We start from the raw sequence: 72,089 nt of genomic DNA on the forward strand, positions 1-72,089 counted from the left end.
AACTGTGGACAACTAGTTGTAGGTTACTAACGAGGACAACGGACTTAATAAACTTAAAACAAGCAAAACATATTAAAAATGTTGTAAATATATTTTGAACATACTTTCATATATATGTACATATTTGTTATAGGTTCGTGAATCGACCAGTGACCAAGTCTTACTTCCCGACGAAGTAAAAATCTGTGAAAGTGAGTTATAGTCCCACTTTTAAAAATCTAACATTTTGGGATGAGAATACATGCAGTTTTGAAAATGATTTACAAAATAGACACAATTATTGAAACTACATTCTATGTTGAATCGTTATACCGGATATAGCCCTTGTTGAACTTGGTAACCTAAGAATTGGTGTTTATTATAATTGCCACCAATTGACGCGAATCCTAAAGATAGATCTATGGGCCATTGACAAGCCCCAGTCAGAAAATTTGAACTGCTTTAGTACTTCGATATTTATATATGGGGATATTCTAGATGCATTTGTTAATGTCGGTTACCAGGTGTTCAACCATACGAATGATTTTTTATGCAGATTGCATGGTATTGAAAGATGAAATCTTGTGGTCTATTGTTACAATTTGATATATAGGTTAAACCTATAACTCACCAACATTTTTGTTGACGTTTAAAGCATGTTTATTCTCAAGTGATTATTAAGAGCTTCCGCTGTTGCATGCTAATATATGGACAAGATTTGGTGTCAGCATGCTTGTATAATATTGTTAAAACTGCATTCGAGATTTACTTTATTGTAACATATTAATATTGTAAACCAATATGTATTGGTAGTGTGTAAGTGTGATATTTTTAGATTATCATTTCTGATAATCTAGGTGGTGTCCTTTTAACCTTGTCGAAAAAATAAAGGTTATGGTTTGTTTTAAAAATGAATGCAGTCTTTGAAAAACGTCTCATATAGAGGTCAAAACCTCGCAACGAAATCAATTAATATGGAACATTTACAATCAATATGAACGGGACATTTCAAGATTGTCCAAATTCAAGCGAGACTTAAGGCGGCCCGTGATCTCCAAAAGAGTTATGCCGACCTTAAACGTAAAGACTTCGAATTCAACGTGGATGACTGTGTAATGTTGAAGGTCGCACCTTGGAAAGGTGTGATCCATTTTGGAAAGCGCGGAAAGTTAAACCCTCGATACATTGGTCCTTTTGAAATCTTGGAGCGTATTGGACCTGTTGCTTACCGTTTGGATCATCCGACTCAGTTGAGCGCAGTTCACCCTACTTTTCACTTGTCGAATCTGAAGAAATGTCTTGCCGAACCAGAACTTGTCATCCCCCTTGATGAGCTTATGATTGATGACAAACTCCACTTTGTAGAAGAACCTGTCGAAATCACAGACCGTGAGGTCAAGACCTTGAAACGCAACAAGATTCTGATTGTTCGAGTCCGATGGAATGCCAAACGTGGACCTGAGTTTACCTGGGAACGAGAGGATCAAATGATGCAGAAGTATCCTCACCTTTTCCTGACTCCAACACCTACCTCAGATTAAAATTTCGGGACGAAATTTCTATTAACAGGTGGGTAATGTAACGACCCGACTTTTCGACTTGTTTTTATGCCTTGTGTTTTTGCGAAACTGCGTATTTGTGCGTACTATACTACTTTATACTCTGGAATCTTTATACACATGGATTACTTTCATTTATGTGTTAAAACGTGCCTTTAAGTACGTAGGATGCTTAACTTGATCACCGGAAGCCTTTATGACCGTTAGTGTCACTTGACGTTACGAACAAACTGCGTACTGCGTACACATTTAACTTTTTTCGTAATCGGAATATTATGACTCCGAAATCTTAATTATTATTTTATAATAATAATTACTTGAGTTTTTGAATGTTTAATTACGCGTAGTAATTTACTTATGCTTACTAGTTAGTCTTGTTGGACTTTCTACCTTGTTGGGCTTTAGCCCACCCTACACTAGTTAGTGGACTATTTAATTAGCCCAATTATTAATAGCTAGTGACCCATTAATATGTAAGACAAATGCCCATTTATTAGAGGGAACATGCTAGCATTTTTGTCAAGTATTATCCTTAATGTTGCATGGGATCCTAACATAAGCACCAACTTTAGACAACCATTAACCAAAAAGCAAAAGTTTGTCCCCCCTTGTCCCCCTTGAAAATCACAGCCATCACCATCCACACACACCCTCATTCACCTATAAATACAAGCCTTATTCAATCCATTTTACACTTGCTCTCATTTATATTTCACAGACACTTACTCTCTTATTTCCGCTCTAGTCTTTCTCACTCTAAAACTTGTAAGTTTTTGAATTTCTTCTTCTTCTTCTCTTATCATTTTCGTGTTCATCATCATCAATAAAGGATCAAGATTTTTAGCTTTGATCTTGATTACATCTTGTAGATTCAAACTTAGATTTGAATCCTTTAAGAATATGGAAGATTCAAGCTTTCTAGCTTTGAATCTTCACCTACTTTGTAGATCTATATCTTTTAACTTTAATCTTGTTATTTTGTTATAAAGATTCAAACTTGTGTTTGTAATCTTCATGTAACTTAAAGATCCAAGCTTTATGCTTCAAGATCTTCAAGAACAACCAAGATGCAAGCTTTCTAGCTTGAATCTTCATATCTTTTGTTGGATCTAAGTTTCCTAACTTATGATCTCATTATTTTGTTATAAAGATCAAAACTTGTGTTTATGGTCTTCATATAACTTAAAGATCTAAGCTTTATGCTTCAAGGTCTTCAAGAGCACTAAAGGTTCAATCTTTCTAGATTTGTGACCTTATAACTTGTGTGAAAAGGATCCAAGCTCCCTAGCTTAGGGTTCCATCACTTTATTTGACCTATATTATGTTCATACTTGCTTGATTGAAGTAAAGTTTGTAGCTTTAGTTGTAAATGTAACTTGTAACTGTATTAAGACAAATGATATGATGTAACCTTGGTTCATCATCCATCTAAGACTCTTAAATGAGTTGTGTTCTTACTTGGTCTTAACATATTGTATGTTGATGGTAGAATCTTAGTCAAGGTGATGCTAAACCATCAACGAGTTGTACACTTGAAGCTACAAGCATCAAGGATGAGAACCGTGATGAGCATCAAGCACTAAGAACGTTGTGCTAAAGATTCGGACCTAATCGCACTTAAACCATTGCCACAGTCAAACGAAGATGCGTTTGAGTCTAGAAATTGGTCAAAAACTATAGGACTCCCATACGGAGCCATAGCCACTGATTACGCATCTTTTCGATTTACGTAGAGGCCGTAGTAGCTGATCAAAGTCAGCCTATTGTTTTGACCTCTATACTTGTTAAACTTACTTAACTTTTACGATGATGAATGATGATGATGATGACACTTAAACTTATTTTATGCACTATTAGAACTTATGAGGATAACATACTGACCTAGTAACCTTTGACTTAGGTTAACGACCTTTCGGACCGACTTACTACTTGCATACTTTCATTATCGACTTTACCGCTCTTATCACTGTGAGTTATAGCATCCCTTTTTACTTTAATTATTTTGGGACTGAGAATACATGCGCTTTTTACGTTTTACATACTAGGCACGAGTACTTAAACTTTATATATGTGTGGGTTATACAACGGCATAAACTTTCCCCTTAGCTCGATAACGTTTAGTCATTGGTTTTTAAACCGGTGAACGCGAATCTTAGATATGGATCTATAGGGTTTGACATCCCCACTCAGGCTAGTCGCGCTAGCATTTAACGGGTGTTTAATACTTCGTAAACATACGCACTCGCCAAGTGTACTTTTAGGGGGTTATAAACGTTAAGTTAGTTACCAAGTGCTCAAGGTTAAACATATACTTTTCATACTGTTTTTAAACACTGAAATCTCGTGGCCTACCTTACATTACTGTTACAACGTAAACTATAGCTCACCAACATTATTGTTGACGTTTTTAAGCATGTTTTCTCAGGTGCTTAGAGGTTTGTTGCTTCCGCTATTTAGACTTGCTGTCTTGGTGTTTAAATTTGCTGTTAAGGACCTGCTGTGCTAGAATTCCACTGCATTACTTAGAGATGTCTCAATCATGGAACTTTTCTTTTGCATTTATAGTTTATATTATTTTCAAATAATGACTTTGTAACGACCTTTGTGTCACGTTATCTTTTGTAAACGCTATCTTTTTATGAATGCAAAAACTAATTTTCAAACAGCATATAATGTTTGACCTTGTAATGATCCTGTTGTTGATGATCCATACATGATGGTTTTGTACGGGGCGTCACAAGATTCCAAGGTTAGGTGTACCTTTAAGGTACTGGAAAATCCTAACAATCGCTTTGGAGTGGGATTTCTTAGGGTTCGACTGAAAACGGGCACAGATAGTTACAGCAAGTGTAATATCTGGTCTACTTGCAGTCAGATACATTAAAGAACCAACTATGCTTTGATAAAGCGTAATGTCAAAGGGTTCCCCATTAGCATTAGCATCCACTAAAGTCCTCATTGGGGTTGTCATTGGTTTTAACGCAGTCATTTTAAAATGTTTTAGCATATCATTGATATACTTTGTTTGACTGATAAAAATCCCATTTGGTAATTGTTTTACTTGTAACCCCAAGAAGAAATTAAGCTGGTCAAGCATGCTCATTTCGAATTTGTTGGCCATAAGGTCACCAAATTCTTTGCATAAGGCAGGGGACGTGGAACCGAAAATAATATCATCAACGTAAATTTGAACCAAGAGAATGTGACTGTGGTTTTTACGGATGAATAGCGTTGTATCAATCATTCCACGAGAGAAGCCATTATCCATTAAATACTTTGTCAAGGTCTCGTACCATGCACGTGGTGCTTGCTTTAGACCATACAAAGCTTTCTCCAACTAGTAGACGTGGTTTGGATGAATAGGATCGACAAAGCCTTCTGGTTGATCAACATAAACTTCCTCTTGAAGATGACCGTTCAGAAAAGTAGTTTTGACATCCATTTGAAACACCGTAAACTTCATATGTGAAGCAAATGCAAGGAAAAGAAGAATAGCCTCAATCCTAGCAACCGGAGCAAACGTTTCGTCATAATCAATACCCTCTTGTTTTCGATATCCCTTGGCCACAAGACGTGCCTTATTTCTAACCACAATTCCATCTGAATCCTTCTTGTTCTTGAAAATCCACTTAACCCCTATTGGTCATTGACTCGTTGGTCTTGGAACTAATCGCCATATTTTTAACCGTTCAAATTGATTGATCTCTTCTTGCATTGCAACCAACCAGTTCGGATCTAGTAAAGCTTGATCAACCGTTGTTGGTTCAATCTTACTAAGAAAGGCAGTGTATAGACACATATTCCGAGTAGCCCTTCGAGTTGAGACCGGAGCAGATGCATCACCAATAATAAGATCTATTAGATGACTTTTAGTCCATCGGTTGTTATGTGGAAGAGGTTGTACATCAGTGGTATCCATGGAAACATCAACCGTTGCTGACGTTGAGCCTTGATCCGCTTGAGCTGATGTAACACTTTCTAATGGATGCATTTGAGTATCTGGAGAAATAACTGGAGTTGTATCAACGGATGAATCTTGAATTGGTTCAAGATTTTGAAATGTTCCGTTCTTATTGATTAAAAATGTTCCATATTAATTGATTTCGTTGCGAGGTTTTTACCTCTATATGAGACGTTTTTCAAAGACTGCATTCATTTTAAAACAAACCATAACCTTTATTTCATCAATAAAGGTTTAAAAAGCTTTACGTAGATTATCAAATAATGATAATCTAAAATATCCTGTTTACACACGACCATTACATAATGGTTTACAATACAAATATGTTACAACAAAATAAGTTTCTTGAATGCAGTTTTTTTTACACAATATCATACAAGCATGGACTCCAAATCTCGTCCTTATTTAAGTATGCGACAGCGGAAGCTCTTAATAATCACCTGAGAATAAACATGCTTAAAACGTCAACAAAAATGTTGGTGAGTTATAGGTTTAACCTATATATATCAAATCATAATAATAGACCACAAGATTTCATATTTCAATACACATCCCATACATAGAGATAAAAATCATTCATATGGTGAACACCTGGTAACCGACATTAACAAGATGCATATATATAAGAATATCCCCATCATTCCGGGACACCCTTCGGATATGATATAAATTTCGAAGTACTAAAGCATCCGGTACTTTGGATGGGGTTTGTTAGGCCCAATAGATCTATCTTTAGGATTCGCGTCAATTAGGGTGTCTGTTCCCTAATTCTTAGATTACCAGACTTAATAAAAAGGGGCATATTCGATTTCGATAATTCAACCATAGAATGTAGTTTCACGTACTTGTGTCTATTTTGTAAATCATTTATAAAACCTGCATGTATTCTCATCCCAAAAATATTAGATTTTAAAAGTGGGACTATAACTCACTTTCACAGATTTTTACTTCGTCGGGAAGTAAGACTTGGCCACTGGTTGATTCACGAACCTATAACAATATATACATATATATCAAAGTATGTTCAAAATATATTTACAATACTTTTAATATATTTTGATGTTTAAAGTTTATTAAGTCAGCTGTCCTCGTTAGTAACCTACAACTAGTTGTCCACAGTTAGATGTACAGAAATAAATCGATAAATATTTTCTTGAATCAATCCACGACCCAGTGTATACGTATCTCAGTATTGATCACAACTCAAACTATATATATTTTGGAATCAACCTCAACCCTGTATAGCTAACTCCAACATTCACATATAGAGTGTCTATGGTTGTTCCGAAATATATATAGGTGTGTCGACATGATAGGTCGAAACATTGTATACGTGTCTATGGTATCTCAAGATTACATAATATACAATACAAGTTGATTAAGTTATGGTTGGAATAGATTTGTTACCAATTTTCACGTAGCTAAAATGAGAAAAATTATCCAATCTTGTTTTACCCATAATTTCTTCATTTTAAATCCGTTTTGAGTGAATCAAATTGCTATGGTTTCATATTGAACTCTATTTTATGAATATAAACAGAAAAATTATAGGTTTATAGTCGGAAAAATAAGTTACAAGTCGTTTTTGTAAAGGTAGTCATTTCAGTCGAAAGAACGACGTCTAGATGACCATTTTAGAAAACATACTTCCACTTTGAGTTTAACCATAATTTTTGGATATAGCTTCATGTTCATAATAAAAATCATTTTCTCAGAATAACAACTTTTAAATCAAAGTTTATCATAGTTTTTAATTAACTAACCCAAAACAGCCCGCGGTGTTACTACGACGGCGTAAATCCGGTTTTACGGTGTTTTTCGTGTTTCCAGGTTTTAAATCATTAAGTTAGCATATCATATAGATATAGAACATGTGTTTAGTTGATTTTAAAAGTCAAGTTAGAAGGATTAACTTTTGTTTGCGAACAAGTTTAGAATTAACTAAACTATGTTCTAGTGATTACAAGTTTAAACCTTCGAATAAGATAGCTTTATATGTATGAATCGAATGATGTTATGAACATCATCACTACCTTAAGTTCCTTGGATAAACCTACTGGAAAAGAGAAAAATAGATCTAGCTTCAACGGATCCTTGGATGGCTCGAAGTTCTTGAAGCAGAATCATGACACGAAAACAAGTTCAAGTAAGATCATCACTTGAAATAAGATTGTTATAGTTATAGAAATTGAACCAATGTTTGAATATGATTATTACCTTGTATTAGAATGATAAACTACTGTAAGAAAAAAAGATTTCTTGAGGTTGGATGATCACCTTACAAGATTGGAAGTGAGCTAGCAAACTTGAAAGTATTCTTGATTTTATGTAACTAGAACTTGTAGAATATATGAAGAACACTTAGAACTTGAAGATAGAACTTGAGAGAGATCAATTATATGAATAAAATTGAAGAATGAAAGTGTTTTTAGGTGTTTTTGGTCGTTGGTGTATGGATTAGATATAAAGGATATGTAATTTTGTTTTCATGTAAATAAGTCATGAATGATTACTCATATTTTTGTAATTTTATGAGATATTTCATGCTAGTTGCCAAATGATGGTTCCCACATGTGTTAGGTGACTCACATGGGCTGCTAAGAGCTAATAATTGGAGTGTATATACCAATAGTACATACATCTAAAAGCTGTGTATTGTACGAGTACGAATACGGGTGTATACGAGTAGAATTGTTGATGAAACTGAACGAGGATGTAATTGTAAGCATTTTTGTTAAGTAGAAGTATTTTGATAAGTGTATTGAAGTCTTTCAAAAGTGTATAAATACATATTAAAACACTACATGTATATACATTTTAACTGAGTCGTTAAGTCATCGTTAGTCGTTACATGTAAGTGTTGTTTTGAAACCTTTAGGTTAACGATCTTGTTAAATGTTGTTAACCCAATGTTTATAATATCAAATGAGATTTTAAATTATTATATTATCATGATATTATCATGTATGAATATCTCTTAATATGATATATATACATTAAATGTCTTTACAACGATAATCGTTACATATATGTCTCGTTTAAAAATCATTAAGTTAGTAGTCTTGTTTTTACATATGTAGTTCATTGTTAATATACTTAATGACATGTTTAATTATCATAGTATCATGTTAACTATATATATATATATATATATACATATATATGTCATCATATAGTTTTTACAAGTTTTAACGTTCGTGAATCACCGGTCAACTTGGGTGGTCAATTGTCTATATGAAACATATTTCAATTAATCAAGTCTTAACAAGTTTGATTGCTTAACATGTTGGAAACATTTAATCATGTAAATATCAATCTCAATTTATATATATAAACATGGAAAAGTTCGGGTCACTACAGATTTTCAGTAATAGGAGGTGGGAGGGAGGATGAAGAAGCAACATGTGAATCAGTTGGTGTTGTATCTTTATCAAAATGACTTGGTTGAGTCTCCACAGTGGTTGACTGTGATGGTGTAATCGATACGGATTGAACATTTGAATTCTGTTGAGGAACATAAAGACTATCAAATAAGATATCCAGTTCCTCTGTTGTTACCGTAGGAACACCCTTCTTCAATAAAATTGAACTTTGCACGGAAGAAGTAGTAGCCAGGTTAGGATCGGGTTTTGAACTAAGTTGTTCAAAAGCCATTCCCGGTAATTCATTGAACCTTACATTAATTCTTTTCTTGATCATCTTCGACCGTTTGTGATAGACACGATAGGCAACTTTGTTCGAAGAATAACAGAGAAATATGGCCTGATCGCCATGAGGATCAAACTTTCCGAGGCTGTCAAAATCGTTAAGCACATAGCATATACAACCAAAAACACGGAAATATTTGACATTCGGGCGTCTACCATATAGTAACTCATAAGAAGTTTTATCAAAACCTTTATTAATGATGCAACGATTTTGGGTATAACATGCAGTGAAACTGGCCTCCCCCCACATTTTTGGAGGTAGTTTGGAGTAAGCAAGCATCGTCCATTCTGTTGTAGGGTTCGTGCAGCAGAGAACTGATGTTCAATGCCTTGGTCTTTCAAATAACTATCAAGCAGGTCATTCTTAAATTCCGTCCCATTATCAGTTCGAATACTCTTAACATGTTTGTTAAAAGAGCGTTGAATCTTTTTAATGAACTCAATGATAATGACGGGGGTTTCTGACTTAGTCCGCATAAGGAAAATCCATGTAAATTGGGTATAGTCATCAACAATGACAAGCACATGTTTCCGGCCCCCAAGGCTATAAATCCTCATGGGTCAACATAAGTTCATATGCAATAATTGCAAGAACGATGAAGTACTGGGGTTTTGCTTAAGCAGATGATTAGTCCGTTTCAGCTTACCCATCGCACATGATAGACACACATGATGCTTATCATATTGAAAGCTTGGAATACCATCAACTAAGTCTTTGGAGACCAGTCGATTAATACCCTTGTAATTCAGGTGTGACATCCGGTGATGCCATAACCATGAATTCTCCTTCGTTGATCGAGTAGCCAAACACATGGTTTCATGTGATGGTGCATCATTGAGGTCAGTAGTATAAAGTGAAGCACAACGTTTACCAACAAGGAGATCGTTTCCATCGGTGGATTGCACCGAGCATTGACGACGTTCAAACAAAACTTTGAGATCTCCGTCACAAAATTGGCTAACACTAAATAAACTGCACCCCAAACCCTCAACATATGAGACTCGTTTGATTGTTATGTCATTTTTCACAAAATCTCCATAACCCGTTATTGCTACAATCTCATCATTTCCAAAAGTAACCCTTCCTAGGAATTTGTCAATGAAATTGACAAGCAAGGATTTATTGCCCGTCATGTGTCGAGAGCAACCGGAATCGATATACCAAACACAGACATCAAAACCCTATAAATGTTAATTTCCTAGAGTTTAGGTACCCAAAGTTTCTTGGGTCCTCTACGGTTAGTATCAACAACAAACTTTGGATCAACAATGAGATAATCACGTAAAGCATCATGCAATTTAAACAATAAAGCATCATTTATAGCCATATTACATGAAGTATCATACGCAATATCAAGTTTTACATCGTTATCATAAGTCTTAGCACACAACTTATTCCATGAAGATGTTTTGTTCACAGACGAAAATTGAAAAACATGTGATGATTTCCTAGGTCGACTAGCAGATTGCTTTTGTTTGTTTGCTACTTTCTTAGTCGTGGACTTAGGAACCCATACATACTTGTGAGTCAAATTTGGATTATGACTTTTGACACGAAAAACACCTCTGTTAGTTAGACGTCCAAACTTTTCAGTTGACACATGAGATGATTGATTTTGCAAAATTTATAATTTGATTTTACGTTCCTTTGCATCATACTCACTCAAATCAGGTTTATGACTCGTGTGTTGTGTAGACTTAACTGATTTCGTTAAAAGACTCTTCTTTGATTTATTTGACATTGGAATCATAGGAATCTTTTCAGTTGACACAGAACCATTTTGATAATGAACTTTCTTAACAACAAATTGCATTGAAGGTGCAACTTTTGAAACACGTTTACCAAATAGAGAAAGTAGTAGGTTTTTAACAATAGTAATGGGTTTTGCATCCTTAGATGTTGTTGTCCCCTTCCCCTTCTTAGTAATCTCACCAACACATTCAGGCACATTGGTTTCAATAGTAGATGATTGCTTAAGTGTGTTAGCATGTTTCATTTGAATTATTTTGTTTTTTAAGCTTTTAATCTCAAGACATAATTCCTCAGCAGAAACTATCACTTCACCCTTCTTAAAGTCATAAGTACATTCTTTCTTAGGAAGTGATGGTAATTTATCACACAAAGCAAGCATTTGTTCTAATGATTGACACTTAAGTTGCAAATCAACATTCTCCTTTTCCAGTCTATCTACCTTACGACTCAAAATGTGTAAAGCAGATACGCTAGCGTAAAATACATTCAAAGGATCAATTATTGCATCAAAGTCTATCAAGTTTTCAACAGTCGGTTCATCTCGATTTTCTACCTTTACATCTAAAGCAGTTTGACCTAGGAATTCTGTCTCAAAGAAGACAGTTAGTTCACGTGCTATGTCTTCACGAAAAACATTATCAGAACATGCAGGTAAAGCCGGTAGAATGGTTTTGCATCAAAAGTTGGTTCATCAAACACTTCATCTATGTTAACAATGCTAGAACTATGTTTGCTAAACACTTCATTCTTAAGCATTAAAATGTATTTCTCTAGCATGAGTGTAGGAATGTAAACCAATCTACGTGTAGGCACATAATTAGCACATTGCACATTCTTTTCAATGTCAACAAGTTCCTTCCAGAAATCAGGATTTGATTTACCCATTTTAGCATTAATTTTCTCATACATTAAGCTAATTTGATGGTATCTTTTAGATTTGTGATTAATAATAATATCATCAAAATCAGCATCCGAAGCATGCACAAAATGAGATGGTAAACCAGCTTGAAAATAATTAGAATGATATAATCCTGGAATCTTTTTGGAAGCATCATCTAAAATCTTAGGATCTTCATAACCCAACCCCTACTTTTCACCATGAATCATTTTTGGTCTATTCATGAAAATTGTTTGTTTTGAAAGTTCCATATCAATGATAGCTTTGGATTGCACTGTGCGATAGAGTTTTTCCTCATATCGAGCTAGTTGTGCTTTCATATGAAAAGACTCTTTTGACAATGAAGAGATTTCAGTGTTCTTTTCAATTATGGTGTCTTCCAATTGAATAATTTTCTTATTTAGCTTTGAAAGTGTGGGTTCATGTTGGTTTTTCAGATTAGAAATATCTTTTTCTAAAAATTGAACTTTTTTTGCAAGTCGTTCTGATTTTAGACGATAATCTGTCCTTTCGACTTTAATCGGATGAATTGATTTCTTAAGATCTTCCAACTCAGTTTCTGTTGAGCTGAGTTGGACATTCAATCTTTGCAATTCCGATTGTAATTTAGATGAAGATGGTCTGGTCTCAGAAAGTTTGATTTTATCTTTTAAAACCTTGTTTTCAGATTTTAAACCTTTGACTTCTTTTGACACTGAGACCAGATTCTTCATCATATCATTTTGCACTTTTATAAAATCAGGTGAGATTTCAGATGATTTTACGTCATTATCATCAGATGTTGAGTCAGAATTCTCCATTGCTTCCTTAGCTTTGATGAGTTTAGTCACCTTGAAAATATTTGCATGTTCCACCTCTGAATCTGAATCATCAGTCCAGTTAAACCAAATATCATCAACCGGTTTCAGCTCTCCCCCACTTTCTACAATCTTTACCATCAACATTTTCTTCTTGTAGTAAGCTGCATCCTTCTTCTTAGGCATCTTGCACTCACGAAAGTAATGACCAGCTTTGCCACAATTGAAACAGATTGAATCATCCTTCTTGGAATCATCAGCACGTTGTTGTTGTTTTGATTGATCAGCTTTCTGGTAGTAAGAGGAAGACGATGAGTTCTTGCATTGATTGCTTGATTTGCCTTTAAACTTGTGTTTGTTCAAGGCTTTTGTGAACATGGCTGCCATCTTGACTAATTCAAGGTGAGAATCATCAACATCAGAAAGATTCAACTCTTCAGAATCAGTTGATTCTTCTACAAGCACTTTCTTGGACAAGCTTTTGGAAGTCGTAAATGATTTGCTCTTCTTTTTGGCAATGAGAGCAAGTGAATCCCCCGGAGAAGACTCTTTCCTTCCTTCTTGAAGTTTAGACACTTCAGGTTGGTAATGCATAAGAACTCCAACAAGCTCATGAATACTCATCTTGTCAATCTCTTTGGTAGATTGAACAATGGTTCCATGAGGAAGCCAATCAACATTGAGCTTTTTGAGAAATTTCATGTTGACTTCAGCATTTACTTTTATGATCTTGCACCTTTTCAACTCATTGAGAACACCATTGAAATGACGGTAGGTATCCTTGAGTGGTTCATCGGGTTCCTGCTTAAAATCTTCATAAAATCCCAGAGCCTTATTCAGTTTAGTAACGTCTGACATGTCATAACCTTCTTGCTGTCATTTGATCTCATCCTATATATCTTTGGTTGTGGTGTTGCTATCAACATTTTCAAATAACTCATATGGGATGGCTTGCATAACAATGTTCTTTGTCTCTATGTCACCCTGAGCTCTCTCACGTCTATCACTAGAAAGTTCATAGACTGGAATTGGCATACCAGTATCCGGATAATAATCTACAACTGGACCATATCTCAGAGAAGCCCATATGTACTTTGCTTTCTTATCCTTGTAGTCTATGTACTGAGTGATACGGTGAAGCCACTGAATGTACTTGCCATCAAACAATACTGGAGGACGGGAATTTGATCCAATGATCAAAGTATCTTGAGTAGACATCTTGAAATTGAGGTAGATTCGGTATTACACAAATCTAGGATGAAAAATCACAACAATCTAACAAAAAAGTCAGATTCAGTATTGTAGTAAATTCGGTAAAGATTCGGTACTGTAGCAGATTCGGTAAACCAGATTCTGTATCAGAAACTGATCAGAAATACAATTGACACACCCAGATTCAATATAGATTTGGTAACCACAAGATTTGTAGCCTGAGAACACTTAAAACCAATGAATTAAGTGATACCGAGATCCTGATTCGGTATATGACTCGGTAGTCAGATTCTGTATGATTTTAATGCAAACACAATCTAATTTCTTTGAATTAGATTCGGTACCCTTGCTGCACAAGGAAACAAGTTAGTATCACACAAAATATCAAAGATACTGAATGTATAGGATACCGAATGTCAACTGTAGCAGTTGACAATACCGAGTCTAAGTATGAAAACTTAGAAATTCAAACGAATCCTTTCTCAAACCACACCAATTAGCTGCGTATGATCAATCCGAATGCGATAGAATCACAAACACACCACAATCTGCAACACTGAATGCGAATTAACAACTTTGAAGCAGATTCAGTGTGGCAGTTACGATACCGAATGTAGATCAAATCTTCAAAACTTGAAGAATTGATGAAATTAAACCGTCAGAAATGTGATTAAACACCTCACGATCACAACTGAAACCTCAAACCTTTACTAAAATACATAATCAAGCTGGAATTGATCAATACCGAGAGTTTTAGCCACGAACTATAAAAATCAACTTGATTCTTCATAATTGATGTTAAAAAGCCTTAATGATGATCGAAACTCTTTCTAATCAACCTAATACACCTTCGCTGAACTTATCACAAGATTCTGAACGTCAGATTATCAGATTCGATTATGTCGAATCTGATTCAATATACCGAGAGTGCTCAGATTCTGTAATCTTCAACCTCTTGATCGATCTAGTGATGTAATATCACTCCCTGGATGCTCTGATACCAAATGATAGATCAGATTATGTTGAGATTAGAAGAAAAGACAAGTTAGAATGAGATTCGGTAAGTGTGAAGGAGATTCAGTATGAGAGAGAATCAACAAGATTTACATTCCACAGCTTCTAGAACTCGTTTACAACGCAATGGCTATCGAATTAGGACTACTTAGGTTCCTTATATAGCCCTCTTCTAAGGAACCTTCATTTAAGCATGTTTCACATCAACACTATACAACTTCGGGGTCCTAACAGAGTGTCTCATTTAACTTCTGAACAAAGTGATTAATGTCACTCTGCAATTTAGCAGCCTTAGAAGCTGGAAAGAAATGCTGCAAAAATCTGTCTTCCATAGCCGTCCAACTGTCAATTTCACCCTCGGGCAATGATTCTAACCAGTCCTTAGCATCGTCTTTTAAAGACCAAGGAAAGACCCTTAAATAGATAACAGTATCTGCAACTTGGGAAATCTTGAACAAATTACATATGCTTTTGAAGTTTCGAAGATGCTCGAATGCATCCTCTTTCGGTGTACCCCTGAATTGGCACTGGTGAGTGATCATATTTAAAATCTGCTCTTTAACCTCAAAATCTTTATCAACTACCATTTGGGTAATGGCATGTCCATTACCAGCCCTCGTGGCTTTCATCATCGCTTCCATGGATGGACCTCTCGCTGGTTCACCCATTTTAACCTCTTCCTTAATATACCCAAAATCCGGAATATAAAAAGGTAATTCTGAGAAACCTTCGGCGATTTCTTGCTCAACTTTAGCTTTGCTGCGTGTATGATAAACTCCAAACAGTTCCAGAGTTATTAGTACCTAACCTGCATTCACACCACAACAAAAACCTTCGCGTAAAACTGAAAATAACAGAAAAGTAACTTTCGCGAAAACAAGTTTCCACGAAAGGATCCAATAACTAAAAGCTTGTAAAATCCTAAGACACGCGGCTTCCCGGCAGCGGCGCCAAAAATTTAATATGCTTGAAACACGCCTAATCTTATTGTAATATGATTACGAATTCATTCATAGGGAGCAGTGTTTAAGATTTTATAACTGATAATTATTCTGAAGATTTATGTTGTAAAAATGGGGGTTTGAATAAACTAATAACGTGAAAATAAATAAAACGAATAAGCAGATGGACGAAACAGTGTTCACTCAGATGATTCACTAGTGACGTGAATTGTTCTTTCAATTAAAACCGATTAAATGTCTGATAAATTATAACTCAATCATCTAAAATTGACTAACTCACATTAATCTCATTCAAATAATCAAATCATAAAGGATTAAACTATTGTGATTCAATCAAGGTTAAACTCACATAAAACCTTAATTACTACGATCACTCGGAGAAATTACATGACCATGTTATCGAATTACCAATTAATCACCATTCACACTCACATGTAAATGTCTAGATCTCCTAAGAGTTGAAGCATAATCCGTTTATCACTAATAAACTCACGTAAACTAGGTAACAAATTATGTAATTAAAGTCAAGTAACTGATTCACACAATAATGGATCTTTTGGTTGAATACTATAATTATTAATCAATGAGATTCAGCTATTAAGATTTGATCCGGATTAAAATCACTTAAAATCCTAACTACAAAGATCACTCAATGTAATTACACGATTATGATGCCAAAAACCATTCAATTACCGATTAGATATTTAATACAATCACTTGAAATCAAATCCCTAACCGTCTAGATCACATGAAGTGTTGAAGTACACATTATCTAACACCTATTATCTCACAATAACAAGTTGATAACATGTATAATTAAATTAAAGTAGAAGGCATGCATAACAATGGGTCTTTGACCAAACTTATTAATACTAAATCAATCAAACATTAAATACATGAAAATAAGAACAATCCAACGATCAAAAGTTATTACATCTGAGTAAACACTAGAAGATTTAGCCTGACATGCTAGAAAAACCAACTAAACAATTGATAACAAAAGTGTTCATGATAATATCACTAAAAATTAAGAAAATAAATGTACCAATGATTATAGGTGATCAATCCTTTATCCTTGATGTTTATGATCTTCAAAATTGATGAAGAGTGGCCTCTAAACCTCCAAAAATGACCTTTTTTGCTCCGAAATCTGTAATATAAAAGTTGCTCAAAAGTTAGGGTATAAATGGTGTATTTATATGGAAATTTTCGGACCCCTGACTGGCACAAATTTCACGACCACCACCCAAAACCTCTCGACTGCGAAAACGCTGATTTTCCATTTTCGCGACCACCAGAAATTAGTTGCGACCATAACTTTTCCAAATTTTCCAAGCTGATCTTCTGTGATGTCTTTCGCGACCATAATGATATTTTCGCTACCATAACTACGTTTTGGCGACCATAGCAACAAAACTCGCGACCATAAAACCCTTCTGATGTGCATTTCGTGAGAGGATGCCAAATCTTGTGGGCACAATACCAACTTATACTAAATCTCGCGACCATAACCCCAATTACTATGGTCGCGAAATATGATTTTCAGTGCAGGTCTTCTAAAAGTGCTAAAATATGAACTTCAAGTGTCTTTTTAAACACGAAACTTGCCGAAATAAAACAAAACTCTTTCCTTGAAGACTTCTTAAACCTAACTTAATATTTTAACTTTAAACACGAATAAAAGTCTTCAAATCCTTATAAAATGCACACGTTAGGGACTGATATTGCGGAATAAAATATGTATAAATGAGGCAATATCATATGTGATGTGTTTCGATGATGTCGTTAATTACTGGATTTAAAAAGATAGTTAGGCCTTTAAAAAGAGTTTAACCATAAAGAACACCATGGCCAAATCAGTTTGACTTCCATGAACACGTTCGGTTATCCTAACGGTCCAATACTTTATGTGTTTAAACAAACAGTTCCTTAATTAACTAAGAATCCCTCAAGCAGGGTGCAATGCTTGAGACCGCGTTATGGTGAAGTGTACTAATCAGCACTGACCGGGTTCCATGTCATTACTAAGCAGAGGTACCGCTTACACAACCGTTGTGCTTCAGCATTCACGTACAAAGTTTATATGCTTGGTGACTACACTAGCATGGTCTAAGACCGACAATGTACTATGAGCCTAGTTAGATGTTTCACTACGAAAGAGTTCACAGTCAGAATCCAAGGCTCGGTGGACTTACTACATGTGCCTCAGTCAAACTTGCGTTGTATCTGATAGACTTCTCTTACCAAGGGTTGACACAGATAGTGTACTCTGAATCGGGGTTCGTGACTTCCCAAGAACAGAGTCGATAACTAAGATCTATTAGTTAGAAAATTGATTGAGTTTAAAGCATAATCGGAAAGCATCTCAACAACATACACAAACTATAACATTATTTTGGCATTATAACTAATTACATCATAGCATACACTAAAGATAACTATTTGCTAATCATGGTAACAATATCATAAATCATAATAATGGAAGACATTATATAAAGACAAAGGATAGAAGTACCAGTAGATTAAACGATTTTCGAATACAAACGTGACAACTTCAAACTCCAGACCGCTCCTAATACAATCTTCGGCGTTCTTCTCCGGGTACTAAATTTCTCGCACGGAGTCGAAGACCTTGAAACTATGACTAATATTATAGAAAGAGAGGGAAAGAAGTGAATTAAAGTGTGTGGAAAATGGATGAAAAATGCCCTTTATTTATACTTGATTATTGGCTGGGATACGGTTGGCAGGCCATATGGCAAGCAGTTTTCATAGGCCGGTGCCAAGGGCAAGACGTTTCACAGGCCGGTTCCAAGGCAGGCCGTTTGTGATGTGGCATGCCGTATGGCAAGCCGTTTGCTGCCATGTCTTGTTTTTTTGCTTGGATCGTTTTGCTCATTCTCGGTATCGTAACTTGGTTTCCGGGGTCGTAACTTGTCTTCCACGTTTTCGCTCGAGAATCTTCATTTTAGCTCTGATTCTCTTGATTCTTTTTTCACCGTCTATGTAATTACTTGATCTTCACTTTTAACTGACAAAGAGAGTATTTTGGTGATAAAGCTTGGAACTTTATTGTTTTGGGCCTCAATACCGGGGTGAAAATGTTACTTTTTAGCCGATATCATCTTCAAATAACTTAATGAAAAGTACAATACTTGGTTTCAACATGGAAATTTACTTGAATAATCAAAAGAACAATACTTGAAAAGTATATTGATAATGTAAATAATTGAACAGTAATTCGACTAAAAGATAAACCTAATCTAATGAATTGAAAACCGTATTCTCGTCTCCCCAAAACTGAAATTGGCTCCTCTATTTATAATAATTTTCTAGCCGTTGGCCAAGCTTCCTAGGCCGCCGACCTGAAATGGTGATGAAACTGAGGTTTCCGTCTTGATCATGGAAGCCGATGTCTTTAATGATCGAAAGTGTCTTCTGTTTTACAACTGGCAAGTGTAGCCAGCGGCTGTGCTTGTGTGGCAGCCATACTGATGGATTTGTTTACTTTTTTACTGAAATGCATGAATTCTTTCCTTAAATATCTATGGGGGTTTTGACTCCATGCCGCCGTATTGGACTACTTCTGGAATTTTTTATCATTAACCTGAATATTTTCCTTATTTAGCATATCCGTCGTCTTGAGTTTTACGTGGAAACTATTCTTTTTTGCAAATTTTGAATTTATTTTACTTTAACAAGGCCGCCGACCTAGGAGACAAGGCCATCATCCTGAGCAGTTTCTCAGATGTTCTTTGGCTTCTTTGTTTTATTACACTTTTGACTTTTTTTTCTTCACAATTGTACCCGCAAGGATCATAAATAATATTTTCGCACGGTTAGTAGCTTTTTCTCATTTTGCCACCAATAAACAAAGGAATATGTCATTTTTGTGCGAATTTGAGGAAGATAGCACCATAAAAAGGGTATAAACATATGTAGAATATCAGTGCTATCAAATCCCCCACACTTGAACTTTGCTTGCCCTAAAGTAAACTTAATTTAAGTTTAGAAACACTTGGTAGTTTTTAAAAAATACGAAGCTCATATATTCATAAAATAATAGGTGTCAAGTCCTAAGAGGTAAAGTCAAGTTCAAAAGAACTTCTAGCCTAGGGGCAGGAATAAACAATCGACTCATTCTAAGGGCTTATGAGCTTTTGCTAGTGAATTTTATTTGGAGAATAATTTCTCGCAACTTTTAATGAGATTTTATAGAAGACATTCAAGACCAACCATCCCAGACCAGAGCCTTAGGTGGACAGGTGATAAAGCACCCATCGGGCTTGCTTGTCAAAATCTTAAAGGTCATAAAGTTATCTCAACTTAAATTTTGACTTTCTGTGAGACTCATATGGCTAACATTTGACCAACTTATCCTAACCAGATGGTTTTGGTAAGCTAGGTGATAATGCACCCCTCGGGTTTACTTGTGGAGTACTCAAGGCTTATGATTGAGATAACCGATTCAAAGCAATTCGTAAAAAATTTGTATCTTATTGAAACATTTTGAAAATTATGAAAATTTTACTAAGACTTTAATAAAAAGAACAAGTGAAGTATTCACTTCCCCCACACTAAATTTGTGGAATGTTCCCATTGTACCTAACATTATAGTAGGCAAGGAAAGGATGACCATGGAAATTTAAGCAAACAATAATAAGCCAGTAATATAAATTAAAGAAGCAATTTCAGTATTTTAATCATCCAATAAAAAGAAGAGTACGAAGTGCCTCACGGACATGAGCTCCGACACTTTTAATTTAAACAAACAAACAAATAGAAAGAACATGGAAAACAATTAATACATAGTTTAATGTTGTTTCAAACATATTATGTACGTTGATTAAGGAGTCAGAAGCTTGACTCGCTTATTCTTCAACGTCTTCGGTTGTCCTTGAAGTCGTGCCCTTCTTCATTAGCACGCTTTATGTCAGTGTAGGGGTCATTACGTCCCCCACACTTAGCTTTTTCTTTAGTTGTGGATATAGCATTGATCCTTTCTTGTTTACAATTTGATGGTGTCATGTATTTACTTCGCTTTGGTTATGTTTTCTAAGACATATTGTTTCAGTGTTCATATTGAGTATGGATTTGGTTGTGGAGAGAAAAGGTCGTCCCATGACAATCATATGAACAGGGTCCTCGAGTATATCTAGTATGACAAAGTCGACCAAATAGGAGAGTTGACCAGTTGGCCACTCCTTTAGGTCTAAGTGAGCTTTCATCATGTAGAGCAATACTCACATCAGCCCTAGTTATCAGTGGGAAGCTATTTCTTTTGTATATGGTGATGGGCATAGCGTTTATACTTGCTCCTGAATCGAGTAGTGCGAAAACAATGTGTTGTTGGTGAATTTGCAAATTGCTTTAAAAAATCCAGGATCGTAACGAATGGGAGGAAAGTCTTCCTAGACATAGGTTATTGAAATTTTATAGTGGTCATTGGGTGGCCCAATAGTGATTATCGATGTCCTACTGTTGCGTTCAATGAATTCCTTCATAAAATTTCCGTATCGAGGGATTGCAGCGAGGATGTTTCCCTTAATGTTGCTCATTACAGATTAGACTTAGTTCTTCCTTTTTTCTTATTCTTGCTTGCTTGGCTAGGCTAAAGATTGATATGTCATCCTCTTCATCATCACAAGGGTTCTTCCCCATTCCCATTTTATTTTCGATATGGATCTCAGTTTGGATTTCCATTTTCTCGTCGTCTGACTTATCGTATTCGGTCGGGTAACCCTCATCAAGTAGAAGGTCTTCAGTAAGTTATCCTTCTGAAGCGCTCAAGATTGTTCTTTCTCGGAGGATTCGTGTGTTTTAGTAACTTCTATCTTCATTTTCATAATTAGGAAGCAAATCTTTTTCCGAGTAGAGATCTCGGGGTTATCATGCAGAGAAGGAAGTGGGTTTTCATTGTGAGAACCTTTTGACGTTTTATTGCTTTTAAATCTTAGACAGTTGAATTGGGTCTGTTTATGGGGAGTTGAGGTTGCTCCTTAGGTTTAGAAAGATCATAAAGTTTGGCGATATTTTGCTCGATACTTTGAATAAAAGCTTGGTGACTTGTTTGATCTTGAGTGAATAAGTACTTCAAATTCTCATTTGTCTCATTTTGACCTTTGATAAAGGTATTCAAATTATCCTCGAGAGATAATAGCTTATTATCTTGAGTATTTTGGGTAGTAGGAAATGGTGGCCGGTTTGCAACATTATAAAACCAGGTGGGTTATTTCTCGGGGCATAGTTGTAGTTGTCCGGGTAGGATTGAAGTTAGGAGCGTTTCGGATATTATAGTTAATGTAATTCATTTTTTCTAATTGCTCCATCGTGCTTTTACGAGGACAATTGTTAGGTCTCGCTTTAATGGCGTGCATTTCTTTAACAATCTTCTTTATTTGTCATCCAAAATTTGCGATGTTTGCATTCAATGAAGTCATTTCAGCTTTAACATCATATTTGCTTCCGATGACATTGATAGATCGTGAGATCTCAAGCCTATCATGCCACTCGTAGGTGTGGCTGGATTAGCTATGAGTTCATATGCTTTGTCGTGTGTTTTCTTCATAATTGCAAATACTATGATGATTAGGAAGAGAAACATGAAGACATTCTGGATTACTCATATTCTCCACCCGAACCAGATTAGGAGGAGCCAGACTCTTCTTCAGATCAGATTCCGGTCATATCTAATCATGCCGACATGATAACCGTCATCAATGACACCGATGAATTTGAAGATATTCTCGAAGCCATCCGTAAATCAACAATTGATTTCACATTACAATTAACATAATGGGTCATGGCTATCAAAGACGAATACAACCTTTATCTACAGATAGAAGACAATAATGTTCAAAATCTTAGAAGAGCGCATTCAAGACTTTATCAATACTCTTCACGATCATATCTACCACGAAGAAAGGCAACGAGAGCAAAATTCATTGGTTCGCACTATTCTCGAGACAAGATTTTGTTGAGATCAAAAGATCATTTACTCTAAGGTTTACAACGCCTTAGCCGGATCTGCACTTCCGTTCTCAGCAAATCAATGAGCACTACTGATTTTCATTCAGAAGCATATGGATCTCTCCACCGGACGCCTGACTTATCACTCTTATTTTTAAATGATCGAAGATATTCACAGCCTCTTCGCACTATTGGAAAGAGATAATTTCGAAAGCACACCAGACATGATAGTGATTTATGTAACAATTGATCAACATGCTGATATCGGCTAAAAAGTCATGATTTCACCCATGTATTGAGGCCCGAAAAAATAAAGTTTCGAGATTTATCGCCAAAATGCCCGATTTATCGATTAAAATTGAAGATCAAGTAATAACGAAGAAAGTGCAAAAAGAATCAACAGAATTGGAGCTAAAACGAAGATTCTAGAGCGAAAATGGTGAAAGACAAGAAACCAAGCTACGATCAAGGAAATTGAGTTACAATCCAGCGAAATCAGCAAGCCAAACGGCCTGTCAAATGGCTTGTAATGATGAAAAACGGCTTGCCAAATGGCCCAAGCAAATGGGCATCAGAAACGGGCCACCATTGCAAACGGGCCCTGCAAACGGCTTGCCAAATAGCCTACCAGTCATTTGCAGGCAAAACTAACTTCTATTTAAAGGCTTTTTGTCATCCATTTTTACACACACTTCAATTCACTTCTTTCTCTATCTTTCTACACTATTAGTCATACTTTTAAGGTCTTCGACTCCGTGCGGGAAAACTAGTACCCAGAGAAGAACGCTGAAGATTGTATTAGGAGCGGTCTGGAGTTTGAAGTTGTCACGTTTGTATTTGGAACTCGTTAAATCTACTGGTACTTCTATCCTTTGTCTTTATATAATATTTTCCGTTATTGTGATTTGTGATATTGTTGCCATGATTAGCGAGTAGTTGTTTTTAATGTATGCTATGATGTAGTCAGTTATAATGCCAAAATAATATTATGGTTTGTGTATGTTGTCAAAATGCTTTCCGATTATGCTTTAAACTCAATCGCTTTTCCAACTAATAGAACGTAGTTATCGGCTCTGTTATTGGGAAATCGCTAACCCCAATTCAGAGTACACTATATGTGTCACCCCTTGGTAAGAGATGTCTATCGGATACAACGTAAGTTTGACAGAGGCACACCGATTGTAGTAAGTTCACTAAGCTTTAGATTTTGACTGAGGACTCTTTCGTAGTGTAACATCTAACTAGACCCCTAGTAAATTGTCGGTCCTAGACCATGCTAGTGTAGTCACCAAGCATATAAACTTCATACATTCACACTGAAGTACAGCGGTTATTGTAAGATATACCTCTGCTAAGTAAGGCCATGGAACTCGGTCAGTGCTGATTAGTACACTTCACCATAACGCGGTCTCAAGCATTGCACCCCGCTTAAGGGAATCTTAGTTAATTAAAGAACTGTTTGTTTAAACACATAAAGAATTGGACCGTTAGGATAACCTAACGTGTTCATGGAAGTCAAACCTAATTTCGCCATGGTGTTCTTTGTGGTTAAACTCTTATAAGGGCCTAACTATCTTTTAAACCCAATCATTAACAAAAGCATCAAAACACATCACGTCTCTCGGATATGGCAAACCCTTTATTGTATTATGCTTAAGAAAGTTTAGACCTTTGTGGAATGTTAATACGTCACCCAACCGATTCGCTCATTTGGATGATCCGTCTGAACGTTTATGCCTATAGTCAGACTGCACGGGCGTCAGGGGTAAGGGACGTTGTTGTCTATTCAGAATCTTCAAGCCTATCGTAACCCAGTGACATGTCTTATGACAGGGGCGTTTAGTACTAGTGTAATGAATACAAGGTCACTATCTATTCATGAGCCAGCATTCCATAATCTCGGCAAATTAACTAATGAAATCTTAGTATGTGCTTGTTTTAACCTTATCTGAATTACGAATTTTATCGCATTTACTTTACTGTATCTTATAAACTAGAAAACCCAAAATTAGGTAACAAACCACTACTCCTTCACATTAGAATTATCTTAAGCTTTAATTATAGGTTCGATTCTACTGATATCTTAAAAATACGACCCTAGGTCATACTTACCTTACTCATAATAAGGAGTAGTATGATTTAGGCCCCGCTAGATATGAATTTAAAACTATTGTTCTCTCTCTTGATAAGCCATTTCTGACGCCTTGCGACCTGATGACACCGCATAAATAAAACCGTCCATTTCGACCATATCATTGTAGGTAACAAGTTTTTGGCACCGCTGCCAGGAAACTGGTATTAGACAATACTGCTTTTATCAAACTCATTCACAAGCATTTAGTGATGTCTAAGAAAGACAATAATCTATAAAGCACGCAAGGAAAAATGAATCAGAAATCGAATGGCATTATGCGTTACTTTAGCAGAAAATACCCGATTGAAGGTCGAGGAGGACCGATCAGATTTCCAGAGATTCATGGACACTTGTTCTAGTTAAAACATCACATTATACAGCTCATCCAAAATGGCTGTCAATTTCATGGATTACCAAATGATGATCCTAACTCTCACCTTGATAAATTCATATCTCTTTCGAACTCCTACAAACACCCTGGGATAGGACAATATATAGTCCGTCTATACTTGTTCCCCTATTCTCTCACTCATCATGCACAAACATGGTTTAAAGGATTAGAAAAAAGATTCTTTCACGTCATGGACGGAGATGGCTACTAAATTCCTAACCAAATATTTCCCTCCTTCTAAACAAACCAAACTTAAGAATGACATCATTAACTTTAAACAAAGTTATGATGAATCTCTTTACACTGCATGAGAGCGATTCAAAACCCTGCTGAAAAAATGCCCTAATCACTAGTTAGAACGGTCAGCCCAAATCTGTACCTTTTTCTACAATGGTCTTATGGTAAATCATAGGACGATGATCGATGCAGCTCCTCAAGGAAATCTGATGAACCAAAGTGCAGACGAAGCATGAGAGTTGCTCGAGAACATGACAATGCATTATCATGACTGGAATAGTGGTTAAACAACTTCATCATCTACCCCACTCTCCGCACTTAACAATCAAACAGAGGCCATTAAATCCCTTACGGATAAGATGGAATCTCTTGCCAAACAACTCAGAGAATTGAAGACGTAGCCGCAGCAGGTTAACCAGTTTTAGGTCTGTGTTAATTGTACCAACCTGCAAACCACTGAAGATATCAAGTTGAGTACGAAAACCCTGACGGACCTGTTTGTTACGTTCAATACCCCGCTCGTCACTCAAATCCCGGATTCATTCAACAACCTAGGGTTAACCAATTTCAAAGAAACAACCATCCTTTTCGCTATCGTTACGCACCTTATCCACCGCAACAATCTTAATTGACCTACGATCAACTACTTCCACTCACTGGTCCACCAGCTGAGGAAAATTCCCCAACCACCCAAATTACAAAAGTAACCAACCCTACTCTCGCGACTGATGATCAGTTGACTCAGTTCGTTCAAGGACAACAACAGCTAAATCAGAGAACTGCATCTAGACAAGACCAGACAGAGATACTAATGAGAAATCAATTGGCTCTGCTCAAAAGTATAGAAACACAGCTCGGACAGTTATCACAACGCCTTGAAACCCGACTCCAAGGGAGATTACCTAGTAATACTATCCAAAATTCCCACATAGAGGAAGCTAAGCAAATGAATTCCGTAATCCCAGAGGAAGAACCACGTAGAAGGTCAGCTAGGCTCAAGAACAAATCGACATATACTTAGAAGTTGTCCACTGCAACTCCAGTTCGTGTACCCTATCCGGGGAGGCTACAGGAGGAACCATCCAAGCTTGATTCCTACAAACTTAATGGAAGATTCCTGGACACCATGTCCAACATTCCCAACCAGAAGAGATATATCCAAAGGCTTCTCTCTACGAAGGAAAGGATACCAAATTCTAACAAAATTTCACTAAGTGAAGAATGCTCGCCATTACTCAGAAACTCTCTACAGTATAAGCTAAAAGATATGGGCCGATTCATTTTTCCGTGTTCAATCTACCATGTTGGAACCATTCATGCGCTAGCAGATTTAGGAGCAAGTATCAACCTAATCCCTATTCTCTCTACAAGAGATTAGAGCTAGGATACTTTTCACCCACTAAAATGACAATCCAACTTGCCAATCACATAATTCGATATCCTAAGGGCATAATTGAGAACGTCTTGGTGAAAGTTGAAAAATTCTTGTATCCTACAGATTTCGTAGTAATGGACATTAAGGAAGACCTATACACACCAATAGTGTTAGTAAGACCTTTCATGGATACGGCTAGGACTCTAATTGATGTGTATAATCAAATCTTGATCTTGCGATCACATGGGGAGAGCGTTACCTTCAAAATTGACCTACCTACCGATCTTTCTGGACATGCAGAGATGTTTACTATTTCCACTAGACGGATCACTTCCGATGATAAGTCTCCACTATCAGCTGATGATATCGAAATGGGTGTCGAATCAAAGTCTGCTGATGACCCAGAAATGGAAGAAGAAGATCCCAGTGAAGAAATAGAGGAAGAGGAAGAACCTAAGGAGGAAGAGGAAATGGGAGACGTAAAAGAAACTGCGATAATACCCTCTTTAAGCTTGGAACGTCATGAAGAATTTATGAGGCTTGAGATGGAAGATCACAGTTTAATCATTTGTTTCAAGAAGAAAATTGATAAGGCCGAGATTAAAGATATAGAAATTGACCCTGCAAGTTTCGAAGTGAAGAACCAGAATACTGAAGAAGTCCGTTCATCAAAAGAATACTATACCAATGATGACGAGGAAGAGCAACATGAAGACATTCTAGATGACTCATATTCTCCACCCAGGCTAGATCAGGAGGAACTAGACTCTTCTTCAGATCAGATTCCGGTCATATCTAATCATGCCTACATGATAACCTTCATCAATGACACCGATAAATTTGAAGATCTTCTCGAAGCCATCCATAAATCAACAATTGATTTCACATTACGCATAACAGAACGGATCATGCTATCAAAGATGAATACAATCTCTATCTACAGAGAGAAGACAATAATGTTAAAATCTTATAAGAACACATTCAAGACTTTATCAATGCTCTTCACGATCATATCTACCGCTAAGAAAGGAAATGAGAGCACAATTCAGGGGTTCGCACTATTCTAAAGACAAGATTTTGTCGAGATCAGAAGATCATTTACTCTAAGGTTTACAACGCCTTAGCTGGATCTGCACTTCCGTGCTCAGCAAATCAACGAGCACTACTGACTCTCATCCGGAAGCATATGGATCTCTCCACCGGAAGCCCGACTTATCACTCTGATTTGCAAATGATCGAAAATATTCACATCCTCTTCGCTCTCTTGGAAAGAGATAATTTTGAAAGCACACCAGACAGGCTAGTGATTTACGTAACAATTGATCACCATGCTGATCTGATTATCAAGGAGTTACAAGACGTAGAGCAGAAGAAGAGAGACGCAACAATCCATTTTCACATCTTGAACCAGACCGAGTCAACATTGTCACCTATGTTACGAAGCAGATTGCACGTATCTTCCACTAATCCACATATCCTAGTTTCACATTCAAAACTGGATGTCGGGAGATATACTCAAAGACAGTGACATTAATGCTTGGGTCAGGACTGATTTCATTTCTTTTCAGCTACACCTCTTGACTAATCTGTGCAAGGCTACAGACTCCTACTGTAGAGATCACCGTTTCGAAGATTTTGAGATACTGAAGTTTTAATTTCTGACACTATTTTAACATATCCGAAATAAACACCCTATCAGAGAGATAATCACCACCAGCACTGCCTCGATGATTGACATTCATGGATCAATTAGCAGAGTTGTGGATCATATTCTCATCGAAATTCAAGATTTGTCACGAGCCGAAACCGCACATTACCGATCTTTCAGAAGATCTTCACGGGAAGTACCGGATCTTCTACCACTTTTGGTCCGACACTTTCTCAGGATTTATCCACCAAGACTCACATTCCCTCGAGAAGACCAAGATCACAACTACCAGAGGGGAATGTCTACTTTTTAGGCATCATTATGGTCAATTCAACGACCTTAAATAAAAAGAGCTTCTCGAGAGGCAACCCATAAAATAAAGTATAGTAGAAGAATAAATGATGACAAATGAGCCGATCAATAAAGGACGTAACTTCCAAGATTGCTGAGACGGCCTATCTTCATATGCTAGGGGTACTCCTTTCTTCCCGTTACTAGCTCATATTTCAATTATGCCACATCCTAGCTTATTACTAAGTGTGGGATTCCAACCCAAATAAACACTAGACAAATATTCCCAAAACCTTAATTAAAACTCCTAAGTGTGGGATACACTAGGAACATTGAGGACAATGTCCGTCTAAGTATGGGATATTGGTATAATCTATTTATACCATATTAAATAAACCCATTACAAAGATTCCGAATTCTTAAGTCAAATTTCGAATTTTTAACAAGAGAAAACCTTTTCGAAAAAGTATTTTTGAAAACCTGAAAATTTTGTAAATAAAATTAAGGCTTAGGTAGAAATCTTGTTAGGACGAATCGAATCTCTAATAAAGCATTGCATGACTAGGCATTATCGACCTAAATTGATTGTGATGATGCACCTAAATAAGACCATATGAGCATTCATCTTTAATGCTTCGCTATTTTCCATTGAGAGTGCCGATGTTTGTACTCAAAATCAGAACTTGCTATAGATCTGCATTTTAGAGTAAAGAAATGTGATATAGGTAGAATCAAAAGAGCTAACATTTGTCAAAGAAACCCGACACACCTACACCACCTCTACCACATCACACCATCATCCACAAGTATCACAACAAAGGTCTTACAAAAAGTTTACCGGCAGAAATTTTCTCGAGAAAAAATCTCCAAAAAATAAAATTTATTATTAAAAGTTTTGAGAAAAGGAACAGAACTTATAAAAATAAAACTATAGAAACGTCGAAGAAGATCAACCGAAAAATACCTGCGAAAAATTACTCCAAAAAGAGAAAAGTTTAAAGAACTCTAAAGTGCTTCTGAAAAATATCAGCACTCCTATCTACCTTTTCTTTCCGAAATTCATAGCAAAAGTCTTTAAAAAGACTATTTTACCCCTTTACACCCTTTAAACAACTTCACCACCACTCCAAAATTCCTTTTTATTTTCCACAAATGACCTCTAACTATGGTTATTACCGCTAGTAACAAGGATATGAGTCTTTATCAATCCTATGATGATGGGTGCAACATGACTGGCTACAAGTGAATTCATTTCTTAGATCTATAGGGAACTCTAAACACTTGTGTGATTTGAGTGACCCGTGAAATCTAGCCTAAGTCATGTAACCTAGTCGCATGCTTGCAGAGATAGTTTCAACCCTAACATAGATGACTCGCCTTATTTTTCGCTCTTATAATGAAAAAATCAAACCGCTTAGGCCAATAGAACTGGAACTTCGAAAAGATTTCTTAAAGTTAAAAACGAGAAGTTTGCTTGACGACAAGCAAAGTCTAAGTGTGGGATATTTGATATCGGCTAAAAAGTCACATTTTTACCTAGATATTAAGGCCCAAAAATAATAAATTTCCAAACTTTATCTCCAAAATAATTGCTTTATACAAAGTTAAAGGACCAACGGTGCAATTTTGTCTAAATAGAAATGTGATTTATCAGCCTCTCAGTGTCTTTTATTTATAACGAGGGAAATAAACCCGCGCTTTGCTGTAGAGTGATTTTAATCGGTTAATAAAAGGTGATTTTGATCGGTTAGTAGCCGGTTTAAACATAAAATTAAAAAGGAACGGAATAAAAAGTTGTAAGGGAAATGGGTAGAAAGTTTAAAAAAATGACAGATTACCATTTTACCCCTGTACTATATACTAATTACGGTGGACTACCACTGTGAACAGTGACGGTCTCACCATAATTAGTATTAAAATAATGATAATTTAAATGACATACAATTTTATAGGAGTTATAAAACATCACCATCATTCTAACTCATAAAATGACATACTTTTTATAATCATATCATTTTGTTGCATTTATAAAGTTATCAATTTCACTCTTTATGTCAATGTTTAATAACTAGAAAACTCAATAATCTTCCATTTATTACGATATGGATGGATTCTCATTTTGTACGCATGCAGATGAATAGAGATGATTGATAATCTTGCACAGTAAAATTATGAATTATTGATTACTATTTCACCTACTCTATAATTGATTGTGAAAACGAATAATGTATAGTTTTTAGTATTATAAATTGTAACAACCCTGCTTTTTCCGTTACTTTCGTTAACCTTCCGTTAGTGTATTTAACGGCGATTATTTAACTTTTATGTGTTTATGTGTAATAAATGCATACTTAATCTTCGGAGGTTACAATAATTAATATGGGTGGATATTAATTCAAATAAATATTTCAGATAATGAAATACGATAAAAACGATACGATTTTGATGATAGCTTTTTGAGCAACGAAACGCTCGGGTTTATTTTTAAAATTAATCTTATTAATTATTAACTTTTTAAAACATTTAATTTATTAGGTTTTTAATAAATTAAGTGATTGGTTGCGTTTAACGATCGGGTTAGCGTTCCGGGTCTTCGGTACGACTAAACGACACTTAAAACGGACCACGATTACACGAAATTGCAAAACACGAGCCCGGGAATACCCTATGGGCCATGTTTGGCCGACCACCCCCCCCCTCCCCACCCTTATTTTGTTAATTTTTGACTACTTGGAGGACTTATGTGCAATTAGGGAGAACTAGGGTTGATATAAATAGAAGTGTTTAACCTAATTGGAATCAAGAAACAAAAAATGCAGCTTTTTCCCTCCTCTGCTCCCTCCCATCGTCGACCATCACCATCACCACCACACCTTCATCTTTCAAAATTAGCAAAAGTGTTCTACACGAATCGCGTTCATCTCCTCGTTCTCTATCCATTGGTATAAACAATTTTGTGATCTAAGGTATATTTACATGAACCCTAATTATTAAAAATCTGATTTTTATGAGAGTTTCATAGTTATGTTGTCAATTGCTCAAGTCTATACGCGTACGTGTTAATCGTTATCGTTATTTTGATTGTTTGATGCGCTAGGGTTTAAAAACGAATTTGTTTTTGCATGATCAGAAAAATTAAGTTTTTCAAATGTTAATTATTATATTATAATCAGATTCCTTGCGAAAAACTATTGAGTTTAGGCTTTGGATTCGCTTGATTTCGTTTCCGTATGATTAAGTTATGTCGATTTGAATTATCGTTGTGTTTTTGTTGCTTGATCAGAAATCTGGAATTGTTAGACAACGAATTGGTATGTGAAACTTATACCACTGGAAAGATAATTTAAAAACACTCAATTTAATATTTTGGAATCAACCTCAACCCTGACTAGGATATCATGTCGTTTTCTTATGTATAGCCTGAGATATGCTTGAATTAGTGTAAAAGTAGTTTTATACAGCATTTGCATGAAAATAACCTTGTATGATAAAATGTGTTAACTTCTGTGATTAAAGCTTTGCATATTTGAAAAGTAGACAAAAATTACTTCACCTTTCATGTAGATATCATAGGCTAATTGTACCTAGATCTTCAGATAATCGCGTGCGAATGTGACTAGCTAAATGAGAATCGAATCTGCAAATTGCTCACTGTTTTATACTCTGTGAATTGTGTTTATTGATTGAGCATGTATGCTTCTGGAGAATGAAACTTAACATGATATGTGACTTATTTTTAGTTTATCTCAATCTCTAAAACCTTATGCATTGGGCACAATAGAACCATACTTTATGTAAATTCTGATTTGAGCTGAAAACTGAATGTTCAAATTGCACGAATAAACTGTACAAATTGGCTAAACAAAAGTTGCTATATTTTTTATATGTGTTACTTTGACTTATCCTTGAGCTATGACCACTGGTCTTGTATCAATTGCATGCTCCTAACTCCGGTTATAGCCAAAATTAAATCAGTGCGCGGTCAGAAACTGACTTGGCAAACCCCAAATGTATCCCTTCTGATTCCTGACTTTTAATTGTCGTATGAGTCCCTGGCTAGAATTTTTGGAATCGATTTTAAGTATATTTATGATCTGGAGTTTTTCATGTTACTTGAATTTTGTACTATGAGATAATGTGCTAAGTATGCTACGTGTTCATGAACTTTGTGCATAACGATAAACTGAAATTGTGAAAATGATCATTCATGACCTAAAACGTATTGTTTGACTTAGGTTTGACATGTTGACCAATATTTGACATGAACCTATTGATGTTGACTTTAGTTGACCACATTGACCAAGTTTGACTTTCGGTTTGACTTCGGTTGACTTGCATGATATAGTTGACTTTTACTTTGAAACGCGTCGAGTCGAGCAATAAGACAACGTACACTATGAAACCACACTTATTTAAGATATATATATTGACCAACCTAAATACGTATACTTAGGTTGCATTACTCGGCTATAAACCGTACAAGTTAATTGTCCACTTTTCAATCCGAGCATTATTCAAAGGTGAGTCTACAGTCCCGCTTTTTACATGTTTTCAAGGATGAGAATGAAATGTCTCATTCATATTAATTATAAATGTTCCATATTAATTGATTTCGTTGCGAGGTTTTGACCTCTATATGAGACGTTTTTCAAAGACTGCATTCGTTTTTAAAACAAACCATAACCTTTATTTTATCGACAAGGTTAAAAAGACACCACCTAGATTATCCGGAAATGATAATCTAAAAATATCACACTTAAACACTACCAATACATATTGGTTTACAATATTAATATGTTACAACAAAGTAAATCTCGAATGCAGTTTTAAACAATATTATACAAGCATGCTGACACCAAATCCTGTCCATATATTAGCATGCAACCGCGGAAGCTCTTAATAATCACCTGAGAATAAACATGCTTTAAACGTCAACAAAAATGTTGGTGAGTTATAGGTTTAACCTATATATTTATCAAATTATAATAATAGATCACAAGATTTCATATTTCAATATACATCCCATACATAGAGATAAAAATCATTTATATAGTGAACACCTAGTAACCAACATTAACAAGATGCATATAAGAATATCCCCTATCATTTCGGGAAATCCTTCGGACATGATAAAAACGAATTCGAAGTACTAAAGCATCCGCTACTTTGGATGGGGTGCGTTAGGCCCAATAGATCTATCTTTAGGATTCGCGTCAATTAGTAGATCGGTTTACTAATTCTTAGGCTACCAAGCAAAAGGGGCATATTCAGCTTCGATCAATCACCCATATGATGTAGTTTCATTTACTTGTGTCTATTTCGTAAAACATTTATAACACTGCATGTATTCTCATCCCAAAATATTAGATTTTAAAAGTGGGACTATAACTCATTTTCACAGATTTTTACTTCGTCGGGAAGTAATACTTGGCCACTGGTCGATTCACAAACCTATAACAAATATGTACATATATATCAAAGTATGTTCAAAATATATTTACAACATTTTTAATACGCTTTAATATTTTAAGTTTATTAAGTCAGCTGTCCTCGTTAGTAACCTACAACTAGTTGTCCACAGTTAGATATACAGAAATAAAGCAATATATATTATCTCGAATCAATCCACGACCTCGTGTATACAAGCCTCAGGCTAGATCACAACTCAAAGTATATATAATATTTTGGAATCAACCTCAACCCTGTATAGCTAACTCCAATATTACTGCATATAGAGTGTCTATGGTTGTTCCGAAATATATATATAGATGGGTCGATATGATATGTCAAAACATTGTATTCGTGTCTATGGTATCCCAAGATTACATAATATATTAGAATACATGTATAATACAATATGAGTTAGCTAGGATATGATTAATATAGATTTGTTACCAATTTTCACGTAGCTACAACAAGAAAATTTATCCAATATTGTTTTACCCATAACTTCTTCGTTTTAAATCCATTTTGAGTGATTCAAGTTGCTATGGTTTCATATTGAACTTAATTTTATGAATCTAAACAGAAAAAGTATAAGTTTATAGTCGTAAATACAGGTTACAAGTTATTTTTGTAAAGGTATTCATTTCAATCGAAAGAACGACGTCTAGATGACCATATTTGAAAACATACTTCCACTTTGAGTTTAACCATGATTTTTGGATATAGTTTCATGTTCATAAGAAAAATCATTTTCCCAGAAGAACAACTTTTGTAGTGACCCGAACTTTTCCATGTTTATATATATTAAATGAAATTGTTATTTACATGATTAAGTGTTTCCAACATGTTAAGCAATCAAACTTGTTAAGACTTGATTAATTGAAATAGGTTTCATATAGACAATTGACCACCCAAGTTGACCGGTGATTCACGAACATTTAAATCATTTTCATATTCATAAGAAAAATCATTTTCCCAGAAGAAGAACTTTTAAATTAAATTTTATCATAGTTTTTAATTAACTAACCCAAAACAGCCCGCGGTGTTACTACGACGGCGTATATCCGGTTTTACGGTGTTTTTCGTGTTTTCAGGTTTTAAATCATTAAGTTAGCATATCGTATAGATATAGAACATTTTTCTAGTTGATTTTAAAATTCAAGTTAGAAGGATTAACTTTTGTTTGCGAACAAGTTTAGAATTAACTAAACTATGTTCTAGTGATTACAAGTTTAAACCTTCGAATAAGGTAGTTTTATATATACGATTTGGATGATGTTAAGAACATCATTACTACCTCAGGTTTTGTGGATAAACCTACTAGAATTGAGAAAAATAGATCTAGCTTCAAAGGATCCTTGGATGGCTTGAAAGTTCTTGAAGTAGAATCATGACACGAAAACAAGTTCAAGTAAGATTTCCATTCGAAATAAGATTGTTAAAGTTATAGAAATTGAATCAAAGTTTGAATATGAGTATTACCTTATATTATAAAGATATCTTACTGTAAATAAGAAAGATTTCTTGAGGTTGGATGATCACTCAAAGTGGATTTGCAAGATTGGAAGTAAGCTAGCAAACTTGGAAGTGTTGTTGGTGTGTTCTTGAGTAGTTGTTTTATAACTTGGTTTATGTATGGATTTATGAACTAGATTGAGCTAGATTTTGTTGAAGATGATGAAGAACACTTAGAAAAATGGAAGAACACTTCAGAGAGAGTTGTTTGATGCATGAAAATTGAAATCAAAAAGTGTTTAGGGTTGGTGAAGTTCACATGAACTAGAGGTACACATATAGTCTCCATTACATTGTATTTTTGTTAGATATTTCATGCTAGATGTTAAATGATGGTTTCCACATGTGTTAGGTGACTCACATAGGCTACTAAGAGCTGATCATTGGAGTGTATATACCAATAATACATACATATAGAAGCTGTGTATTGTACGAGTACGAATACGGGTGTATACGAGTAAAATTGTTGATGAAAATGAATGAGGATGTAATTGTAAGTATTTTTGTTAAGTAGAAGTACTTTGATAAGTGTCTTGAAGTCTTTCAAAAGTGTATGAATACATATTAAAACACTACATGTATATACATTTTAACTGAGTCGTTAAGTCATCGTTAGTCGTTACATGTAAGTGTTGTTTTGAAACCTTTAAGTTAACGATCTTGTTAAATGTTGTTAACCCATTGTTTATTATATCTAATGAGATGTTAAATTATTACATTATCATGATATCATGATGTATTAATATATCTTAATATGATATATATACATTAAATGTCGTTACAATGATAATCGTTACATATATGCCTCGTTTCGAAAACCTTAAGTTAGTAGTCTTGTTTTTACATATGTAGTTCATTGTTAATATACTTAATGATATTTTTACTTATCATAATATCATGTTAACTATATATATATATATATCTCCATATATATGACATCATATAGTTTTTACAAGTTTTAACGTTCGTGAATCACCGATCAACTTGGGTGGTCAATTGTCTATATGAAACCTATTTCATTTAATTAAGTCTTAAAAAGTTTGATTTTTGAATATGTTAGAAACACTTAATCATGTAAATATCAATTTCATTTAATATATATAAACATGGAAAAGTTCGGGTCACTACAGTACCTATCCGTTAAATAAATTTCGTCCCGAAATTTTAAGCAGTTGGAGGTGTTGACGTATCTTCTGGAAATAAGTGCGGGTATTTCTTCTTTATCAGATCTTCTCATTCCCAGGTGAACTCAGGTCCTCTACGAGCATTCTATCGAACTTTAACAATTGGTATTTTGTTTTGCTTAAGTCTTTTAACCTCACGATCCATTATTTCGATGGGTTCTTCGATGAATTGAAGTTTTTCGTTGATTTAGATTTCGTCTAACGGAATAGTGAGATCTTCTTTAGCAAAATATTTCTTCAAATTTGAGACATGAAAAGTGTTATGTACAGTCGCGAGTTGTTGAAGTAACTCAAGTCGGTAAGCTACTGGTCTGACACGATCAAAAATCTTGAATGGTCCAATATACCTTGGATTTAATTTCCCTCGTTTACCAAATCGAACAACTCCTTTCCAAGGTACAACTTTAAGCATGACCATCTCTCTAATTTCAAATTCTATATCTTTTATTTTAATGTCAGCGTAGCTCTTTTGTCGACTTTGGGCGGTTTTCAACCGTTGTTGAATTTGGATGATCTTCTCGGTTGTTTCTTGTATTATCTCCGAACCCGTAATCTGTCTATCCCCCAATTCACTCCAACAAATCGGAGACCTATACTTTCTACCATAAAGTGCTTCAAACAGCGCCATCTCAATGCTTGAATGGTAGCTGTTGTTGTAGGAAAATTCTGCTAACGGTAGGTGTCGATCCTAGCTGTTTCCAAAATCAATAACACATGCTCGTAGCATGTCTTCAAGTATTTGTATCGTCCTTTCGCTCTGCCCATCAGTTTGTGGATGATAGGCAGTACTCATGTCTAGACGAGTTCCTAATGCTTGCTGTAATGTATGCCAGAATCTTGAAATAAATCTTCCATCCCTATCAGAGATAATAGAGATTGGTATTCCATGTCTGGAGACGACTTCCTTCAAATACAGTCGTGCTAACTTCTCCATCTTGTCATCTTCTCTTATTGGCAGGAAGTGTGCTGATTTGGTGAGACGATCAACTATTACCCAAATAGTATCAAAACCACTTGCAGTCCTTGGCAATTTAGTGATGAAATCCATGGTAATGTTTTCCCATTTCCATTCCGGAATTTCGGGTTGTTGAAGTAGACCTGATGGTTTCGGATGCTCCGCTTTGACCTTAGAACACGTCAAACATTCTCCTACGTATTTAGCAACATCGGCTTTTATACCCGGCCACCAAAAATGTTTCTTGAGATCCTTGTACATCTTCCCCGTTCCAAGATGTATTGAGTATCTGATTTTTTGAGCTTCTCTAAGTACCATTTCTTTCATATCTCCAAATTTTGGTACCCAAATTCTTTCAGCCCTATACCGGGTTTCGTCTTCCCAAATTTTAAGATGCTTCTCCGATCCTTTGGGTATTTCATCCTATAAATTTCCCTCTTTTAAAACTCCTTGTTTCGCCTCCTTTATTTGAGTAGTAAGATTATTGTGAATCATTATATTCATAGTTTTTACTCGAATGGGTTTGATAATGCTAAAAACGAACATATATTTCATAGCATTATCCTTCAAGAAAGACAAGCTTTTGGTTGCAATTGTTCTATTTACAAGTGATATTCGTTTAAATAATAAAAGGTGGAGACAAAAGACAGATTTGACGAATTGAAGACGCAAATGACCAAAAAGCTAAAAAGTACAAAGTACAATCCAAGTGGTTCAAATTATTGATGAGAAACGTCTAAAAATTACAAGAGTACAAGCTGTGAAACACAAAGTACAAGATATTAAATCGTACGAAAAGGCGTTCGAAAATCCGGAACCGAGACATGAACCAACTTTCAGCGCGCGACGCAACGGACCAAAAATTACAAGTCAACTATGCACAAGAATATAATATAATATATAATTAATTATATATATTATTATATATTATAATTATACGCAGCCCACGTTTTGGATTTAATCTATGAGCTGGATTTCAGTCCTTCGCACTCGCGGAGCTGTGAAGCACAAAAGCTTCGCACTCGAGGAGCTCAATAGTGAAACGTGGGCCTATAAAAGGCCCCGCATTCTGATCGATTCATTACCCCTTTTCTTTCTTTTCTATATACGTAAATATATATATATATATATATATATATATATATATATATATATATATATATATATATATATATATATATATATATATATATATATATATATATATTATAATTTTAATTTTAATTTAATAATAATAAGGTTATAGTGGCGAATGTTGTAATTTTGTAAGTCGAAATTCTGTCCGTGTAACACTACGCGATTAATACTCACTGTAAGTTATGTTCAACCTTTTTAAATTAATGTCTCGTAGCTAAGTTATTATTATGCTTATTTAAGCCGAAGTAATCATGATGTTGGGCTAAATATTAAAAACGGGGTAATTGGGCTTTGTACCATAATTGGGGTTTGGATAAAAGATCGACACTTGTGGAAATTGGACTATGGGCTATTAATGGACTTTATATTTGTTTAACTGAATGATAGTTCGTTAATTTAATATAGAGGTTTATAATTTAACGTATATATAAATAACCATTTACACTCGATCGGACACGATGGGCGGGATATTTATAAATACTAATAATCGTTCATTTTACCGGACATGGGGATGGATTAATAGTCAATGGACTCGTTGAAACAGGGGTGGATTACATTCAAGGGTAATTGGTGTAATTGTTAACAAAGTATTGAAACCTTGGATTACACGCAGTCGATAACCTGGTGTATTCATTAAACAAAGTATTAAGACCTTGTTACAGTTCGAATCCCCAATTAGTTGGAATATTTGACTTCGGGTATAAGGATAATTTGACGAGGACACTCGCACTTTATATTTATGACTGATGGACTGTTATGGACAAAAACCAGATGGACATATCAAATAATCCAGGACAAAGGACAATTAACCCATGGTAATAAATTAAAATCAACACGTCAAACATCATGATTACGGAAGTTTAAATAAGCATAATTCCTTTATTTTATATCTTATCGCATTTTTAATTATCGTACTTTTTAATTATCGCACTTTTAATTTATTGTCATTTTATTTATCGCACTTTAATTTATCGTACTTTAATTATCGTTATTTATTTTACACTTTAAATTAAGCTATATTTATTTTTAATATTTTACATTAGGTTTTAACTGCGACTTAAGACATAAAATCGACAAACCGGTCATTAAACGGTAAAAAACCCCCCTTTTATAATAATAATAATAATACTTATATATATATATATATATATTTATACAAATATAGTTTTAAAAAATATAGCGTTAAACTTGGCTAGCTCCCTGCGGAACGAACCGGACTTACTAAAAAATACACTACTGTACGATTAGGTACACTTCCTATAGTGTTGTAGCAAGGTTTAGGTATATCCACTCTAATAATTAATAAATAACTTGTGTAAAATTGTATCGTATTTAATAGTATTTCGTAATAAAAATATAACTATTTCGTATACACCTCTGCACACATCAGGGTTCTCTGTCCTTTCTGCTCAAGGCGTCGGCTACCACATTTGCCTTCCCAGGGTGGTAACGAATCTCAAAGTCATGATCATTCAATAATTCAATCCACCTGCGTTGTCTCATGTTCAGTTGTTTCTGATTAAATATGTGTTGAAGACTTTTGTGGTCGGTATATATAATACTTTTGACCCCATATAAGTAGTGCCTCCAAGTCTTTAATGTAAAAACAACCGCGCCTAATTCCAAATCATGCGTCGTATAATTCTGCTCGTGAATCTTCAATTGTCTAGACGCATAAGCAATTACCTTCGTTCGTTGCATTAATACATAACCGAGACCTTGCTTTGAGGCGTCACAATATATCACAAAATCATCATTCCCTTCAGGTAATGACAATATAGGTGCCGTAGTTAACTTTTTCTTTAACAATTGAAATGCTTTATCTTGTTCATCCTTCCATTCAAATTTACACCCCTTTATGCGTTAATGCAGTCAAGGGTTTTGTTATTCTGGAAAAATCTTGGATGAACCTTCTGCAGTAACCAGCTAGTCCTAAAAATTGGAGTATATGTTTCGGAGTTTTCGGGGTTTCCCACTTTTCAATGGTCTCAATCTTTGCTGGATCCACCTGAATACCTACTTTGTTCACTATGTGACCGAGGAATTGAACTTCTTCCAACCAATATGCACACTTTGAAAACTTAGCGTACAGTTTTTCTTTTCTCAGCAACTCTAGAACTTTTCTCAAATGTTCTTCGTGCTATTGATCATTCTTCGAGTAAATAAGTATGTCATCGATGAAAACAATGACAAACTTATCAAGATATGGCCCACAAACTCGGTTCATGAGGTCCATGAACACAGCTGGTGTGTTAGTCAATGCAAACGGCATAACCATAAACTCGTAATGACCGTAACGCGTCCTAAAATTAGTCTTTGGAATATCATCCTCCTTCACCCGCATTTGATGATACCCAGAATATAAATCAATCTTTGAATAAACCGACGAGCCTTGTAGTTGATCAAATAAGTCATCGATTCTCGGTAGTGGGTAGCGGTTCTTGATGGTAAGTTTGTTCAACTCTCGGTAGTCGATACACAACCTGAATGTACCATCTTTCTTCTTAACAAACAAAATAGGAGCTCCCCACGGTGATGTGCTTGGTCGAATGAAAACACGCTCTAAAAGTTCCTGTAATTGACTTTGTAATTCTTTCATTTTGCTGGGTGCGAGTCTGTATGGAGCACGAGCTATTGGTGCAGCTCCTGGTACAAGGTCTATTTGAAATTCAACAGATCGATGTGGGGGTAATCCCGGTAGTTCTTTCGGAAATACATCGGGAAATTCTTTTGCGACGGAAACATCACTGATGTTCTTTTCTTCTGGTTTAACATCCTCGACGTGTGCTAGAATGACGTAACAACCTTTTCTTATTAGTTTTTGCGCCTTCAAACTACTAATAAGATTTAACTTCGCGTTGTTCTTTTCTCCGTACACCATTAAAGGTTTTCCTTTTTCACGCACAATGCGAATCGCATTTTTGTAACAAACGACCTCTGCTATCACCTTTTTCAACCACTCCATGCCAATTATTACATCAAAACTCCCTAACTCGACTGGTATTAAATCAATTTTAAACGTTTCATCCCCCGGTTTAATTTCTCTATCCCGACATATATTATCTGCTGAAATTAATTTACCGTTTGCTAATTCGAGTAAAAATTTACTATCCAAAGGCGTCAATGGGCAACTTAATTTAGCAAAAAAAAAAATTCTACTCATATAGCTTCTATCCGCACCAGAATCAAATAAAACATAAGCAGATTTATTGTCAATAAGAAACGTACCCGTAACAAGCTCCGGGTCTTCCTGTGCTTCTGCCGCATTAATATTGAAAACTCTTCCGCAGCCCTGCCCATTAGTATTCCCCTGTTTCAGGCAATTTCTATTAATATGGCCTGGTTTTCCACATTTATAACAAACAGCGTTGGTATTAATTGCTCCGGCACTATTTGTTCCGGCATTACTTGTTTCGACACTATTTGTTCCATTAGTTCTGTAAAACCTTGGCCCGTACAGCTCACACTTTGTCGCGCTATGACCATTTCTTTTACACCTGTTGCAAAATGTCGTGCAAAACCCCGGGTGATTTTCTTCACACCTATGACATGGCTGATTTTGGTTTTTGTTGCCGTTGTTGTTATTGAGGTTGTTTTTGGGATTGTTATTGTTGTTGGAACGGTTGTTGTAGTTGTTGTTGTTGGGACGTTTGTTGTAGTTATTGTTAGGATTGCGGTTATTGTTGCGATTGTTGTTGCGGTTGTTGGGATAGTTGTTGCGATTGTGGTTGTAATTGTAATTGTTGTTGTACTGGTGATTCTTGTCACCATTTTTCTCCCACTTCCTCTTGAGTTGTTTTGTGTTGGCTTCTTCGGTTGCCTGCTCTTTAATTCTTCCCTCAATCTGATTTATGAGTTTATGAGCCATTCGACTTGCCTTTTGTATGGAAGCGGGCTCGTGTGAACTCACATCTTCTTGAATCCTTACAGGTAACCCTTTTATAAACGCGTCGATCTTCTCTTCTTCATCTTCGAACGTTCCTGGACACAATAGGCACAACTCTGTAAATCGTCGTTCATATGTGGTAATGTCGAACCCTTGTGTTCATAACTCTCTAAGCTCTACCTTGAGCTTATTAACTTCGTTTCTAGGACGGTACTGCTCGTTCATCAATTGCTTGAATGCCGACCACGGTAGTGTGTAAGCAGCATTTTGTCCTACCTATTCCAGATAGGTGTTCCACCATGTTAACGCAGTACCTATGAAGGTATGCGTAGCGTACTTAACTTTGTCCTCTTCAGTACACTTACTTATGGCAAACACTGATTCGAACTTCTCGGTCCACCATTTCAATCCAATTGGTCCTTCAGTTCCATCAAATTCCAAAGGTTTGCAGGCAGTGAATTCTTTGTAGGAGCATCCTACACGATTTCTTGTGAAATTAGTTCCACTGCTAGATCCAGAGTTGTTGTTATTTTGCATCGCAGCCTGTACTGCGGCTATGTTTGCTGCAAGGAATACACGGAAGTCTTCCTCGCTCATGGTCAAATTATGACGAGTCGCCGGTGCCATTTCCTTCAAAAATAGCTAAAAGAATTGAGTTAATCATATAGAATTTAAGAGTAGTCAATAGTATTTCGTAGCATTATATGAACTTATTTATAAAAGCTTTTTCTTCATATTAGCATTTTATAGTTTTAATTCGGGTAGTACCTACCCGTTAAATTCATACTTACTAGCTACTATACAACTCACCTACTATGCTTCTATATGAAAAATTTATTACAATAATATTTCGCGTTCAAACTTTATACAAAATATTACAAACTTACAATACCGCTTTTATACATATAGTATGAAATATAGCACATAAAAACTTTGCTACCCGGCAGCTATAAAGGCAATTCTAGTTAATACGTAAGTCGTTCAGCAAAATAAATAAAGACACGTAATTCATAAGTCCAGAAACAAGTCATGCATTCTGGTTTTACTAAGACGACTTCCCATCCTTGGTCTTGTGGAAAGTAACCGTTATGACCATTGGCTAGGCAGCATGTTGTAATCTCGTCAAAAGGATGAGGGTTTCTTAATGTCCAACAGCCCCGTAATAATCTAAAAACCTTGTTTCTCACCCCAACTACTGAATCCGTCACTTGTGGAAAAGTTTTATTTAAAAGTTGTAACCCGATGTTCTTTTTCTCACTTTGGTAAGAAGCGAACATCACTAACATGTAAATATAACATGCTTCTTTATATTGCATGTTAGAAGCTCTTTCTAACTCACAAAATCCTATGTTGGGATATGTTGAGTCAAAATAGGTTCTTAACCCGTAGCATAAAATTGCATTTGGGTTCCCCGCATTTAATGCTTTAAAGAAAACACGGCGTAACTTACGGTCTCCCCAATGTGATATACCCCACCTATCAAAGGAAAGCCTTTTATAAACTAAGGCATTTCTGGAAAGTCTTTCAAATGTTTGACAAGTTGATTTCGCCATAACTAAATGTGCTGATGAATTCTGACCGACTCTAGACAAGATTTCCTCAATCATATCCTCTGGTAGGTCTTCTAAAATATTCGGTTGCCTACCATTAACGTCCATTTTGTTTTTATACTGTAAAATAGACAAGGATTAGATTCGTAAAAGATAATTAACAAACAATACAAGCAATTTTTACATAGAACATAAAAGTACAAGCACGCTACAATACATATAATACACAACATGATTACAACCCTCTAATCTGAATCACTGGTTTCATCTTCTTCAGACTTGGTTCGTTTTCCTAATTTCTTAGGGATATATGGTGTTCCTCTAATACGAGCCGTCGTTTTCCACAATGGTTTAGAAAAACCTGGTGGTTTAGAGGTTCCCGGGTTATTGTTACATTTTAGGAAATACGGACGTTGCCGATACATATAAAGTTCATCGGGGTTGGAATCAGGTTTCTCTATTTTTATACCTTTTCCCTTATTATTTTCTTTTGCTTTATTAAATTGGGTTGAGGTAATTTCTATAACATCATCGGAATCCTCATCGGGATCCGATTCATCGGAAAATTGGTAATCTTCCCAATAATTTGCTTCCTTGGCGGAAACACCATTGACCATTTTTAACTTTGGTCCATTGGTTGAGGATTTTCTTTTATTTAATCGATTCACTGTAGGTATCAATATTTCTTCCTCCGAAACCTCTTCTTCTTCTGGTTCCTCCTCTTCTGGTTCCTCCTCTTCCGGTTCCTCTTCTTCCGGTTCCTCCTCTTCCAGTTCCTCTTCTTCCGGTTCCTCTTTGGGAATTTGTGAATCTTCCCAAAGTATATTTGACTCTTCATTATTATTAGGTGAGTCGATGGGATTTGTACTAGTGGTAGACATCTATCACACAATATCAAATATGTTAAGAGGTTAATATATCACATAATAATTACATGTTAATAATATATAGTTTCCAACATAAGTGTTAAGCAATCGTTTTTAAAGAAAACACGGTCGAAGTCCAGACTCACTAATGTATCCTAACAAACTCGATAAGACACACTAATGAAAATTTCTGGTTCTCTAAGACCAATGCTCGGATACCAACTGAAATGTCCCGTTCATATTAATTATAAACGTTCCATATTAATTGATTTCATTGCGAGGTTTTGACCTCTATATGAGACGTTTTTCAAAGACTACATTCGTTTTTAAAACAAACCATAACCTTTATTTTATCGACAAGGTTAAAAGGATACCACCTAGATTATCCAGAAATGATAATCTAAAAACATCACACTTACACACTACCAATACATATTGGTTTACTATATTAATATGTTACAACAAAGTAAATCTCGAATGCAGTTTTAAACAATATTATACAAGCATGCTGACACCAAATCTTGTCCATATATTAGCATGCAACAGCAGAAGCTCTTAATAATCACCTAAGAATAAACATGCTTTAAACGTCAACAAAAATGTTGGTGAGTTATAGGTTTAACCTATATATTTATCAAATTATAATAATAGACCACAAGATTTCATATTTCAATATACATCCCATACATAGAGATAAAAATCATTCATATAGTGAACACCTAGTAACCAACATTAACAAGATACATATAAGAATATCCCCTATCATTCCGGGAAATCCTTCGGACATGATAAAAACGAATTCGAAGTACTAAAGCATCCGGTACTTTAGATGGGGTGCGTTAGGCCAAATAGATCTATCTTTAGGATTCGCGTCAATTAGTAGATCGGTTTACTAATTCTTAGGCTACCAAGCAAAAGGGGCATATTCGGCTTCGATCAATCACCCATATGATGTAGTTTCATTTACTTTTGTCTATTTCGTAAAACATTTATAACACTGCATGTATTCTCATCCCAAAATATTAGATTTTAAAAGTGGGACTATAACTCACTTTCACAGATTTTTACTTCGTCGGGAAGTAATACTTGGTCACTGGTCGATTCACGAACCTATAACAAATATGTACATATATATCAAAGTATGTTCAAAATATATTTACAACATTTTTAATACGTTTTAATGTTTTAAGTTTATTAAGTCAGCTGTCCTCGTTAGTAACCTACAACTAGTTGTCCACAGTTAGATGTACAGAAATAAAGCAATATATATTATCTCAAATCAATCCACGAACTCGTGTATACAAGCCTCAGGCTAGATCACAACTCAAAGTATATATAATATTTTGGAATCAACCTCAACCCTGTATAGCTAACTCCAACATTACTGCATATAGAGTGTCTATGGTTGTTCCGAAATATATATATAGATGGGTCGATATGATATGTCAAAACATTGTATTCGTGTCTATGGTATCCCAAGATTACATAATATATTAGAATACATGTATAATACAATATGAGTTAGCTAGGATATGATTAATATAGATTTGTTACCAATTTTCACGTAGCTACAACAAGAAAATTTATCCAATCTTGTTTTACCCATAACTTCTTCGTTTTAAATTCATTTTGAGTGATTCAAGTTGCTATGGTTTCATATTGAACTTAATTTTATGAATCTAAATAGAAAAAGTATAAGTTTATAGTCGTAAATACAGGTTACAAGTCGTTTTTGTAAAGGTAGTCATTTCAATCGAAAGAACGACGTCTAGATGACCATATTTGAAAACATACTTCCACTTTGAGTTTAACCATGATTTTTGGATATAGTTTCATGTTCATAAGAAAAATCATTTTCCCAGAAGAACAACTTTTGTAGTGACCCGAACTTTTCCATGTTTATATATATTAAATGAAATTGTTATTTACATGATTAAGTGTTTCCAACATGTTAAGCAATTAAACTTGTTAAGACTTGATTAATTGAAATAGGTTTCATATAGACAATTGACCACCCAAGTTGACCGGTGATTCACGAACGTTAAAACTTGTAAAAACTATATGATGACATATATATGATTATATATATAGTTAACATGATATTATGATAAGTAAGTATCTCATTAGGTATTTTAACAATGAGTTATATACATAAAATTGAGTTTATTGAATTAAGAAACTCGAAACGATACATATAACGATTATCGTTATAACAACGTCTTACTAAATACACATGAATCATATTAAGATATTGATACACTATGTTTAATCATGATAAATGATAAGTAAACATGTCATTAAGTGTATTAACAATGAACTACATATGTAAAAACAAGACTACTAACTTAATGATTTCGAAACGAGACATATATGTAACGATTATCGTTGTAACAACATTTAACTGTATATATATCATACTAAGATATATTAATATATCATAATATCATGATAATGTAATAATTTAACATCTATTTAGATATGATAAACAATGGGTTAACAACATTTAACAAGATCGTTAACCTAAAGGTTTCAAAACAACATTTACCTGTAACGACTAACGATGACTTAACGACTCAGTTAAAATGTATATACATGTAGTGTTTTAATATGTATTCATACACTTTTGAAAGACTTCAAGACACTTATCAAAATACTTCTATTTAACAAAAATGCTTACAATTACATCCTCGTTCAGTTTCATCAACAATTCTACTCGTATGCACCCGTATTCGTACTCGTACAATACACAGCTTTTAGATGTATGTACTATTGGTATATACACTCCAATTATCAGCTCTTAGCAGCCCATTTGAGTCACCTAATACATGTGGGAACCATCATTTGGCAACTAGCAAGAAATATCTCATAAAATTACAAAAATATTAGTAATCATTCATGACTTATTTACATGAAAACAAAATTACACATCCTTTATATCTAATCCATATACCAATGACCAAAAACACCTAAAAACACTTTCATTCTACAATTTTCTTCATCTAATTGATCTCTCTCAAGTTCTATCTTCAAGTTCTAAGTGTTCTTCATAAATTCTACAAGTTCTAGTTTCATAAAATCAAGAATACTTCCAAGTTTACTAGCTCACTTCCAATCTTGTAAAGTGATCATCCAACCTCAAGAAATCCTTGTTGTTTACAATAATAAATCATTCTAAATCAAGGTAATACTCATATACAAACTTTGATTCAATTCCTATAACTATAACTATCTTAATTCGAGTGATAATCTTACTTGAACTTGTTTTCGTGTCATGATTCTGCTTCAAGAACTTTCAAGCCATCCAAGATCCTTTGAAGCTAGATCATTTCTTGTCACTTCCAGTAGGTTTACCTACTAAACTTGAGGTAGTAATGATGTTCATAACATCATTCGATTCATATATATAAAACTACCTTATTCGAAGGTTTAAACTTGAAATCACTAGAACATAGTTTAGTTAATTCTAAACTTGTTCGCAAACAAAAGTTAATCCTTATAACTTGACTTTTAAAATCAACTAAACACATGTTCTATATCTATATTATATGATAACTTAATGATTTAAAACCGTAAAACACGAAAATCATCGTAAAACCGGATATACGCCGTCGTAGTAACACCGCGAGCTGTTTTGGGTTAGTTAATTAAAAACCATGATAAACTTTGATTTAAAAGTTATTCTTCTGGGAAAATGATTTTTCTTATGAACATGAAACTATATCTAAAAATCATGGTTAAACTCAAAGTGAAAGTATGTTTTCCAAAATGGTCATCTAGACGTCGTTCTTTCGACTGAAATGACTACCTCTTACAAAAATGACTTGTAACTTATATTTTCGACTATAAACCTATACCTTTTCTATTTAGATTCATAAAATATAGTTCAATATGAATCCATAGCAATTTGATTCACTCAAAACGGATTTAAAACGAAGAAATTATGGGTAAAACAAGCTTGGATAATTTTTCTTGTTGTAGCTACGTGAAAATTGGTAACAAATCTATATTAATCATATCCTAGCTAACTCATATTGTATTACATATATTCTAATATATTATCTAATCTTGGGATACAATAGACACGTATGCAAATGTTTTGACATATCATATCGACCCATGTATATATATTATTTGGAACAACCATAGACACTCTATATGCAGTAATGTTGGAGTTAGCTATATAGGGTTGAGGTTGATTCCAAAAATATATATACTTTGAGTTGTAATCTAGCCTGAGACGTGTATACACTGGGTCGTGGATTGATTCAAGATAATATATATCAATTTATTTCTGTACATCTAACTTTGGACAACTAGTTGTAGGTTACTAACGAGAACAGCTGACTTAATAAACTTAAAACATCAAAATGTATTAAAAATGTTGTAATTATATTTTGAACATACTTTGATATATATGTACATATTTGTTATAGGTTCGTGAATCGACCAGTGGCCAAGTCTTACTTCCCGACGAAGTAAAAATCTGTGAAAGTGAGTTATAGTCCCACTTTTAAAAACCTATTATTTTTTCGGATGAGAATACATGCAGTTTTATAAATGTTTTAAAAAATAGACACAAGTAATTGAAAATAATTTTTATATTCGATTATCGAACCGAATATGCCCCTTTTTAGCTTGGTAGCCTAAGAATTAGGAAAATGGCCCCTAATTGACGCGAATCCTAAAGATAGATCTATTTGGCCCAACAAGCCTCATTCTAGTTACGGATGCTTTAGTACTTCGATTTATCATATCCGATGAGAGTCCCGGAATGATGGGGATATTCTATATGCATCTTGTTAAGGTTGGTTACCGGTGTTCAACATATGAATGATTTTTATCTCTATGCAGTTTGCGAAATGCCTGATATGAGATGTGTTATAAAAATGAAATTTTGTGGTCTATTATTATGATTTGATAATATGTAGGTTAAACCTATAACTCACCAACAATATTGTTGACGTTTTAAGCATGTTTATTCTCAGGTGATTATTAAGAGTTTCCGCTGTTGCATACTAAATTAAGGACAAGATTTGAAGTCCATGCTTGTATAATATTGTTTAAAAACTGCATTCGAAGATTTATGTTGATGTGTAATATTATTGTAAACCATTATGTAATGATCGTGTGAAAAACGCTATATTTTAGATTATCATTATTTGATAATCGTCGTAATATTTTAAAGGTTATGGTTTGTTCTAAAATCGAATGCAGTCTTTGAAAAACGTCTCATATAGGGGTCAAAACCTCGCAACGAAATCAATTAATATGGAACGTTTATAATAAATATGAACGGGACATTTCAGTTGGCATTTTCCACAATGGTTTAGAAAAACTTGGTGGTTTAGAGGTTCCCGGGTTATTGTTACAATTTAGAAAATACGGATGTTGCCGATACATATAAAGTTCATCGGGGTTGGAATCAGGTTTCTCTATTTTTATACCTTTTCCCTTATTATCTTCTTTTATTATATTAAATTGGGTCGAGGTAATTTCTATAACATCATCGGAATCCTCATCGGGATCCGATTCATCAGAAAATTGGTAATCTTCCCAATATTTTGCTTCCTCGGCGGAAACACCATATATCCCTAGAAAATTAGGAAAACGAACCAAGTCCGAAGAAGAAGAAACCAGTGATTCAAATTAGAGGGTTGTAATCATGTTGTGTATTATATGTATTGTAGGGTGCTTGTACTTTTATGTTCCATGTAAAAACTGCTTGTATTGTTTGTTAATTATCTTTTATGAATCTAATCCTTGTCTATTTTACAGTATAAAAACAAAATGGACGTTAAGGGTAGACAACCGAATATTTTAGAAGACCTACCAGAGGATATGATTGAGGAAATCTTGTCTAGAGTCGGCCAGAATTCATCAGCACATTTAGTTATGGCGAAATTAACTTGTCAAACATTTGAAAGACTTTCCAGAAATGCCTTAGTTTATAAAAGGCTTTCCTTTGATATGTGGGGTATATCAAATTGGGGAGACCGTAAGTTACGCCGTGTTTTCTTTAAAGTGTTAAGTGCGGGGAACCCAAATGCAATTTTACGCTACGGGTTAAGAACCTATTTTGACTCAACATATCCCAACATAAGATTTCATGAGTTAGAAAGAGCTTCTAACATGCAACATAAGGAAGCATGTTATGCTTACGGGTTAGTGATGTTCGCTTCTCACCAAAGTGAGAAAAAGAACATCGGATTACAACTTTGAAATAAAACCTTCCCACAAGTGACGGATTCAGTAGTTGGGGTGAGAAACAAGGTTTTTAGATTATTTCGGGGATCTTGGACATTACGAAACCCTCGTCCCTTTGACGATGTTACAACATGCTGTCTTGTCAACGGTCACAACGGTTATGTTCCACAAGACCAAGGATGGGAAGTAGTCTTAATAAAACCAGAATGCATGACTTGTTTCTGGACGTATGAATTACGTGTCTTTATTGCCTTTGTTGAACGACTTGCGTATTAACTAGAATTGTCTTCGCAACTGTTTTGTATCAGAGTTTTTATGTGCTATATTTCATGATTTATGTAAAATAGCAGTATTGTAAATTTGAAAAATATTGTATAAAAGTTTGAATGTGAAATATTATTATAATCAGTTTTTCATATAGAATTGTAGTAGTTGAATTGTATGTTAGCTACTAAGTATGAACTTAACGGGTAGGTATTACCCGAATTAAAACTTATAAAACGCTAATATGAAGAAAAAGCTTTTATAAATGAGTTCATATTATGCTACGGAATACTATTGGCTACTCTTAATATTCTATATGATTAACTTAATTCTTTTGGCTATTTTTGAAGGAAATGGCACCGACTACTCGTCAGAACTTGAACATGAGTGAGGAAGACTTTCGTGCTTTCCTTGCAGCAAATATAGCCGCAGTACAGGCTGCAATGCAAAACAACAATAACTCAGGGTCTAGCAGTGGAGTTAACTCCACAGGAAATCGTGTAGGATGCTCCTACAAGGCTTTCACTGCCTGTAAACCTCTCGAATTCGATGGAACTGAAGGAACAGTCGGACTGAAACGATGGACCGAAAAGGTCGAATCTGTGTTTGCTATAAGCAAATGTGCTAAGGAAGATAAGGTAAAGTACGCACGCATACCTTCACAGGTACTGCGTTAACATGGTGGAATACCTATCTCGAACAAGTGGGACAAGATGCTGCTTACGCACTACCGTGGTTAGCATTCAAACACTTGATGAACGAGCAGTACCATCCCAGAAACGAAGTCAATAACCTCAAGATAGAGCTTAGAGAATTATGAAAGAAGGGATTCGATATCACCACATACGAACGATGATTCACCGAGTTGTGTTTATTGTGCCCAAGAGTGTTCGAAGATGAAGAAGAGCAGATCGATGCATTTGTAAAGGGGTTACCAGAGAGAATTCAAGAGGATGTGAGTGCAAGCGCGCCCACTTCAATGCAAAAGGCAAGTAGAATGGCTCACAAACTTATAAACCAGATCGAGGGAAGGAATAAAGAGCAGACGGCCGAGGAGGCCAAAATGAAACAAGTTAAGAGAAAGTGGGAAGAACCGAGTGACAAGAGTCACAATTTCAACAATCAACACCACAATCACAACCACAATCGCACCATTTTTTGCAACAACAAACGCAACAAAAACCATTCCAACAAAAACAACTACAACAATCATCCCAACAACAATACCAACCGCAACAACAAAAATCCCAACAACAATCTCAATAACAACACTGGTAATCAAAATCAGAAAATTCCGTGTCTAAGGTGTGAAGGGTACCATCCAACTACTTTTTGTCCAGCAACATGTACTAAATATAATAGAAAGGGTCATGATACAACGAAGTGTGAAATTTATGGACCATCGGGTAAAGGAACAAGTAATGCCCACATTATATGTTATGGATGCGGGAAGAAGGGCCACTACAAAACTATGTGTCCAAACCAGGGAAATAATAATGGGCAAAGCCGTGGGAGAGTTTTTAACATTAATGCGGAAGAAGCGCAGGAAGACCCGGAGCTTGTTACGGGTACGTTTCTTATCGATGAAAAACCTGCTTATGTTTTATTTGATTCGGGTGCGGATAGAAGTTATATGAGTAGAGATTTTTGTGCTAAATTAAGTGGTCCATTGACGCCTATGAATAATAAATTTTTACTAGAATTAGCAAATGGTAAATTAATTTCGGCAGATAAAATATGTCAGAATCGAGAAATTAAACTGGTTAGCGAAACGTTTAAGATCGATTTGATACCAGTAGAGTTAGGGAGTTTTGATGTGATAATCGGCATGGACTGGTTGAAAAAGGAGAGAGCGGAAATCGTATGTTACAAAAATGCAATTCGCATTGTACGAGAAAAAGGAAAACCTATAATGGTGTACGGAGAAAAGAGCAACGCGAAGCTAAATCTTATTAGTAATTTGAAGGCGCAAAAACTAATAAGAAAAGGTTGCTATACCATTCTAGCACACATCGAAGAAGTCAAACCCGAAGAAAAGAACATCAATGATGTTCCCGTCGCAAAAGAATTTCCCGATGTATTTCCGAAAGAATTACCGGGACTACCTCCACATCGATCTGTTGAATTTCAAATAGATCTCGTACCAGGAGCTGCACCAATAGCTCGTGTTCCATACAGAATCGCACCCAGTGAAATGAAAGAACTCCAAAGCCAACTACAGGAACTTTTAGAGCGTGGTTTCATTCGACCAAGCACATCACCGTGGGGAGCTCCTGTTTTGTTTGTCAAGAAGAAGGATGGTACAATTAGGTTGTGTATCGACTACCGAGAGTTAAACAAACTTACCATCAAGAACCGCTACCCACTACCGAGAATCGATGACTTATTTGATCAACTACAAGGCTCGTCGGTTTATTCGAAGATTGATTTACGTTCTGGGTATCATCAAATGCGGGTGAAGGAGGATGATATTCCAAAGGCTGCTTTTAGAACGCGTTACAGTCATTACGAGTTTATGGTTATGCCGTTTGGGTTGACTAACGCACCAGCTGTGTTCATGGACCTCATGAACCGAGTGTGTGGACCATACCTTAACAAGTTTGTCATTGTTTTCATCGATGACATACTTATTTACTCGAAGAATGATCAAGAGCACGAAGAACATTTGAGAAAAGTACTAGAGTTGCTGAGGAAAGAAAAAATGTACGCTAAGTTTTCAAAGTGCGCATTTTGGTTGGAAGAAGTTCAATTCCTCTATCACATAGTGAACAAAGAAGGTATTCAGGTGGATCCAGCAAAGATTGAAACTATTGAAAAGTGGGAAACCCCGAAAACTCCGAAGCATATACGCCAATTCTTAGGACTAGCTGGTTACTACAGAAGGTTCATCCAAGATTTTTCCAGAATAGTAAAACCCTTGACTGCATTAACGCATAAAGGGAGGAAATTTCAATGGAAGGATGAACAAGAAAAGGCGTTTCAATTGTTAAAGAAAAAGTTAACTACAGCACCTATATTGTTATTACCTGAAGGGAATGATGATTTTGTGATATATTGTGACGCTTCAAAGCAAGGTCTCGGTTGTGTATTAATATAACGAACGAAGGTAATTGCTTATGCGTCTAGACAATTGAAGATTCACGAGCAGAATTATACGACGCATGATTTGGAATTAGGTGTGGTTGTTTTTGCATTAAAGACTTGGAGGCACTACTTATATGGGGTCAAAAGTATCATATATACCGACCACAAAAGTCTCCAACATATATTTAATCAGAAACAATTGAACATGAGGCAGCGTAGGTGGATTGAGTTATTGAATGATTACGATTTCGAGATTCGTTACCACCCGGGGAAGGCAAATGTGGTAGCCGACGCTTTGAGTAGAAAGGACAGAGAACCAATGCTGGTAAAAGCTATGAATATAATTATTTGTACTAACCTTACTACTCAAATAAAGGAGGCGCAGCAGGGAGTTGTAAAAGAAGGAAAGTTGAAGAATGAAATACCCAAAGGATCGGAGAAACATCTTAATATTTGGGAAGACGGAACCCGGTATAGGGCTGAAAGAGTTTGGGTACCAAAGTTTGGAGATGTGAGAGAAAAGGTACTTAAGGAAGCACATAAAACCAGATATTCAATACATCCCGGAGCGAGGAAGATGTACAAAGATCTCAAGAAACACTTTTGGTGGCCGGGTATGAAAGCCGATATTGCTAGATACGTAGGAGAATGTTTGACGTGTACTAAGGTCAAAGCTGAACATCAGAAACCATCAGGTCTACTTCAACAACCCGAAATCCCAGAATGGAAATGGGAAAACATTACCACGGATTTCATCACTAAATTGCCAAGGACTGCAAGTGGTTATGATATTATTTGGGTAATAGTCGATCGTCTCACCAAGTCAGCACACTTTCTGCCAATGAGAGAAGATGATAAAATGGAGAAGTTGGCAAGATTATACTTGAAGGAAGTTGTCTCTAGACATAGAATACCAATCTCTATTATCTCTGATAGAGATGGCAGATTTGTTTCAAGGTTTTGGCAGACATTACAACAAGCATTGGGAACTCGTCTAGACATGAGTACTGCCTATCATCCACAAACCGATGGACAGAGCGAAAGGACGATACATACTCTTGAAGACATGCTACGAGCATGTGTTATTGATTTTGGAAACGGTTGGGATCGACATCTACCATTAGCAGAATTTTCCTACAACAACAGTTACCACTCGAGTATCAAAATGGCACCGTTCGAAACACTTTATGGTAGAAAGTGCAGATCTCCAATTTGTTGGAATGAATTGGGGGATAGACAGATTACAGGTCCAGAGATAATCCAAGAAACTACAGAGAAAATCATCCAAATTCAACAACGGTTGAAAACTGCTCAGAGTCAACAAAAGAGCTACGCGGACCTTAAAAGGAAAGATATAGAATTTGAAATTGGGGAGATGGTCATGCTTAAGGTTTCGCCTTGGAAAGGCGTTGTTCGATTTGGTAAACGGGGAAAACTAAATCCAAGATACATTGGACCATTCAAGATTTTAGATCGTGTCGGACCAGTAGCCTACCGACTTGAATTACCTCAACAATTCACCAATGTACATAATACCTTTCACGTCTCGAATCTGAAGAAGTGCTTAGCTAAAGAAGATCTCACTATTCCTTTAGACGAAATTAAAATCAATGAAAAACTACAATTCATTGAAGAACCCGTCGAGATAATGAATCGTGAGGTTAAAAGGCTCAAGTAAAATAAGATACCGATCTTCAAGGTTCGATGGAATGCTCGTAGGGGACACGAGTTCACCTGGGAGCGTGAAGATCAAATGAAGCTGAAATACCCGTACCTATTTCCAGAAGATTCGTCAACACCTTCAACAGCTTAAAATTTCGGGACAAATTTATCTAACGGGTAGGTACTGTAGTGACCCGAGCTTTTCCATGTTTATATATATTAAATGAAATTGTTATTTGCATGATTAAGTGTTTCCAACATGTTAAGCAATCAAACTTGTTAAGACTTGATTAATTGAAATAGGTTTCATATAGACAATTGACCACCCAAGTTGACCGGTGATTCACGAACGTTAAAACTTGTAAAAACTATATGATGACATATATATGATTATATATATAGTTAACATGATATTATGATAATTAATTATCTCATTAGGTATTTTAACAATGAGTTATATACATAAAATTGAGTTTATTGAATTAAGAAACTCGAAACGATATATATAACGATTATCGTTATAACAACGTCTTACTAAATACATATGAATCATATTAAGATATTGATAAACTATGTTTAATCATGATAAATGATAAGTAAACATGTCATTAAGTGTATTAACAATGAACTACATATGTAAAAACAAGACTACTAACTTAATGATTTCGAAACGAGACATATATGTAACGATTATCGTTGTAACAACATTTAACTGTATATATATCATACTACGATATATTAATATATCATAATATCATGATAATGTAATAATTTAACATCTCTTTAGATATGATAAACAATGGGTTAACAACATTTAACAAGATCGTTAACCTAAAGGTTTCAAAACAACATTTACATGTAACGACTAACGATGATTTAACGACTCGGTTAAAATGTATATACATATAGTGTTTTAATATGTATTCATACACTTTTAAAAGACTTAAAGACACTTATCAAAATACTTCTACTTAACAAAAATGCTTACAATTACATCCTCGTTCATTTTCATCAACAATTCTACTCGTATGCACCCGTATTCGTACTCGTACAATACACAGCTTTTAGATATATGTACTATTGGTATATACACTCAAATGATCAGCTCTTAGAATCCCATGTGAGTCACCTAACACAAGTGGGAACCATCATTTGGAAACTCGCATGAAATATCTCATAAAATTACAAAAATATTAGTAATCATTCATGACTTATTTACATGAAAACAAAATTACACATCCTTTATATCTAATCCATATACCAACGACCAAAAACACCTACAAACACTTTCATTCTTCAATTTTCTTCATCTAATTGATCTCTCTCAAGTTCTATCTTCAAGTTCTAAGTGTTCTTCATAAATTCTACAAGTTCTAGTTTCATAAAATCAAGAATACTTCCAAGTTTACTAGCTCACTTCCAATCTTGTAAAGTGATCATCCAACCTCAAGCAATCCTTGTTGTTTACAGTAATAATTCATTCTAAATCAAGTTAATACTCATATACAAACTTTGATTCAATTCCTATAACTATAACTATCTTAATTCGAGTGATAATCTTACTTGAACTTTTTTTCGTGTCATGATTCTACTTCAAGAACTTTCAAGCCATCCAAGATCCTTCGAAGCTAGATCATTTATTGTCACTTCTAGTAGGTTTACCTACTAAACTTTAGGTAGTAATGATATTCATAATATCATTCGATTCATATATATATAACTACCTTATTCGAAGGTTTAAACTTGAAATCACTAGAATATAGTTTAGTTAATTCTAAACTTGTTCGCAAACAAAAGTTAATCCTTCTAACATGACTTTTAAAATCAACTAAACACATGTTCTATATCTATATGATATGCTAACTTAATGATTTAAAACCGGAAAACACGAAAAATACCGTAAAACCGGATATACGCCGTCGTAGTAACACCTCGGGCTATTTTGGGTTAGTTAATTAAAAACTATGATAAACTTTGATTTAAAAGTTGTTCTTCTGGGAAAATGATTTTTCTTATGAACATGAAACTATATCCAAAAATCATGGTTAAACTCAAAGTGGAAGTATGTTTTCCAAAATGGTCATCTAGATGTCGTTCTTTCGACTGAAATGACTACCTCTTACAAAAATGACTTGTAACTTATATTTATGACTATAAACCTATACTTTTTCTGTTTAGATTCATAAAATAGAGTTCAATATGAAACCATAGCAATTTGATTCACTCAAAACGGATTTAAAACGAAGAAGTTATGGGTAAAACAAGATTGGATAATTTTTCTTGTTGTAGCTACGTGAAAATTGGTAACAAATCTATATTAATCATATCCTAGCTAACTCATATTGTATTACATGTATTCTAATACATTATGTAATCTTGGGATACCATAGACACGTATGCAAATGTTTAGACAAATCATATCGACCCATGTATATATATTATTTGGAACAACCATAGACACTCTATATGCAGTAATGTTGGAGTTAGCTATACAGGGTTGAGGTTGATTCTAAAAATAAATATACTTTGATTTGTGATATAGCCTGATACATATATACACTGGGTCGTGGATTGATTCAAGATAATATATATCAATTTATTTCTGTACATCTAACTTTGGACAACTAGTTGTAGGTTACTGACGAGGACAGCTGAATTAATAAACTTAAAACATCAAAATGTATTAAAAATGTTGTAATTATATTTTGAACATACTTTGATATATATGTACATATTTGTTATAGGTTCATGAATCGACCAGTGGCCAAGTCTTACTTCCCGACGAAGTAAAAATCTTTGAAAGTGAGTTATAGTCCCACTTTTAAAAACCTATTATTTTTTGGGATGAGAATACATGCATTTTTATAAATGTTTTACAAAATAGACACAAGTAATTGAAAATACTTTCTATGTTGGATTATCGAACCGAATATGCCCCTTTTTAGCTTAGTAGCCTAAGAATTAGGGAAATGGCCCCTAATTGACGCGAATCCTAAAGATAGATCTATTTGGCCCAACAAGCCTCATCCGAGTTACGGATGCTTTAGTACTTCGATTTATCATATCCGATGAGAGTCCCAGAATGATGGGGATATTCTATATGCATCTTGTTAAGGTCGATTACCAGGTGTTCAACATATGAATGATTTTTATCTCTATGCAGTTTACAAAATGCCTGATATGAGATGTGTTATAAAAATGAAATCTTGTGGTCTATTATTATGATTTGATAATATGTAGGTTAAACCTATAACTCACCAACAATTTTGTTGACGTTTTAAGCATGTTTATTCTCAGGTGATTATTAAGAGTTTCCGCTGTTGTATACTAAATTAAGGACAAGATTTGGAGTCCATGTTTGTATAATATTGTTTAAAAACTGCATTCGAAGATTTATGTTGATGTGTAATATTATTGTAAACCATTATGTAATGATCGTGTGAAAAATGCTATATTTTAGATTATCATTATTTGATAATGTCGTAATATTTTAAAGGTTATGGTTTGTTCTAAAATTGAATGCAGTCTTTGAAAAACGTCTCATATAGAGGTCAAAACCTCGCAACGAAATCAATTAATATGGAACGTTTATAATAATTATGAACGGGACATTTCAACTTTTTAATTAAAGTTTATCATAGGTTTTAATTAACTAACCCAAAATAGCCCGCGGTGTTACTACGACGGCATTTATCCGGTTTTACGGTGTTTTCATGTTTTCAGTTTTTAAATCATTAAGTTAGCATATCATATAGATATAGAACATGTGTCTAGTTGATTTTAAAAGTCAAGTTAGAAGGATTAACTTTTGTTTGCGAACAAGTTTAGAATTAACAAAAATATATTCTAGTGATTACAAGTTTAAACCTTCGAATAAGGTAGTTTTATATATACGAATCGAATGATGTTAAGAACATCATTACTACCTCAGGTTTTTTGGATAACCCTACTGGAATTGAGAAAAATAGATCTAGCTTCAAAGGATCCTTGGATGGCTTGAAAGTTCTTGAAGTAGAATCATGACACGAAAACAAGTTCAAGTAAGATTTAGATTCGAAATAAGATTGTTAAAGTTATAAAAATTGAATCAAAGTTTGAATATGAGTATTACCTTGTATTAGAAAGATATCTTACTATAAATAAGAAAGATTTTTTGAGGTTGGATGATCACTCAAAGTGGATTTGCAAGATTGGAAGTAAACTAGCAAACTTGGAAGTGTTGTTGGTGTGTTCTTGAGTAGTTGTTTTATAACTTGGTTTATGTATGGATTTATGAACTAGATTGAGCAAGATTTTGTTGAAGATGATGAAGAACACTTAGAACAATGGAATAACACTTTAGAGAGAGTTGTTTGATGCATGAAAATTGAAATCAAAATGTGTTTAGGGTTGGTGAAGTTCACGTGAACTAGAGGTACACATATAGTCTCCATTACTTTGTATTTTTGTTTGATATTTCATGCAAGATGTTAAATGATGGTTCCCACATGTGTTAGGTGACTCACATGGGCTGCTAAGAGCTATGTATTGTACGAGTACATATAGAAGCTGTGTATTGTACGAGTACGAATACGGGTGTATACGAGTAAAATTGTTGATGAAAATGAATGAGGATGTAATTGTAAGCATTTTTGTTAAGTAGAAGTACTTTGATAAGTGTCTTGAAGTCTTTCAAAAGTGTATGAATACATATTAAAACACAACATGCATATACATTTTAACTGAGTCGTTAAGTCATCGTTAGTCGTTACATGTAAGTGTTGTTTTGAAACCTTTAAGTTAACGATCTTGTTAAATGTTGTTAACCCATTGTTTATTATATCTAATGAGATGTTAAATTATTACATTATCATGATATCATGATGTATTAATATATCTTAATATGATATATATACCTTAAATGTCGTTACAACGATAATCGTAACATATATGCCTCGTTTCGAAAACCTTAAGTTAGTATTCTTGTTTTTACATATGTAGTTCATTGTTAATATACTTAATGATATGTTTACTTATCATAATATCATGTTAAATATATATATATATATATATATATATATATATATATATATATATATATATATATATATATATATATATATATATATATATATATATATATATATATATATCCATATATATGACATCATATAGTTTTTACAAGTTTTAACGTTCGTGAATCACCAGTCAACTTGAGTGCTCAATTATTTATATGAAACCTATTTCAATTAATCAAGTCTTAACAAGTTTGATTGCTTAACATGTTGGAAACACTTAATCATGTAAATATCAATTTCATTTAATATATATAAACATGGAAAAGTTCGGGTCACTACAGAGAATACACGCTGTTATACTTACATTTTCAAATGCTTTTGTATTGACATGAGTACTATATATGCATATTGAGTTTGTTCAAAAAGCCTTTAGCTTGAATACTTTTAATACCATCGGTGTAAGCACAATTTAGATGGACGGATCCGTTAGGTTGACAACCTCACCCACTATAAAAACTGTGGTGCATTTACTTTGAACATTAAATACATTTGAACAAGTGCATAACATTTTACGAGGTAAGGCGGGTATAGTGGCTTCTATACTCGGGTCATTGCTAGTATTCAGGTGCTCATATTATGCAAATATTTTATGACTTTGTGTTGTACTTGTAAAATCTCATGGCCAAAGAAATTAAACTATTTTTCTGATAACTGCTTTTCAGATACTGTTATACTATTAAACCTGTAGATTCACCAACATTATTTGTTAACCTGTTTTTGTTTGTTTTTATTCTCAGGTCCTTAAGAGGTAGGCTTCCACTGTGTTTGCTGCATGACTGTCCGTGGAGTCAGCATTTGATTTTTAAGAACATTATTTACTTTCGCATTTATACTGTTTAAATACTGTTGGCTTGTGGTTACGATCACAACAGTGTTTCTATTTTGGGATTATTGACTTATGTTTTTGAAAGTTAATTTTTAATAAAATTAAATGCGATTGCTTTAAACGTCTCATATAGAGGGCGTAACTGTTAACTGTGGGACCTAGATTAACACGCCGTCAGATGGTAATTTGGCGGGGTGTTATAGTTGGTATCAGAGCTAACGGTTCGCAGGGAAACTAGGACTTGCATTAGTGTGTCTGATTTGGTCATTAGGACACCTTGATGAGTCTAGACTACGACCGGAACTTAGTCATTACATGAGTACTTTGTGACTAATGTTATTTACTTGACTAATCTATTTCGTATGTGTTCTTGTACTATGAGTTAGATGTCACAGGATTCAGGAAACAGTGGCAGCGACTCCAGTGTGGATGAGGTGAATGCTCCTGCCCCAGCACCAGCACCTGCTCCGCATCAGATACCTAACCATCCCGTGAACCTTTATGCATTGGATTTGGTTCATACTAACCGTAACAGGGATATTGTTGATCATGTTAACGCTTTGAGCAATATTTCTAGGACATATCTGCACCCCGATGATCTTGATAGGTTGGACGAAAGGGTCACAGGTATAAATACTTATACGTACGAGGCTGAAGCGAGGTTCGTTGAGATGGCGGGATTTTCGTTGTTTATTATGAGTGAAAACGAGAAGATCGGACAAAACCACACCTTTCAAACGCATTACAGTTTTGCAACAACATTTTTCGTTATTTATTTTTTGTGAAATTGAGAAGATCGGACAAAAAGGGAGCTTTTAAATGCGTTATAGTTTTGCAAAAACATTTTTCGTTGTTTATTTTGAGTGAAAATGAGAAGATCGGGAAAAATGGGACCTTTTAAATGCGTTATAGTTTTACAACAACATTTTTCGTTGTTTATTATGACTAAAAACAATAAGTTCGGACAATGATGGAAGATTCTTGGACACCATGTCCAACGTTCCCAACCAGAAGAGATATATCCAAAGGCTTCTCTCTACGAAGGAAAGGATACCAGATTCTAACAAAATTTCACTGAGTGAAGAATGCTCGCCATTACTCAGAAACTCTCTACAGTATAAGCTAAAAGATACGGGCCGATTCATTTTTCCGTGTTCAATCTACCATGTTGGAACCATTCATGCGCTAGCAGATTTAGGAGCAAGTATCAACCTAATCCCTTATTCTCTCTACAAGAGATTAGAGCTAGGAGACTTGTCACCCACTAAAATGACAATCCAACTTGCCGATCACACAATTCGATATCCTAAGGGCATAGTTGAGAACGTCTTGGTGAAAGTTGACAAATTCTTGTATCCTACAGATTTCGTAGTAATGGACATTAAGGAAGACCTACACACACCAATAGTGTTAGTAAGACCTTTCATGAATACGGCTAGGACTGTCATTGATGTGTACAATCAAATCTTGATCTTGCGATCACATGGGGAGAGCGTTACCTTCAAAATTGACCGACCTACCGATCTTTCTGGACATGAAGAGATGTTTACTATTTCCACTGGACAGATCACTTCCGATGATGAGTCTCCACTATCAGCCAATGATATCGAAATGGGTGTCGACCCAGAAATGAAAGAAGAAGATCCCAGCGAAGAAATAGAGGAAGAGGAAGAACCAGAGGAGGAAGAGGAAATGGGAGACGTAAAAGAAACTGGATAATACCCTCTTTAAGCTTGGAATGTCATGAAGAATTTCTGAGGCTTGAGATGGAAGATCACAGTTTAATCATTCGTTTCAAGAAGAAAATTTATAAGGCCGAGATTAAAGATATATAAATTGACCCTGCAAGTTTCAAAGTGAAGAACCAGAATACTGAAGAAGTCCGTTCATCAAAAGAATACTATACCAATGATGACGAGGAAGAGCAACATGAAGACATTCTAGATGACTCATATTCTCCACCCGGGCTAGATCAGGAGGAACCAGACTCTTCTTCAGATCAGATTCCGGTCATATCTAATCATGCCGACATGATAACCTTCATCAATGACACCGATAAATTTGAAGATCTTCTTGAAGCCATCTGTAAATCAACAATTGATTTCACACTATGCATAACAGAACGGATCATGCTATCAAAGACGAATACAACCTCTATCTACAGAGAGAAGACAATAATGTTGAAATCTTATAAGAACACATTCAAGACTTTATCAATGCTCTTCACGATCATATCTACCGCTAAGAAAGGAAACGAGAGCACAATTCAGGTGTCATAACCCGTCCTTAACCATAAGAACGTGTTAGATAACGTATGATTTCATTGCGAGGTATTGACCTCTATATGCGACATTTTTAAAAGAGAAACTGCATATATTATACATTACAAACCATAACCATTATTTTTGTTACAAGCTTTAGACAATAAAAAGATGATTATCGTTTAGCGATAATCTTCGACTTACAAACTTTACATATAATGATAACAACACGATTTCGAGCATATTTTACAACACAAATCCTTGGGTATGCAGTTTTATTTTTGACACAAATATGCGTACGCAAGATCCTGCTCAAATTCAACATAATGCAGCGGAAGCTTTAGTAATCACCTGAGAATAGACATGTTTTAAAAGGTCAACATAAAGTTGGTGAGATATAGGTTTAATGCCGGCAGCAATATATATATAGACCACAAGATTTCGTATATAAACAGTTTAATAAAAATATTCTAAGTGGTTGAGCACTTGGTAACCATACTTAACATTTAATCACGTCGCATATTCCCTTTATTATGAAATCTTACTACACCGTACCAAGTGTAGTCACGAAACGAAGTACTGTGCAACCGTTGAATACTGGTCGTCCAGTCCGGTTGGGGTTGTCAGGCCCGATAGATCTATCAACAGGATTCGCGTTTACAATACCGCTGTAAATAACAGTTACCAAGCTACAGGGAAGTATGCCAGTGGTACAACTCAACGTAGAATATATTTTTCAGTTACTTGTGTCCATAACGTAAAACATAAAATACATGTATTCTCATCCCGAAATATTTAGAGTTTAAAAGTGGGACTATATACTCACTTTCGTCTTGAAGATATATATATAATTTGACTTGGTCTCCGGTTGATATCACGAACCTATCCATATATAATATATCAATACCTTTTCTTTTTAAACAAACATCACATATATATACTTGTTATACTTTTAATACTTTGAATAATTCCTTAGTCCGTAGTTAGCAGTTCGTTGTTAGTAATTCAATTTTAATGGTTCATTTTTAGATGTTTAATATACCCGCAATGAAATAAATAAAACCCCCAACGAAATAAATAAAACCCCATCGTATATGTATTGGTCGAGATTAATCTTGACCCATGGTACCGGTGTTGTCAAATGACGTGTTGCGTACATAAAGTACCGGTGTTGTCAAATGACGTGTTGCGTACAATCATGGGATCTTATGATTAATCTTCTCGTGTTGTTTACGGGTGATCCTGAACCATATAAAATTGAATTATACGTACATATATATAAAATATCATGTTAACTTAAAAAAAGATGTGATTTATTTAATTTTTTCCCAATTATTTTCGTGGCTAAACTAGTCTTGGATATCCGATTTTGTTTCGGTCATAGTTTCTTCGTTACAACTCCGTTTTCGTTGATTCAACTTGCCATCTCCTTGGATCGAGTCCCTCTTTAAGACTATGAACTGTAAATACCTTAGTTTGTATTCAAAATCACACGGCATAGGTCAAACTTTAGTGAAACTTATGAAGTTAATCATTTTCCATCATGTAAACAACCTCAAATGATTATTTTTCTAAAAATACTTATACTTTGAGTTAAATCATGAAATTTTTATGTGTTATCATATTCATAGTAAAAATCATTTTTCCAGAAAATAAACCTCCAATTCAAAGTTTAAGATGGTTTTTAATTATCCAACCCAAAACAGCCCCCGGTTGCACTCCGACGTCGTAAATTCAGTTTTTAAGGTGTTCTTTGAAAAACCAAGTTATACCTTGTTAAGTTAGCATATAATTAAGATATGTTACAGGTCTTGAAGTATTTTAAAAGTTAAGTTAGAAGGATCTATTTAGTTTGCGAACAAGTTTGAAATCATTCAAACTATGTTCTAGTTTATAAACTCTTATATATATAGCTTTAAATATATGAATTGAAAAAGAGTTGAAGTAGAGTTTTTACCTCAAGTTTAAAATGTAAAGTTGCTGGAAAGAAGTAGTAAAATAAAAGTTGAGAGAGTTCTTGCAAGTGTGTGTGAAAATTGGAAGTAAAATTTGGAAAATGAATGTGTAAAAATGAGTTAGAAATGGTGCTTATTTATAGGCTTGAAAATTTGGTTTTTAGTGAAAATATCTAAGATAAGTTAAAATTTATTATGTCATGAATGACATATTATTCCAATAATTGAAGATTTCTATTGGTATATACCAATAGTAAATACTTCTAGAAGCTGTGTATAGTACCCTAGATATACGTATAGGATTATTGAGGAAACGGAACGAGAATTCAAATATAACTATCTTTTGTAAATATACTTATATTGTTTTATGTATAAAAGCCCTTTAAAAATGATTAAATACATTACTTATACGATATATGTATAAACATTATAAATCATCAGTATTTATGTCAAATAACGTTACGTAGGTTATTGTTTTGAAAACTTAAGTTAGTAGTTTCAAAATATACTTATGACTTTTTGTTATTAATACAAAATGAGATATTAAAACATCCTTAGATCATGTTAAATATGTATGTATAATTATCATATATTGTATAGTTCGTGATATCATCGGTCAAACTAGACGGTCAAACGTTGTGTAAAACTCTTTTCAAAAACATAAGTCTCAACAATTTGGATTGCTTATCATGTTGGTAAGGTTTAATTTATGTAAATATTAATCTCATAAGTATAGAACGATCGGAAAAGTGCGGGTCGTTACAGTACCTACCCGTTAAATAAATTTCGTCCCGAAATTTTAAAATTGTACCTATTTTGCGTCATCGAGAAACAAGTGTGGATACTTTTGTTTCATCTGATCCTCTCGTTCCCAAGTAAACTCAGGACCTCTTCGAGCATTCCAACAAACCTTAACGATTGGTATGTTGCTCTGCTTGAGCTGTTTAACTTCACGATCCATGATTTCGATTGGTTCTTCGATGAATTGTAGTTTCTCATTGACATGGATTTCTTCAAGAGGAATGGTGAGGTCTTCCTTTGCAAGACACTTCTTAAGGTTTGAGACGTGAAAGGTATTGTGTACTCCGGCGAGTTGTTGCGGTAACTCGAGTCGATAAGCTACCGGTCCAATGCGTTCGATGATCTTGAACGGGCCTACATATCTTGGGTTCAGTTTACCTCTTTTACCGAAACGTATTACACCTTTCCAAGGTGACACCTTTAACAAAACCATGTCACCGATCTGAAACTCTAATGGTTTCCTTCGAACATCGGCGTAGCTCTTTTGGCGACTACGGGCTGTTTTCAATCTCTCCTTGATTTGTACTATCTTCTCAGTCGTTTCGTGTATGATCTCGGGACCAGTTAATTGTCGATCTCCTACTTCATTCCAACAAATAGGAGATCTACACTTCCTTCCGTACAATGCTTCGAATGGCGCAGCTTTAATGCTCGCATGATAACTATTATTATACGAGAATTCTGCTAATGGTAGATATTTATCCCATCCGTTTCCAAAATCGATCACACATGCCCTGAGCATGTCTTCAAGAGTCTGAATCGTTCTTTCACTCTGCCCGTCGGTTTGCGGATGATACGCGGTACTCATATCCAAACGAGTTCCTAGGGCCTCCTGTAGTGATTGCCAGAACTTTGATGTAAATCTACTATCACGATCGGATATAATGGAAATAGGTATTCCATGCCTTGAAACAACTTCCTTTATATAAAATCGTAATAGTTTCTCCATTCTATCCGTTTCCTTTATAGGCAAGAAGTGTGCAGACTTGGTGAGACGATCAACAATCACCCAAATGGTGTCGTATCCCCAGGCAGTCTTTGGTAACTTCGTGATGAAATCCATGGTAATACCATCCCATTTCCATTCTGGGATTTCTGGTTGTTGAAGTAACCCTGATGGTTTCTGGTGTTCTGCCTTGACCTTGGAACAAGTTAAACACTCCCCAACATATGTTGCAACGTCTGTCTTTAAGTTAGGCCACCAATAATGTGTCTTAAGATCTTGATACATCTTTCCAACTCCAGGATGTATCGAGTATCTTGTCTTATGTGCCTCGTTCAATATCAACTTCCTTAATCCACCCAACTTCGGTACCCAAATACGATTTGCAAAATATCGAATTCCATCTTCCCGCATAACGAGTTGCTTCTCATACTTCTTCATTATTTCATTTCCTATATTTTCTTTAGTAAGTGCTTCTCGTTGAACTTCTTTGATTTGTGAGTTGAGATTCATGCGAATTTTTATGTTCATCGCTCGTACTCGAATTGGTTCTCGTTCCTTTCTGCTTAAAGCATCGGCCACCACGTTCGCCTTCCCGGGATGATAACGAATTTCACAATCATAGTCGTTTATTAACTCGACCCACCTACGTTGTCTCATGTTCAGCTGTTTCTGATCAAAAATATGTTGAAGGCTTTTATGATCAGTAAACACAGTGCATTTAACCCCATACAAGTAGTGTCTCCATATCTTCAATGCAAACACGACTGCTCCCAGTTCTAGATCATGCGTCGTATAATTCCGCTCGTGAATCTTCAATTGTCGGGATGCGTATGCAATAACTTTCTTTCGTTGCATAAGAACACAACCAAAACCTTGTCGCGAAGCGTCACAATATATTTCAAAATCATCGTTCCCTTCAGGTAACGATAAAATAGGCGCCGTAGTTAACTTCTTCTTCAGTAATTGAAATGCGTTCTCCTGCTCCGAGGTCCATTCGTATTTCTTCCCTTTTTGCGTTAATGCTGTCAACGGCTTAGCTATTCGGGAAAAATCTTGAATAAACCTTCTATAATAACCGGCTAAACCCAAAAATTGGCGTATCTGCATTGGTGTTTTAGGAGTCTCCCATTTTTCAATGGCTTCAATTTTTGCTGGATCAACCTGAATTCCTTTGCTACTAACAACGTGGCCAAGAAATTGCACTTCTTTCAACCAGAAAGCACACTTAGAAAATTTAGCGTATAGCTGTTCTTTTCTCAACAACTCTAATATCAACCTTAAATGCTGCTCATGCTCTTGCTCACTCTTGGAATAGATAAGAATGTCATCAATGAAAACGATAACAAACTTATCTAAATACGGACTACAAACTCGATTCATGAGGTCCATGAATACAGCTGGCGCATTCGTCAATCCAAACGGCATGACCAAAAATTCGTAATGACCATAACGTGTCCGAAAAGCAGTTTTCAGAATGTCCTCTTCTTTGACACGTAGTTGATGATAGCCCGATCTTAGGTCGATTTTCGAATAAACACATGATCCCTGGAGTTGATCAAATAAGTCGTCAATTCTCGGTAGTGGATACCGATTTTTGATAGTTAACTTATTTAATTCACGATAATCTATACACATCCTAAAAGATCCATCTTTCTTTTTAACAAATAGAATCGGAGCTCCCCACGGTGAAGTACTTGGTCGTATGAATCCATGATCCAGTAATTCTTTTAACTGACTCTGAAGTTCTTTTAACTCGGACGGTGCAAGTCTATATGGAGCACGAGCCACTGGTGCGGCTCCTGGTACTAAATCTATTTGAAATTCTACAGATCTAAATGGAGGTAATCCCGGCAACTCTTCCGGAAAAACTTCAGGAAAATCTCTTGCCACAGGCACGTCGTTGATGCACTTCTCTTTTTCTTTCTTTTCGACTTTATTAACATGTGCTAAGATAGCATAGCACCCTTTCTTCAAGCACTTTTGAGCTTTCAAATAACTAATGAGTTTTAGCTTTGAGTTACCCTTCTCTCCATAAATCATCACCGGTATTCTATCCTTACAAGGAATGCGAATTGCCTTCTTGGCACACACAACTTCAGCTCCTACTTTGGACATCCAGTCCATGCCGACTATTACATCAAAACTTCCTAATTCTACGGGTATTAAGTCAATTTTAAATGTTTCTCCGGCTAAATTTATTTTACAATCACGGCAAATTTTATCGGCTTTAATTAGTTTACCATTAGCTAACTCAATCATGTACTTAGCATCTAGAGGTAATGATGAACAATTCAATTTAGCGTAAAAGCCTCTACTCACGTAACTTCTATCGGCACCAGTATCAAATATAATAGATGCGGATAAGTTATTAATGGTAAACGTACCCGTAACAAGCTCCGGGTCTTCACACGCCTCTCTAGCATTAATAACAAATGCTCTTCCACGTGCAGATCCATTATTCTTCTCTGGATTCGGACACTGGCTCTTATAGTGACCTTGTTTTCCACACCCATAACAAGTAATGGTAGCCAAAGCAGTTCTATTTGCATTGGTGGCAGGAGTCTTGGTACCATTTGTATTTGTAACGAGAGCCCTACAATCTTCAGCAAGATGACCCTTTCGATTACATTTGTTGCATACCACATTACAGTAGCCAGAGTGATGTTTGTGGCATCGGTTGCATAAAGGATTTTGTCCTTTGTAACCAAAGCTTGAACCACCACCTGCACCTTGTATGGTTTCTTGTTTCTTAAAAGATTGTTGTTGGTTACCTCGATCATAATTTCCATTCCACTTTCTTTTGTTACCTGATACCTTCACATCAGTATTGGATGCTTTCTTATCCATGATGACCTGATCCATTAGCTCGTTTGCCATGGTTATAGCTTCATGAATTGTCTTAGGTTTCGATGCTGTAACGTTTGCCTTGACCTTTTTGGGCAAACCATCTTTGTACATTTCAATCTTCCGTTCTTCGGTTGGAACCAATTCAGGACATAGCAAAACTAATTCCATGAATCGCTGATTGTAGTTGGTGATTTCAGTACCAATAACCTTCAGACTTCGTAACTCATCTTCCAACTTCCTAACCTCGTTCCTTGGACAATATTCGTTGATTAACATTGTTTTGAATTCTTCCCATGGAGTATCATAAGCTACATCTCCTCCTACAGCCTTCACATAATTTTTCCACCACGTGAGTGCACTATCTTGTAAAGTGCACGATGCATACTTGGTCATGTCCTTTTCAACACAACCACTGATTTTAAACACAGTCCATCTTTTCTATCCACCGGGTTAAACCGATTGGTCCTTCTGTTCCACTGAATGATGAGGGCTTGCAAGCTTGAAAAGTTTTGTAAGTGCACCCCACACGAGGATTTGGGTTAACTGCAGCACCTCTTGCAGCCTCGACCCATAACATTCTGTCGTTCACTCGTTGATTGATGAGTTCCTGGATTTCTTGTTCCGTCATTCGGTTCAATCGCGCCATATTCTTCTATAAGAATGAAAAGAAAATAATTATTCACATGGAATATTATAGATGTAGTGTATATTTACAGTACATTATAGCTTATTAATAATATGAACCAGATATTATTAT

General features: G+C 35.1%; 1 non-coding gene across 1 annotated transcript; it reads right to left on the minus strand.

Moving 5' to 3' along the window:
* Window positions 1–25,585: 25,585 nt before the first annotated feature.
* Window positions 25,586–25,691, minus strand: LOC139894851 (small nucleolar RNA R71). The gene has a single exon (XR_011775331.1). It is a non-coding gene; the product is annotated as a small nucleolar RNA R71 (small nucleolar RNA).
* Window positions 25,692–72,089: the final 46,398 nt, after the last annotated feature.

Source organism: Rutidosis leptorrhynchoides, chromosome 2 (genome assembly GCF_046630445.1).
Source record: "Rutidosis leptorrhynchoides isolate AG116_Rl617_1_P2 chromosome 2, CSIRO_AGI_Rlap_v1, whole genome shotgun sequence".
NCBI lineage: Eukaryota > Viridiplantae > Streptophyta > Magnoliopsida > Asterales > Asteraceae > Rutidosis > Rutidosis leptorrhynchoides.